The 71416-nt window shown below is 39.7% G+C and overlaps 4 protein-coding genes and 2 long non-coding RNA genes across 18 annotated transcripts; 2 read left to right on the top strand and 4 right to left on the bottom strand.

The window, feature by feature from the left end:
- Nucleotides 1-7340: 7340 nt before the first annotated feature.
- On the top strand, nucleotides 7341-8670 carry LOC133745225 (chitinase 10-like). The gene is made up of 2 exons (XM_062173258.1): nucleotides 7341-7980; nucleotides 8141-8670. Exons 1-2 carry the CDS (start codon nucleotides 7520-7522, stop codon nucleotides 8505-8507), a joined length of 828 nt encoding a protein of 275 aa, XP_062029242.1. The 5' UTR covers nucleotides 7341-7519; the 3' UTR covers nucleotides 8508-8670.
- Nucleotides 8671-24393: 15723 nt separating this feature from the next.
- LOC133741803 (phosphoribosylformylglycinamidine cyclo-ligase, chloroplastic/mitochondrial-like) lies at nucleotides 24394-26474 on the bottom strand. The gene is made up of 8 exons (XM_062169523.1): nucleotides 26129-26474; nucleotides 25935-26029; nucleotides 25756-25857; nucleotides 25604-25663; nucleotides 25278-25450; nucleotides 25044-25146; nucleotides 24730-24888; nucleotides 24394-24624 (listed from the first exon to the last, which is right to left on the bottom strand). Exons 1-8 carry the CDS (start codon nucleotides 26472-26474, stop codon nucleotides 24454-24456), a joined length of 1209 nt encoding a protein of 402 aa, XP_062025507.1. The 3' UTR covers nucleotides 24394-24453.
- Nucleotides 26475-35978: 9504 nt separating this feature from the next.
- Nucleotides 35979-43449, bottom strand: LOC133745429 (histone deacetylase 9). Of its 5 annotated transcripts, none has more exons than XM_062173495.1 (15): nucleotides 43340-43449; nucleotides 43067-43211; nucleotides 42877-42989; nucleotides 42669-42786; nucleotides 41849-41923; nucleotides 41561-41780; nucleotides 40417-40480; nucleotides 39976-40068; nucleotides 39776-39884; nucleotides 39518-39567; nucleotides 39345-39435; nucleotides 38247-38317; nucleotides 37881-37979; nucleotides 36468-36534; nucleotides 35979-36335 (listed from the first exon to the last, which is right to left on the bottom strand). In XM_062173495.1, the coding sequence occupies exons 2-15, from the start codon at nucleotides 43101-43103 to the stop codon at nucleotides 36244-36246; spliced, it is 1299 nt and encodes a 432-aa protein (XP_062029479.1). In that variant the 5' UTR covers nucleotides 43104-43211; nucleotides 43340-43449; the 3' UTR covers nucleotides 35979-36243. The 5 variants fall into 5 exon arrangements, with proteins under 5 accessions (XP_062029479.1, XP_062029482.1, XP_062029481.1 ...); XM_062173498.1 differs by having other exon boundaries at nucleotides 43067-43164; nucleotides 43340-43441; XM_062173497.1 differs by having other exon boundaries at nucleotides 43067-43207; nucleotides 43340-43416.
- Nucleotides 43450-43886: 437 nt separating this feature from the next.
- LOC133746465 (uncharacterized) lies at nucleotides 43887-48158 on the top strand. 3 transcript variants are annotated; one of them, XR_009864167.1, is made up of 6 exons: nucleotides 43887-44350; nucleotides 44723-44792; nucleotides 45132-45282; nucleotides 45391-45885; nucleotides 47038-47768; nucleotides 47869-48158. It is a non-coding gene; the product is annotated as an uncharacterized LOC133746465 (long non-coding RNA). The 3 variants fall into 3 exon arrangements; XR_009864165.1 differs by lacking the exon at nucleotides 47038-47768; XR_009864166.1 differs by having other exon boundaries at nucleotides 47038-48158.
- A 5036-nt stretch (nucleotides 48159-53194) lies between these two features.
- LOC133743101 (uncharacterized) lies at nucleotides 53195-54442 on the bottom strand. The gene is made up of 3 exons (XR_009862941.1): nucleotides 53831-54442; nucleotides 53643-53722; nucleotides 53195-53415 (listed from the first exon to the last, which is right to left on the bottom strand). It is a non-coding gene; the product is annotated as an uncharacterized LOC133743101 (long non-coding RNA).
- Nucleotides 54443-54513: 71 nt separating this feature from the next.
- Nucleotides 54514-69321, bottom strand: LOC133743100 (uncharacterized). 7 transcript variants are annotated; one of them, XM_062170884.1, is made up of 6 exons: nucleotides 64814-69321; nucleotides 60346-64723; nucleotides 58760-60255; nucleotides 55874-58032; nucleotides 55320-55783; nucleotides 54514-55266 (listed from the first exon to the last, which is right to left on the bottom strand). In XM_062170884.1, exon 1 carries the CDS (start codon nucleotides 67804-67806, stop codon nucleotides 66268-66270), a length of 1539 nt encoding a protein of 512 aa, XP_062026868.1. In that variant the 5' UTR covers nucleotides 67807-69321; the 3' UTR covers nucleotides 54514-55266; nucleotides 55320-55783; nucleotides 55874-58032; nucleotides 58760-60255; nucleotides 60346-64723; nucleotides 64814-66267. The 7 variants fall into 7 exon arrangements, with proteins under 7 accessions (XP_062026868.1, XP_062026862.1, XP_062026867.1 ...); XM_062170878.1 differs by having other exon boundaries at nucleotides 54514-55783; XM_062170883.1 differs by lacking the exons at nucleotides 54514-55266; nucleotides 55320-55783; nucleotides 55874-58032 and having other exon boundaries at nucleotides 58986-59738; nucleotides 59792-60255.
- Between the last annotated feature and the right edge of the window lie 2095 nt (nucleotides 69322-71416).

The raw sequence follows: 71416 nt of genomic DNA, 5'->3' as shown, positions 1-71416 counted from the left end.
AGAGGGCAAGTGAACCTGAGCCGCCGCCAGGGAGCGCACAAGCTGATCGAGAATCTGAGGGATTCAATGTCCTACTGGCGAGGGACCTTCTGCGTCGCCACAGAGGGGTGGGAGTATCAGGCTCGAGCGAACGAGGAAGGGCCGACGTTTAGGATTAAGTCGGTGTTCCAACCTATCCGAGGTTGGTAACCAGTTTCCGCCGAACGTAGCTGGCGGGTTCTTGTATTTGCAGATGTATTTTTACTAATCGATGTGTTTGTGTAGCGGGACTGCGGTACAACCTAACGCGCGAGGAGGAGTGTCGCGTAGCACGGATCAGAGGTTGCTGGCGGAATCGTAACCTGCTGGACTTTCGACTTCTGTCCGGTTGGGAGTTACTGGTTGGCCAGCAGCTAACTCGCGCCATTGGTAAGAAATGTCCGCCACACTGCTCCTTAGATGCAAGTGTCCCAGACTGACATTTTTTTTTTTTTTTAGAAACTCCGCCAGGGAATAAGTCGAGCCGCGACGCCTTCAAGAAGGCGATGGATCGTGCGGAGGTTGACAACTTCCTGGAGACGATGTATGCCGAGGGTCTGGCGGCCCAGAAGACCGTGGTGAACCCGGAGACCCTGGCGGTAAGCCAGTCCGAGGTTCCTGTGGTGCTGTCAATGCCGCTCCACTCTCACCTTGGTGACGACGGCCTGCCTGTCGTTCAGGCGGGGGCCCAAGTGGTTGGCGGGAAGAATAGGTCTGCAACCGCCGCGCCCCAAAAAGAGAGGGTGCCTGCCAACAGGCGCGGCCCACAGAAGGAGAGAACGGTGCCGCCGGCGGGGACCGTTACCATTGCAAGGCCGCCACCGAAGGAAGCGGGGCCTGCTGCTGAGAACACAAAGATGTCCCAGCGAAGACGCCGGCAGCCCGACTCCCCCGATGAGGAGGAAGGGGATGACGTGGAGATCGTCGGGTTCCGCCGGCAGAAGAAAGCCCGTCAAGCTCCCTCGAAAGCTACTGTGGTGGAGGGAGAGGCGCCCGCCGCCAGTGACCTGGATTCGTTTGCCGCGTATGCGGAGTTTATGACGGATGGTGAGCGGGAGTTCCTCTTCCATCTCTGCGAACGGCTAGGGTTCGGCGGCCTAGCGGGGATTTCGCGCCCAACGGCCATTGATCAGTTGCCCTACAGCTCGGCGTTTGGTCAAATATCGGCTGGGCTGCACGACATGTTCGTGGCGGCGTCAAAGCAGTCTCTGGTCGAGGGGGAGCTCAGGGAGGAAATCCAAGGTCTCCAGAGGGAGTTGGCGGAGGTGAAGGAGAAACTGGCGGAGGTAGAGCGGCGCTTGGCGAAGGCGGAATGTGATTTTGCGGACGCTCGAGGCAAGTTGACGGTTGCCATCGAGCAGGACTTGGACCGTAATGAACACGTCTGCAAGTTGGAGCAGGACGCCGCCTTGCTGCAGGAGCGGATAGCCGCAAAGGACAAAAAGCTCATTATTGTGCAGCGGGAGTCCACCGCCAGAATAACGGAGGTAAAGCGGCTGGAGGGTGAGGTCGCCCGCCAGAGGGCTGAAGGGAATACTGCCGCGGCCGCCGCTGTTGAGGCATTCAAACAGTCGGCGGAGTACAAGAAGGCGCTAACGGAGTCGGCGAAGGCCGGTGCCATGGCAAATGTAGAGTTGCTGAGGCGGAAGGGCGCCATCGACTTCGTCAAAGCGTCTCAACCCGACGTGCCGCCGGCGAAGAGTGTCCCAACGGAGAAAGGCGTTGTACCCGCCCCCGCGGAAGGTGCCTGCTCAGGTAGCGGAGAAAGTGGGGCACGCCCGGCGGAAGGGTCCCAGCAGACTCCTCTTCCTACCCAGTCGGAAATGTCGCGTGCTGGCTTCCTGGCGGCGCACACCCGAGCGGACGGCACAATAGAGACGCCAAGTCCCACAGCCCGCGGGTCTGATCAGACGAGTCGCGCGATCCTGCCACCGCATGCCGAAGCAAAAGATGCCGAGGGCAACCCCTGATGCTGAAACCTTCATTGTATTCTCCTTTTTTTTTATAGCCGCTGAGGCATAACAATTTGTAACAAATATTTTGCAATGGAATGAAGTTTTCGAAGTTGTGCTTGTGATGATGTCTGTACCGCTAGAGTTTTGACTTGTAGTTTTCTTTTGCCAATCGATGAAACATTAAAGGAATTAAGATTGGTCCAAGTGCACCACGTAGCGGACGTGGTCCGCTGACGATTGCTGGCGTTGCCAGTTGCCCTCGGTGCTAGACTTGGGAACAATGGTTTGAATAATTCCTCGTTTCATTGATAGCTGACTGGTCAGCGGATACAAAAGTGGGGTAGTACCCGTTGGGTAGCTTCCCTTAGCTAAATATTGAACAAAAATTTAGCTAAGTCAAGATGCTCCTGGGTAGCGGCATGACTATACGTAGTAGTAGTAGTACCGAAAGTGTTCGGTATCCCAAATGTGGGTCGTTGGTTTGGGGATGAGCGACAGACGCAAAACTCATCCTGGTGCCAAGGTTGGCGGTGAAAGACATGAGTTCCCCGTTGAACTTCGTGCCGCTGGCTGTGATGATTGTATGTGGGACACCATAGCGGCAGTAGATAGCGAATTATCTTGGCGGTAGTTATTGCCGTCAGTGGTCCTGCTGACGTTCCCTCTTTTTGTCAGTTGGCGGTGGCGTAGGGGTCTTATTAGCGGTTTCCTGATGACTGGAGGATGGCTGGGTTGACTTTGTTGGTGTTGCTGGTGGCGGTGGGGTTTCTCCATATGTCATGAATTCCGCCTGGGCATGGATGACCGCCTCACTCATGACGTGGTCATATGCTGCGTTAGGATGATTGTAGTTGAGGTGATAGAGAAATGGCCCCTTGAGGAGTCCCCGCTTGAAGGCCGCCGATGCCATTGCTTTGTTTAGATCACGGCACTGAGATGCTGCCGTCCGCCACCGTGTGATGAATGCCTTCAGTGATTCGTCCGCCCCTTGCTTGACGCTGAAAAGCTGACCTGTGTTGTGATGTCCGGCGGACAACAAGAGGAACCGAGAGAGGAAGGCGTGCGATAGTGCATGGAATGAATCAATGGATCCTGGCGGACACTCGAAGAACCAGTTCATAACCTCACCATCTAGTGTTTCACCGAACAAGTGGCACAGGGTGGCGTCGTCAAATCCCTTGTTGTTGGTAACTATCTTGATGGTGTCCATGTGGACGAAGGGGTCGGACATGCCGTCGTAATGTGACATCCTTGGGGTTTTTGCATATGCTGGTCTGATAGCCTGTAGGATCGCAGCGGTGAAGGGTCCAGGTCTGGAAGCGAAGAGTGGGTTTTGAGTTGGCGCTGGGGCGCCTGACTCCGCCCGGATTAATCTATGCTCCAGTTGTTGCACTCTTTCCAGTATCTGGGCGGTTGTACTGCCGGTGGAGCCTGCCTGGGTATTCCGCTGTACCTGCCTGCGCCTTGGAGCAGGCGGATTGTCCTCAGTCCTTGCTCTAGCTTCCGAGCGGTTGGTGTTCGGCAGTGATTCCGCCACCTGCTCCAACATTAGCTGGGGGATGGGCGGTGGTCCCATCCCCAATAGTTCAGGTGGGTCCGGCGCTACCTGCATCTGCGTGACTGGCCCTGGTACCAACGTGCTGGTGCCGGGCCGACTGAGCCTGCTGCTGCGTGATTGCTCACTCTGCGCTGGATTGGCGGTGGCTTCCAGCGTCCTCTTTAGTTTATTGAAACGTGTCATCAACGTAGCCAACTGTCTTTGGGCCTCAGCCCTCTCCCTGCGCTCCTCCTCACGCTCTCTGTTTTCCTTATGAAGATCCGCCAGTGCCAGCTCGTACATAGTGATGAGATCTTGGCCCGGCGGGCGGCTACCGCTAGGATTTGCCTCCACGCTGGGTTGGAGGGTTGGGGGATGGTGGAATGGTCCGCCTGCTCCCCAGCGTTTCCTCCGCTACCGTTAGTCATGGTGGATGTGGTGGGATGACCTTTTGTTCAAGGATTCCCACAGACGGAGCCAATGTTAACGTTCAAAGTCTGGCGGTAGCCATGAAGTCTGGCGGTAGCCAATCCTTCGCTTAACGTGGGTCCGGCGGGCGGACCGCTACTCGTGACGCTCTCAGCTTCCGCTACCTGTCAGATATAATACAAAGGGGGCGTCAGAGGGAGACCGCGCTGGGCGGCCTTCGACTCTCCGATGCCTAAGTTAGTCAATGTATTTATAGACAGAGTAACAGTAGGTAAGTATTGAATGCGTAATAAATGAGGAGAGAGGAGAGAACCTTTTATAGGTGAGGAAGAGGTTGATCTTCTCTTTGTTTTCGATGTGGGACTGATGTGCTTCAGTCCCCAGCTCTGGGAGCTTCTGATGCTACTTTGGCGCGGCGCGTGGCGGCGCGTCGGCGGTGATCTGGGGGTGATCTGACGCTGAGGTTGTAGCCCGCCTGGCGGTGTATCAGTATGTCATTCCCCTGGTTGGAATTAACATCTTTATCGGTACAATGAGCGTGGCCCATTATAGCTAATTATGCTTGCAAATGTACATGTATGTACAACATTTGATGCCTAATCTGCACGGAAGGAAGACCAAGACCCTCACGTCTATAGCAAGAAGCAAAGCCAGGTTGTCCTCCATGTTTGTAAGGCAACTTCCATTTGTGTAAGTTCTAATGGTTGGGTGAAGGAGGCGGCTTTAACAAGCCTAAACAGATATCTGAGTATGGGGTTCCTAAACAGACTTACTTACGGTTGGCAATTCAGGTCAATTTGTCTGGCACTGGAACTTTTAGAGGCAACAGCTTTGTTCTGCTGCTGCTGGATGCCTGGTTCCATTCTCCGATAAGTGATTCATGTGCAATGCAATTCAGCATGTCCTGATATAGTGCCATTCATTTCTGACCTATCCTTGCGGTTGTTATTGTCCCACTGGGAATTCTCTGCTTTGCGTTCTAATTGACGCTTCTGATTCTTCCGTTGCATCATGGTTTCAAAGCTTCCTTTCAGTCATACACACATTGCATGTGCAAGTCCACTTGTGCTTGTTCTTCCGGCCACTAGGGGGTTGAATACACACAATGCAACTAAAACCAGAGTGGTGATGGGGGATGTTCCCTGATGGCTCCAGCTGACTTGGCTTGACTCGGCTCCTATTCATCAAGAACTTTACTCATCGTGTGCTCTGTGGTATACTAAAATATAGTTCACGTAGAATTATTCTAGTCTAAATGCCTCTAAAGATAAATGAGGGTCTCTGGTCTATCAATTATAAGCAATACATTAATTAAAGCCGCCCATTAAGAGTTTGCATGGAGTGATGAGACCTACCTATTGGAGCCTTGGAGGTTAGTGTCGTGGCTCATATTGCTCTCTTATATATTCAAAAACAAGCTAGCATTCATTATATGTACTAGATTGAACCCGTACACTGTGCGTGGAGTTATGAGATACATATATATAGGTATATAGGCCCATTTTAATTTGAGGATTTTGTATATATATAACTTTGCTCAGGTGCGGATATTCGCACCTAAGAAAAAAGGTACGGATTTCCAGTTTTGATCCACTTTTCGATCATATTTTCACATCTTAACCGTTCACTTTTTAGGTCCTAATGTATAGATCACCTCTGCAAAATTTCAGCCAAATTGGTGATCGTTAAGGCATCCAAAACTGCAATTTACACGAACGAACCGAATCTGCCGAACCGGAACCGTTCGTGTACATTGTTGTAAATTGCAGTTTTGGATGCCTTAACGATCACCAATTTGGCTGAAATTTTATAGAGATGATCTATACATTAGGACCTAAAAACTGAATGGTTAAGATGTGAAAATATGATCGAAAAGTGGGTCAAAACCTCAAATCCATACCTAAGAAAAACTGCGGACGTCCGCAGTGGAGAAGCGCTATATATATATAATTTTAAGATTTTTACTATTTTACACTTAAGTCATATGAATTCTTTAAGGATTTTTACTATGCCGTACGTACATGCAGTAATAAAGTGTTGTAAAAATATGTCAAAAAAGAAGTCCAAAAGTCAACTAAAATGAAGTGGGTTGCAATCACGCAGCTATGCAAGCGTGTTCCACAATCTTCTTAGTTTCCCCCGGACGTATGTGCAAATTGTTGACATTCCCACTTTGAGAAGTAAGTGGTTGTGTCAACTTGCTAATTGTGGGGTTCGTTAAAATTATAGTGGGTTTCCCCTCGATATAAGTCGGAGAAGAATCTCTCAAGTATCAACAAAACTCCTTGAGGGCAGAGCTACTTGAATGCAATCAGGTCAAAGACGAACTAGCCAGTCCCACTAACCCACAATGAAACGAGACAACGACTCTATCCTTATTGTCTTAAGGGTAGGGGTTGTGGATCCATTAATTTGTGACTTGCGAGAGCTACATACCATTATGTGTACTAACAAAGATATATGCTCAAGCTCACCTTTAAATACTTGGTGGAGTAAAGAATTGAGGTAAGCAATCACATCTAATTTCACTTACTACATGCATCTCAAGCACAAATTGATTTAGGCACCAAAGAATTTTTTGCAGGGACCCGCCCTGATGTAGGACGAGAATGAGTCCAATTTAGTTGAAAAATCATAAAAGCAAATAAGTGGCGTAAGAGTCAAGAATAATGATTGGAAAATAGGTAACTCACGCGTAATGAGGTTAATTACTAGCCACTGAAATATTGAAGAAGATTTGGTTTTTAACTTTTCAGGTTTCTCGTGCGAAAAATCAGGTTTTGATTGTGAATCAAACTTGATCAACTTTTGACCAGAATGTCCATTTGAAACACATGATACCTTTCCAGAATGGGAACGACGAGATCTTCAAGACTCACTTTATTGAGCCCTAACAGATTTAAGCCAAAATGTGTCGTTTTAATTATCCGATTCGGGATTTAATATTTTTAAGCTAGTTTTTTTCATTTGTTTTAGGATTCTTTTTATTTTAGGTTCTTAATTCCTTTTAAATTTGGATTCTTTAGGATTTCTTATTAGATTATAATTTTAGGTCTTGAATGCCTATATAAGCACCATCATGCTTTGTATTAGAATCAGTTTATCATATCAAATTTAATAAAATGAGAGTTTTTTCTCAAATTCTCTGGTGGACTCCAGATTTATCTTTTTAGGGTTTATTACTTGTAAACCCAAGTTACAAATTTGTTCTTCATCGCAAACTGATCACATCTTAAACCACTTTTCCAGAGCAGCCTTCTAACAAGACTTCTTCACTCCTACTCCAATTAACAGAGTAGGTGAGAAGATATTCTTCTGAATTTTTTTTTTCCGCACTAACACTAATGCCAAGTCTTTAGCCATCTACATGAGACTCGATCAATTAACAAGTCTTTAAATTACATGAGGAAGATACTCTTCCTCTTTATACCGTGTCTGCTGCTTCATTGTCTTACAAAAACTAAATCCATAATATAATTGGCCGGCGGCACGTACTTATGACAGAAGGGCTATATTAGTTTCCTCTTGTATATATTCAATCAATTAAGACAAACTATCATCACCGACAACTCCTAAATCCATGGCTACGGTCTTGCTGTTATCTTCAGCCTTCTTCTTCTTCTTCCTCACTACCATCTTTCTTTTCTCCATCTCACCATGGGAAGTTGAGGCTCATCCAGTATCTACTTTGATCAACAAAAAGCTTTACAACAACTTGTTTCTACACAAGGACGACACAGCATGCCCTGCAAATGATTTCTACACCTATCGCTCCTTCATCGAGGCAACCAAATACTTTCCGAGATTCGGCACCACCGGAAGTCTAGCCACTCGAAAGCGTGAAATTGCAGCATTTCTTGCTCAGATCTCTCACGAGACCACAGGCGGGTGGGCTACAGCGCCCGACGGACCATACTCTTGGGGTTTGTGCTTTAAAGAGGAAGTCAATCCGGGAAGCAACTATTGCGACAGCACCAACAAGGAGTGGCCATGCTATCCTGGAAAATCTTACAAAGGAAGAGGACCAATTCAACTATCTTGGTAAGCTTAATTGATTCAACTATCGATTAGTGCAAATAGTAATGAGAAATGGATGTTGTTCAACATAACATCGACCCAATTTATGGTAAGCTTAACCTAAACTTGTCAAATTAATCTATGATTCCTCCAATTAATTTTTTTGAGTTAAAATCTTGGGCAGGAACTATAATTATGGTCAGGCAGGCAAGGCATTAAGGTTTGATGGACTAAAAAATCCAGAAGTAGTAGCAAACAGTTCCTTAATAGCTTTCAAAACAGCTATATGGTTCTGGATGACTGAGCAAAAGCCAAAGCCCTCTTGTCACGATGTCATGGTGGGTCGATATGTGCTCACGCAAGCTGACATGGCTGCTAATAGGACTGTCGGATTCGGGATGGTGACGAACATCATCAACGGTGGACTTGAGTGTGGAATAGGCAGCGATGCACGAGTGAATGATCGAATTGGTTATTTCAAAAGATATGCTAGTCTGTTTGGTGTTCAAACAGGACCAAATTTAGACTGTGAAAATCAAAAGTCATTTTAATTTATGTGACGGAACAATTAGTTAGTCTAGCTCGCAAGTCTATTGTATGTACGTTGATGCTTTCACATGCATCCATCTCTATCTTAAACAATAATGTATACCATACTAGCGAGTTGTATGGATCTTTCTGGCTGGTACTTTACTTCTCTATGATTCTGTTTGAGATCTCTATCTAAAACAATAATGTATTTTATACATAGCGAGTTATATGGATCGTTCTATCTAGCTAGTACTTTACTTCTCTATATAATTTTATTTGAGATTTAATTAAAGAATAGAATATGTGTAATGCTTCAATCATGGAGTCATTAATATTGTTATATATGAAAGGAAAAGTTCAAATTAAGCACAAAAAGAAAGAGGCGCCGGCGGCAAGTACTCTTTTGCATGATCAAATGGACACCACCTCCTAATGGCAAGATGAAATGTAGTGTCATACCGATTAGTTCTGGTCAACAACAATTGTTCTTGCGGATCCCCCTTGTTGAAAGGCATTCTTCACGTCAAGTTGAAATAAGGGAAATGGCGTGGAAATTGCAGCCAATGGCATGTTTCCAAGCAGGAAATTCCTACACGCATGCGCTCATCAGAATGCCCCCTTGGTTCTGGACGAAGCCAAGTAGATACATACGATAGGCGAAGGCCGGAAACGGAAGTTTGATTGAGGCGCCAAAGGTACCGAAAGGGGATATCTGGTCAAAAGACCGACTGGAGCCCACCCAACTAGAGGGACTGAGAAATTAATAGAGTACAAAACGTTCACTCTATAAGATAAGTAGAACAATCCACTTAGACTTTCTTTGAGAGTATGAAAAATCATAAGAGATGGAAAAAAGAATAAAAAAAATCATAATGGGAAATCTGGTTTAACTATTTTGTGGCACTGCATTATCTGTAGCTTTTCGCTACGTTACCATTTTAAAGAAAAAGGTATTGCCCAACCACTATGATGGATTGACAACCCTTGTTATTTGGGATGCTCTCTCATTGCTATATGTTTAGGAATTATGTCCTCCTCAAATTGGATTCGACAATTTCATTCATTTGCTTACGGGCACCTACACCAACTATATCATACATTCATTTACATTTAACTGAACCAAAAATTACAATTTAATTTGAAATATATATATATATATATATATATATATATATATATATATATATATATACAGATCCTATCCAGAGCGGAGCTCCGCTTTGAAATTAACGTGTGAAGTTCGAGTTTTGGGTCACTTTTCGGTCGCAAATCCACATCTCGACTGTTCAGTTTTTAGGTACTAGTGTATAGATCATCTCTGCAAATTTTCAGCCAAATTGATGATCGTTACGGTATCTAACTCGCTTAAACCAATGGACGGACTGAATCTGTCAACCTGAACCGTACTAGCTTTAAGGCAGTTATCAATGCCTTAACGATCATCAAAGCGGAGCATAATACAAACAGCAGTTAATAACACTATGAGCAGAGCTCCGCTTTGAAATAACACTATGAGCATAATACAAACAGCAGTTAATAACAAAAATAGGTTAATAACCTAAACTGCTGCAACTACGCCTCGAACTCAGCCCTGGTGGTCCTGACCTGCAGGAATAACCGCTACACCATGGAATAGTGCACTTGGATTGCAAACAACAACCCAGTATGCTTTTGAAGCTCGTATGAGTAAATTCAAATAAAAAGACATGAATCCCACATGCTGAATAATTTCCCCAAATCATGAATCAATCAAGTTATACAAATCAACACTACAATAAATAATGATTCAAGTCCCTCATGGACAATAAATGAAAGGATCACACGAAACATTCTTTTACAAACTTGCACTCAAGAGCACGATAACACAAAGTTATCCCCCAAGCAGTATAATGTACCCAAGAGCACGATAACGCGAAGTTATCCCCCAAGCAGTACATTGGCAGACAGACTAGAGCTCTAACTGAATTGTAACCTGTCACCTCGGCCGAGGTTCAAGTATACAATATAATTGCCTCGATCACCAATGTGATAAAAGGTCCTTAGATCGAACATTTGAAAGCCCACTTGACTCAAATACTTTCCTCAAGCAAAACACACTTTTACATAATAATTAACACATCATGATAATTGTATGCTCATAAGAGAAATGCTCGAAATAACAATTCAATCAACTCACAATCATTACTTCAACAATGTCACACCATCCAACATATATATTCCACGTAAATATATATATACGTAGTCATTCACGCATAAATGACCACTAATACCAACTATAATTCATATGTATCAAAACCAAGAAATTCATTTTATACTTAAATTCATTTTCTTACCTGTGAGCCGTAGCCCTATGAACCGTAGTCGATCGAGTTCATATTATTTCAAACAAATCTTTGTTTTCGAAAACGATTTACAATTATCAATCAATTCCGACAATTAAATAACTCGGTTCGTAAATGAACCACGTGAGATTTACTCACCTCTGAATCCTGCTGCGTCTTCTCTTACAGCAGATAATGTATTGAATACGCTCCTTCAGTCACCTAAGTACAATACGATCTTAACTTAGTACGCGAATCGAAAACGATTATATTTCGAACTCCCATTTTCCCTAAAATCTCGAAAGTAATGCCAATTGAGGCGAAACTTCATCCGAGACTAGCCGAGGTCTCTGGAATACTTATACGATCAATATATCAAAATTACAATTCGATCGGATGGCCGGATCCTCCCGGATCGAAAACCAATCGAACCGAAAACCCTAAAACGCTAAAATTCATAACTTAATCATGTGATCTCCAGAAATTATGCATTGTACATCGATACGATCGTATCGATGTGTAGATTGAAAAGTGGGACATAAACTGTTCCTGAGGTGGCCGGAAAACACCACCCCAGTGGTGGCGCCGCAGCCGGCCAAAAGTCAGAATTTGGCCAAACTTCCTAAACAATTGATCGAATTTTACCTTAGAACAAATCGGGCCGATTGAAACCCTAGATCTTCAAATCTTCGATTCGTCCTTGACGCGTCAAATCGTTGCGAGCTACCTTGGGAGAATCCTTCCCCAGCCTCTGGGCTACAAAACCCCTCAAGAATCTCTGGCTATGGTGGCTGGAGGACGGAGAACCAAGGAGGGAGATTTCGTCCCACCACAGTCCGTCCCATGCTCGATGGCTTCCACAGACGTGTAGAGAAGGTTGAGGCGAAGAAACCCCAATTCGAATCGTGTCCTATGGTGACCGGAGGAAAAGAATGATGCCGGCGAAGGTGGTGGGGTGGCTGGGCTCGAGGAGAGAGAAAGGAATCCGAGTTTCCTTTTCTGCAAAATGAAATATTTCTGGAAAGTTTCCAAAAATGGAAGCTTTATACTAAAATGGAAATTTCTTTTAAAATTCATAACTAATTCATACGAACTCCGATTTTCGCGTTCCGCATATGCACTAACTCATATCGACGTGCTCTACGAATTTCATGAAGGAAGTTTTCACAAAATCAAAACGTACAAAAAGTCAACTCTTGAATCGAACCATTCCAACGAATAATTGTTCGAATTAATTTCCGTTCCACCCTCGAACCACGAAATCGTACCAACAAACACTTTGTCAATTCCAGGAGATTCACATAAATCAATAACAATTTTCCGGGGTCTTACATTCTACCCTCCTTAAAGAAATTTCGTCCCGAAATTTAAGTGTACTACCAAACAATCAGGCACAGCCAACCTACACAATCGCATCTCCACCATTACCAAAATTGCTACTAGTATGTAAAACTACAGTTCTATGCACAGACTACACAAAAGTCAAGAATCCTGTTATCACAACAATATCTGCATCATTTCACCAATCATGTAACTCCTGAATTACAAGAATTGGAAACGAAACCTTCATTTCATCTCAAGCAAACCTAGAGCATTCATCACACAATAACACATACCTAACAATAGGAATTCACACACAAAAGTCTAACCATAGATATCAAGCAAAACTCATCACAAAACAAACATAACGAAAGGAGGCACACTAGTATCACACATTACGCTAACATGAAATTAAGGTTGATTAAGGTACCTTCCACACCCGAGCTCTGCTGACTAATAACAAACACACTAGCCTGCCCCAGGAGGCAACTGTCTCTGTTGTGTCTCCCGCCCACTACCTCGAGACTGGGTACACTCTCTAGCGTAATGCCCTGTCTGGCCACATCTATAACATGCCAAGCTCCTCGGCTTCAGGCACACTTTAGCAGCGTGGCCCACCTCACCGCAGTTGTAACATCTGATAGGTGCAGTTGGTGCTACCTGCCTGATAGGTGCAACCCTAACAGGTGTAGTTGCCACTCTAGCTGGAGCTTGATTATGAGTCCGCTGTCTCTTCCAGGACCCACCCTGAGTACCTGGCGCACTACTGCTCTCCGCAACTGCCTTTCCCCTTCCTCGGGAATCTCCCATAGTAGTCATCTCCACTCGAGACGTCAGAAGTTCCTGCTCAAATCCAAGAGCACTAGCAAAGATAAGTGCCACAGTAGGCAACTGGAAAGGAGTCACCCTATCTCTGATCACCAGGTTCAGTCCCTGTTGGAACTTCCTAGCTAAGGACACTGGATCCATCGGCCTGACAAACCGATACAACTGTGAGAACAGGGCCTCATAGTCCTTAACACTCATAGTCCCCTGGACTAAAGAAATGAAGTCAACCCCCAATTTCTCCCTCCCTGAAGCGGGAAGATACATGTCTCGAAAGAGTTCCACAAAACCCTCCCAAGTCATGGTCGATATGTTCCTAGTCTTCAGCACAAAATCCCACCATCGTCCTGCCTCACCCTGGAGGAGGAACGTAGCTGTAATCTTCTTCTCCATGTCGGTACAGACGACCATATCATAGTAGGTCTCCATGTTCTCGATCCACTGATCGGCCAGCAAGTAATCTGTATCACCCTGAAATGCCACTGCCCCCAGTTTAGTGACCTCCCTAGTCAGCCTAGTTAGGTGAGTAGCATCGATTGTCTCAACAATAGGTGGAACAGGTTGCACCACCTCCTTTTCAAGATAGAACTCCTCCTGAGAGGTAATCATGCTGCTACCCCTGGCCCTGCCTCTCTGAGAATCCATCACCTAAGGAGCATACCCGCACATGGTTAACACTTGTATAAAACCTAAACACATGAATAAGTCATATACAAGAACCGTATTAACCAAGATACTAACACAAGGAGGATACACTTCTATAAACAAATCCCTAAAGTCTAATAAGAGTTCAAACTAGAGGTTCAAATTCCTCAAAAGTCTACAACTCAAGAAGCTACTCAAAACTCCTACACTTCACCTACAGAGCCGACATATGCTCTGACGACTTAACGTTCTAGACGACACTTAACATTCTCACATACCCGATGACTATATCAATACCGAATAGTATAGGATGAGGATCCGCTGCAGACGGGCCATCACTCAAGTAGTACTGACAATCGCCAAATATGTACCTTACGCTCTGATACCAAACTATCACGCCCCGAATTTAGAATAAAGATATTCTAAACCGAAACGCGATAAATTAACCAACTTCTCCTAATTGCATAGAATTTTTTTCAATTTAATCTAAGCAATAACATAACCCACACATAATATCAAATACACTCCTTCAGTCACCTAAGTACAATACGATCTTAACTTAGTACGCGAATCAAAAACGATTATATTTCGAACTCCCATTTGCCCTAAAATCTCGAAAGTAATGCCAATTGAGGCGAAACTTCATCCGAGACCAGCCAAGGTCTCTGGAATACTTATACGATCAATATACCAAAATTACAATTCGATCGGACGGCCGGATCCTCCCGGATCGAAAACCGATCAAACCGAAAACCCTAAAACGCTAAAATTCATAACTTAATCATACGATCTCCAAAAATTATGCATTGTACATCGATACGATCGTATCGATGTGTAGATTGAAAAGCGGGACATAAACTGTCCCTGAGGTGGCTGGAAGTGGCCGGAAAACACCACCACAGTGGCGGCGGCGCCGCCGGCCAAAAGTCGGAATTTGGCCAAACTTCCTAAACAAAAGATCTTCATCTCAACTCGAATTACAACTTTCCCAACTACATCAAAGTCAAATTATAAGCCAATTGATCGAATTTTACCTTAGAACAAATCGGGCCGATTGAAACCCTAGATCTTCAAATCTTCGATTCGTCCTCGAAGCGTGAAATCGTCGCGAGCTACCTTGGGAGAATCCTTCCCCAGCCTCTGGGCTACAAAAACCCTCAAGAATCTACGGCTATGGTGGCCGGAGGAGGGAGAACCAAGGAGGGCGATTTCGTCCCCGTCGAGGGCACTTCACGTCCTTGCAGCGCCCACCACAGTCCGTCCCGTGCTCGATGGCTACCACAGACGTGTAGAGGAGGTTGAGGCGAAGAAAACCCAATTCGAATCGTGTCCTATGGTGACCGGAGGAGAAAGAATGATGCCGGCGAAGGTGGCTGGGTGGCTGGGCTCGGGGAGAGAGAAAGGAAACTCGGTTTCCTTTTCTGCAAAATGAAATATTTCTGGAAAGTTTCCAAAAATAGAACCTTTATACTAAAATGGAAATTTCTTTCAAAATTCATAACTAATTCATACGAACTGCGATTTTCGGGTTCTGCATATGCACGAACTCGTATCGACACGCTCTACGACTTTCATGAAGGAAGTTTTCACAAAATCAAAACGTACAAAAAGTCAACTCTTGAATTGAACCATTCCAACGAATAATTATTCGAATTAATTTCCATTCCACCCTCAAACCACGAAATTGTACCAAAGAACACTTTATCAATTCCAGGAGATTTCCTGAAATCAATAACAATTTTTCGGGGTGTTACAATATATATATATATACCTATAATTGAACTAAAATTACAACACTAATAATAAACTATCAAAACTTATAAGAAGGTCATAGATGCATATATATGATTACATAAAAGAGGAGTCACGTTACTACAATGACAACAAATTTGTTGTCACGTCTATAAATATATCTATAACATATGTGTATGTTTTATAGAATTTTCTGAGAAAAGAATTAGGTTATAAAGGGAAGGGAGAACGAAGGTGTCATTCACGACTTCGTATTGTTTAGATAACTAAAAAAAAGTCCTCATTAAAATAAACAAGGTTCTCATTCACGTACCCTAGTTGTAGTATTTAGAAACAAAAGTTGACACTATTATGTGAAAATTGCTTGCTTTAATATCGTGATAAAATAATTTCTTTAAGCAAAAATTAAGAGAAATAGGTTGCAATCATGTGACTATGCAAACATGTAGCTCAGTCTCTTTCAAGCTTATTTGATGATCTAAAAACTCAGATATCAAATTATGTTACAAATTTAGTTTGAATTTCAAAGACTGAATCACCGAACATGTAAATCATTTCAGACCAATAAACATATGCAATGTGACTCAGAGCAGTATCAGACCAATAAACATATGCAATGTGACTCAGAGCAGTAAAAACAAGAACGGCAAAAACTCTCTCTCTCTGTTAGGATTTTTTTTCGAAAATTGGTTGCCTCCGTCCGACGGCTCGTCCATGAACGCTGTCGTCGGACAAGATCTGTTGCTAGGTGATCGGGGCTTCTCAGACTGGGGTGGCCTTGCTTTGGATCAGATGGATTGGTGGTTGGTGGTAGAGGAGTTCGGGGCCGCCGGGAGGTTTTATTTCAGTTCTTGCAGGTCGGCGGCTGGGATCCGATTTGTTGGAGCTGGGTTAGTGGGGCTTGGGTTGGCTGGTCGATCGCTGCTTGTTGGATGGAGTTTGCCCAGATTCTATCTTGTTTGGGTGATCGCCGGGATTGGGGGGCAGACGGTAGGGCACTGGCTGTGGAGCAGCGCTGTTGGGGTGAGCTGACGGTGGAGCAACTGGAGGGGTGGCCTGCTGACGGTGGCGATTGGACAGGTGGTGCGTCGACGGTGGCGATCCGTCAAGGGTGGTGGCGCGACAGGCAAGGATCTGGGCGTTGGTCTGTGCAGGATTTGGGTTGGGCCTTGCTTGACGGCTGTGACTCCTACTACTTGGGCTGATGCTTGGGTTTGGGCTCTGCTCTTGCTGATTTTTTATTTATAACAACATTTATGTTATTTAGTTGTTTTCCGCTATTTGCGAGCAATAAGTCCCTACTGTAGTTGTGTAGGGCTAGTCGGGTTATATGCCTGTGTGTGTACTCAAAGTGCCTTGTCTGCTCTAGGTAGGTGGCGAGTTCCTTACTTCATCAAATGGTCGTTACCGCCTAGTGGCAGGGTGAAGCTAAGAGCAAGTTCACCCGTGGGTCACCATGTCACCTACTATTCACTGCTTTTTATGTGTATTTTCACTCTCTGGGTCACTGGCACAGTGTATTTCGTGCCCTGGGTCACCCTGGTGACCTACAAGCTGACCTGGTGACCCAGATCTTATTGGAAATTGTGTCCGTGACTCAGAGAGTGAAAATAAACACTAAAAAGCAGTGAATAGTAGGTGACCTGGTGACTCAACTGGTGAACTTGCTCTAAGTGTCATCGGGTTTATTCGCCGGCGGCAACATAGTAGGAAAATCGGGTTTATGGTAATTATACTACGTTGTAATCAGGTTATATATCGAGTTATCTTTCTGTTATGTCACCACTATGTCAAAGCAAATGGAGTAGCCAGTAGAGCACTCTTTGCTAGTTGGTGCTTGTTAGAATACATGTCTTCTGTAGAGATTCCTGATATTATTTCGGGGAATACTCTAGATGCATATTGTTATCAGGGGTTTAGGCTTAATGTCCCCCTTTATATTTGACAGTTTCATTAATCAGGGCTTGAGAGCAGCTGCACCAGCCCTTTATTCGAAAAGAAAAAAAAAAAACATATGCAATGTTAGTTATAAAATAATCTCAAAAATTATAATTTTCAGATTAAAGCCTTTACTTCACAAACATATTTATGAAAATCAAGGAACTTTTGCTCCGGGAAGATCAATTTATGACAATATTCTTGTTGCACATGAAATTTTCCCTACTTTTTCACAAAAGAAAAAATGTTCTGGATCAATGGATATCAAAATAGACCTTGAGAAGGCTTATGTTTTTCTTCACTAAAATTATATTCGAGCTTGTCTTAAACAATTTAGTTTCCATGCTTAGCGGCTTGATCTAATGAACTGTATAGAAACTGTGAGCTTCTCAATTCTGATCGATCAATGGCCAAACTTATGTATCCTTCAAACCTCTTGGGGTCGTCTTGGGTACCTTGGTGTTTGTCATACCCTTATTTTTTTATTTTTTTTACTTTTAGTAAATTAATATAGTGGAAACCTACTGAACTGGTCAACAGGTTACCCAATTAAATATCGACATGTGTCATTTTTAAAAATAAAATTTACCATACTAACAACACACTCTTTCTTGATATGTAAAATTGTTAAAAATCATGTAACAAGTATTGTCAAAATAATAAATTACACATAGTTGAACTACAATTACAACTTATGACAACAGTTGTTGTGGTTATTGTAATTGAGTGGTCAAAGATGTAAATATCATATTTGGACAACTTTTATCAAATTTAGGACCTTGATTATCAAGTGGAGAAGCTCCTTACAATACTGAGTTGTTACATATCTTTTGGTCTAATTTTAATTTTACCATGTTCACAACACAAATGTTGTCGGAATTGTAAAATGGTTGGTAATCTTGTAAATGGTATAGTTTTTGAAGTAATTACTACAATCAGAACAAACGTTACCGCTTTTACACCAATACTTGCGAGTTATGGTAAAATATGTAGTCATTGAGTAATTATTCCATTAATGATAAAAATATAAAGATTTACTACTTTGACAACAAATTTGTTGTTGCACTTGTTAAATTGTCCATAAATTAGTACATTAGTTTAGGTTGAGTAATTACGATAAATAGGACAAAAGTTACCGCTTTTACATCAATTGTTGTGATTGTGGTAAAATATGTAGTCATTGTAGTAATCATTTCATTAATGATAAAAACATAAAGATTTACCACTCTGACAACAAATTTGTTGTCATACTTGTTAAATTGTCTATAAATTAGTACATTAGTTTAAGTGGAGTAATTACTACAAATAGAATAAAAGTTACCGCTTTTACATCAAGTGTTGTGGGTTGTGATAAAATGTGTAGTCATTGTAGTAATAATTTCACTAATGATAAAAACATAAAGATTCATATATGTTCTATTTTATATAATATTTACCACTTTGAGGACTCATGTAACCACTTTGAGGACACATGTGGTAATTAGAAAAAAAATCCGCACTAAAGTAAATAATGTCTTCGTTAGAGAAAAATAGGTTCTCATTTGAGTAATTAAGTCCTAAAAGTGGTAATTGTAATAGGTTCTCATTAGAGTAAAGTAGATTCTCATTTGAGTAAATAAGTCCTAAAGTAGGTTCTCATTTGACTACATTTAAAACAAATAATATTTATTTTTACACTAATTGTTGTCGTTGTCGTAAAATGCATGTAAAAAAAATTATATTTGGTTAAGGAAACTACTAATGATATAATTAATTAGTAATAAAGATTACTGAACTAATACTAATTTTGCGAACTTAGGTTAGAAGGTTTTTGTTTTTAATAAGGAAAAAACGTAATTTTCAATTGTGTAATTGTTCATTAATAACAAGCATTAATCAAGCATTAATTCACTAATAATAAAATTAATTAGTAATATAGACTATTTAACTAAAAGTAATTCGGTGAACCTAGGATAGAAGGTTAATTCTTTTATTTTTTTTTGAAAAAGGAAAAATCATAATTGTCAATTGTCAATTGATAATCAAACATTAATTGGCTTTATTGTTTTCACTATCTTTATTGTTTTCAATTCAATTAGTAGTTTTTTTTTTTTTTTGAGAATGAATTCAATTAGTAGTTTGTGTTACCAAAAAAATTAGAAAGGCTAAGGGCTAAACAAGTTACCAATTTGTTAAATATTTTGAACTATTGGATATATTACTAATCCAATGGTCCAAAATATTTAACAAAATGAGGGTATGGCAAACACCAAGGTACCCAAGAATTCTCCCAAACGTCTTACATGAATTAGACAGGGGATCCCCTTTCTTCATATATTTTTATACTCTGTATAGAGCCTTTAAATCATATATTGAAATACTTACCTCCCCAATAGGGATCAAAATTTCTAATTTGTTTTTTGCAGATGATTGTTTAATCTTTGGAAAGGCTTCTCCCAGTGCTTCTAGGAATATTTTGAATACTCTAAATAAATTTTCTAAAGCGTCTGGCCAACAGATTAAGTATTATAAATCGTCTATTTTTTTTTTTCTTTTTTTTTCTCCTGTTAATGCTTATGTCTCTATTACTTTACAAGTTCAGAATTGAAGTACTATTGGAAGATACATTGGTATTAATAATATTGTTTGCTGGACGGATCCAGTTAACACTAAAGATATCATTTTGAGAATGTACGTGGAAGAAACTTGTAGGCTGGAAGGAAAGTACATTATCAAGTGGAGGACGATTGAGTCTTCTTAAAGCCAAATTATCAGGTGTGTCCAATCATATTTTTTCTTGCTTTAAATGCCCCAATTTATCAGGTATTTTAGATTTGAGACCTCTTCTTCAAGAAAGAATCAGATGGATTGTTGGAGATGGTACTGAAATAAATTTCTGGCTTTATAATTGGATTTATCCATTTCCTTTGATCAATATTTTATTAAATGATAACCAAAAGACTGATTAATACTAGTGATCTGGTGAAAGACTAAATTGAGCATGGTATTTGGGAAACTGACAGATTAAATGGTCTTCTGTCTCCAGAAGTCATAAATCAAATTATTTCTCCTCTTTCTCATTTTAATTTTAAAGATCAGTTTGTCTAAAATCCTACAAGTAATGGGTTTTGTTCTATTAAGTCTGCTTCTGATATGCAAACTAGCAGAATAAAAGATCATTCAAGATCTAAAGTCCTAATTCTAGAATGTGGAAGCCATCTATTCCTCCAAAACTTAAAGTTTCTGCTTGGCAGCTAATTAGAGGGAGATTAAAAACAAGAGACTTGATTTACACTAATCTTTCAATAGATCATTCTTGCCCTTTTTGCAGTTCTGACTTAGAATCTCTCAATCCTCTTTTCTTTCATTGTCATTTTTCTAAACTGATTTGGCATTAATACACAGCTATTAGGTATAACATTTGGTTAATTTGCTCAAAATCAGTATATATTTCGTAATGTACTAGAAGAGATCGATGCTATTTAGATAGCTTATGCTGCTCCCAACATGTTGAAAAATTATGATTCCAATATGAAGCATCATAAGATGCAAAGAAAAAAATAGAACAAATGTTATAAGATGGAAGCCTCCTCTTCAAGACTATGTTAAGTTAAACTTTGATGGCTCAGTTTATAAAGACAATCAAGAAGATGCATGTTTTGTTATTCGCAAAGACTGATGGAATCTTGCAGCCGTGAGTACCACCATGACCAGATGAGCCACGACAAAAGCTTGACTTCCAGATGCCAAATGACTCTCCATCATCATTCTCCACACCGAAATTGCATGCACAGGAAGAACAACAAGAACAAACAAAGAACTTGGTAAAGGTAGTCATGGAGGTGGAGACCACCAAGCATCACAACACCACTAGTCCGGCGATGTCCACAATCTTCGGTGGCTTGGCGGTACTGCTGCAATCTTCAGGTGTGAAGTTAAGTGAACAAATCTTTGTCGAGACTCCAAGGGTCGAATGTGAAGCTGAAGTTGTGGAAAAAGAGAAAATAGGATGAAGATGGGAGGGTGAGGTGTCTGAGATGGAGGAGGATGGGAGGTTTGATAGTAGATCTGGAAATCTGATGAAAAATTGGGCTAGAACTAGGAGAGATAGAAAGAAACAGAGACATCAAAAGAATTAAAACTGAGACCAAGCTCAGAAAACCTCACCCACAAAAGGGTGGAGACACACCACAAAGGGTGGAGAAGCTAGAGAGTTGCTGACTCTCAAAACGGTAGAGTGAGAGCGCCTTTTAGAATCATTATGCTCTTAGGCCATCTCCAACCAAAAGGGCTAAAAATAGCCCTGGGGCTAAATTTTAGCCCTAAATTCTGTACTATTCATCGATGTGATATCAACCGTCTTCAACCCGTCAAGGCTAAATTATAGCCCTAAAATATATTTTAACATTTTGAATATGTTATATATATATATATATATATGTTTTTATTTTTTATCAGCAATTTACTTATAGTAATTGAAATCATTTTTATGATCAAAAATATTTGTTCGGTTGTATTTTTTTTTTAAGATAATCAAAAATATCTTTAGCTGATTTTGAAATGGAATAAAACTAATTTCGAAACGGAATAAAGATGATTTTCGAAATGAAATAAAGTTGAATTCGAAATGGAATAAAGATGAACTAGAAATGGAATAAAGCTGAACTCGAAATGAAATAAAGCTGAACTCGAATTAGCCAACGGTGACCAATTCACACTTCTTTTTGACGAACTAGCCATTTTCGATAAAAGAAAAATAAATGAGAGATTAATAATAGGGAGAAAGATTTAGAATAGAGAGATATATATGACGAAGTAGAAGGAAGATGTGAAAAAGAAGGTTGAAGTGATATGTATTTATAGTGTAAAAGTTAAAAAAAAAAAATTCAAAACCAACGGCTATTTTTTTTTTTTTTGAAGAAAAACCAACGGCTAAATTTAACCCTCTCTACTCACCTTTAGCCCTAACTTTTGGCACTTTGATCCTTAGTTGGAGACCATTTGGGCTAAAAAATGGCCCTTTAGCAGTTTGGTTTGTTGGGTTGGAGGTGGCCTTAGTATAGGGCTGTCAATTCCGACACGACCCGATAACACTACTCGAAACCCGAACGAAATAAAGCGGGTTGAACCCGCACGATTAAAAAGCAGGTCGGCCGCGGGTCAACCCGCCATGACCCATTTAATAAACGGGTTGGCCACGGGTCAACCCGCCAACACGAAGTGAACCCATATAACCCGATTATGTTATACTTCTTCTTAAAATTTTGGACGTTGGGAGTATTTGATCCTACGATTGGACAATTTGAAATATTTTACTTCATCATTATTTGATTTAATTATTTATGAATTATATATAATTATTTATATTCTTCGTCTTGTGGATTTTTTAGTGAATTTAATGAATTTATGCATTTTTTTTAGTTTATGGGTCGCAATGCATCCTTAAATGAGTCATTTGATCCAACATGACACGACCTATTTATTAAATGGGTTAAGCGGGTTGGAAACGGGTAACCCGTTTAGTAAATAGGTTGGGTTTGGGTTTAAATTTTCGACATGATTATTAAATTGGTTGGATTTGGGTTTGTCTCTTGTGACACGACAAATACCTTGACCCGACACGAACCCAACTCGACACGACCCATTGACAGCCCTACCTTAGTACCTTGTCAAAGTGTAGGTTGTATAAGGGGCTTTATTTTGTAATTTATTTTTCTTTCACCAAAAAAAAAAAAAAAAAAATCTTCTCTCTCTTTGAAGAAAGTTTCCCTCTGATATGTGTAAAGCGTCGACATTCCCACTTTGAGAAGTAAGTCGTTGTGTGCAACTAGCTAATCATGGGTATAAAATATTAAAATGGCTTTCCTTCAACATAAGTCAAAGAGGTAAAGTACTGACTTTATAAAGAAAGTCAACTAGCTAATTTGGAATATTAAAGTGGGTTTCTCTTATACAAGTCAAGGAGGCAAGGTTAGTATTGATTCTATCAAGAAAGTCACCTCGATGGCAGGACTGTTCGAAGACAATCAGGCCAAAAGGACGAACTAGCCAGTCCTATTAACCCGCAAAAAAGGGGAGCACTCTATCCAAATTGTCTTAAGAGTGAGGTCATGTGTATCTATTAACATGTGACTTGAGAGAGTTCCATATAATTATGCGCACTAATTAAGATCACCGCTCAAACTCATTTATAAATATTTAATAAAGTGAACAAATGAAGTAAACGATCACATTTAATTTCGTATTTGGAGAAGGAGATGAACATCCAGGATTGGTTACATACTTACATGCATAATGCACATACCTTTTTTTTTTCCTTCTCAAATTATCGGATTTAGTATCTTAATTTTTCATTGGCAGCTTATAAATCTATTGCAAGATTTCTTTGTCCACCTTATGCATCCATTCAACCCAACACCTTCTGATTCTTACTTGTCAGTGGCACTATCACTGCTTGCAGCCAATACTTGGGAGAGTCTTCGGTACACGGCGTAAAGATACACGCATTGCTGAGATTAGACTGTTTTGAGTGATAAATAACGGATCCTACATATAGACGGTTGAGATTGCTTAGTTGGTGTATGTGGACTTGCACCGCTGTGTATAAAAGAATTTTCGCCAATACTTAGATTCTCTAACTCATCTTTGATTGCTTGCAAAAGAACAAAGTTGTCAGGCCAATATTAATCGTGCTCGGATCATGTCGGGCCAATTTTAACCATGCCGGGCTCGTCCCATGTTTGGGCCTAGCAGCCCGTTTGCCAGTTCTAGTTGCGAGGATGTTACTTGGTAGTTTAACACCATTACGAAACTTGCGGTTGCAGAGGGTAAGAAGCATACCATTATATACTCTAGAATGAAATTTACTAGCTGTAGGGTTAGGTTAAACCATGCATTGCAAGCAACTGGAACTGTAATTGCCCGTTTGACCATCACACAAAGAGGGGGGGGGGGGGGAACTAACCATGGCAGGGGAAGGAAAAAAAAATAAAGATTTAATACAAAAGTTTAGCACAGATTGGAATAAGGGAACTCATAACTTAAGGAGCCCTAAAATACACTAACAAATTCCTCTGAAACTGAATGTCAAGATACAAAAATAACAGCAAAAACAAGCTGCAGTAGCTTGCATCTCAGCTTATCAAATGGGTTCAAAAAGGAACATAAAGACAGATCGAGCCACAAGTTATACATTTCGTCTATAACTCACTCCTTCACCAGTTACAACCTCACCAATGCAGTAAGCTCCATTTCCATCTTCAAGTATTCTGTGGGATGCCCCCTTACTCACAACAAGAACCATCCCAATACCCATATTGAAAGTTCGTCTCATTTCAGCATCTTCTACTCTTCCAGCCTAGTGTTAGCGTTAGATAAATAAAATGAGAAAACACATAAGATACTTAAATGCCAGAGAACAGCTCAGAAATCATAAGACGAGATTAGAAGAAATTCTCGTTACCTCTTGGATCCATTTGAAAATAGCTGGGACTTCCCATGAATCATTATAGATGATAGCTCCTAGGCCTTTTGGAAATACCCTAGGTATATTGTCGGTGAAACCACCTCCTGTGATGTGGGCTACCCCCTTCACACCTCCCTTGCTAATTATGTCAAGCACCTGTTTCAGCAAGCAAAAGCAAAACGCACAAAGCATTTTCAGCAGCTAGTTAAACACAAAACAAGAAAATGAGCACAAATTTTTCTCAAAAAAAAAACAAGGAAAAGAAAATGAGCACAAATGCAAAATATTATAAGGCAGGGTTTCATGTTGACCTGCTTAACATATATCACTGTGGGGGCCATCAAAGCTTCACCTAAGGTAACAGATTTACCCGGTAGTTGGTCCTTCAGAGACAACCCACTATGAGCTAGAACCCTATAAGGATGTGGCGGTGCAAATTTTGTCATGAGTTAGAACCACAGGGTCAGACAAGAAAAAACACAGTTCAAGTTAATTGCACATGCGAAACAGGGAAGATGTTTGTTCTTTCTTTCAACAACACGAACCTTCTTACAAGAGAAAAACCATTGGAATGTACCCCACTGGATGGTAGGCCAATGAGGACATCTCCAGCCACAATGTTTTTACCATCAATCACTGATTCCTTGTGCACAATTCCAAACGCAGTACCACAGAGGTCAAACTCACCCTCTGCATAGAAACCCGACATCTCGGTAGTCTGAAAATATATGCAATTCACTGAGTGCTACTTATCAAAAATATGAATAACATGTGTTTACAGAGGAAAACAAACAATGTTCAAACATATTAACATAAGAATACCCCAGCCAACAAGACAATTGAAATTGCAAAACTAAGTAATTTGGAATACCTCTCCACCTAAAAGAGGACAGTCTGATTGTTGGCAACCATCGACAATTCCCTTGATAACCTAAACAAAGAAAGGGAATCTAAATAAGCAGCAGTTAGTTGGTAGTATGTCTTTATAGAACTATAGAAGCTGAGGTACACAGTGACCTCTACCTTTTCAGCAAGATCAACATCAAGGCGGCTTGTACCATAGTAATCAATGAAAAATAATGGCTTGGCTCCAGAAGTGACAATATCATTGACACTCATAGAAACCTGAGAACTGAAGTTGATCAGTACAGAAATCAAAACACGTACACTACTACATGACTCATCTTGGGTATTAGTATTACCAAATCAATACCAATGGTCTCATAAATTCCGGTATCAAATGCAAGCTTAAGTTTAGTTCCCACACCATCAGTACCAGCAACAAGAAAATGATCACCTGTTCACCATATAACTTGATCATCCCAAGAAACAAACTCAAACTTACAGAGAACCACAACTGTTACTAATTGCATACACATAATTCAAAATTTCATACCAAGAGGGAAAAAGCCTCCAAAGCCTCCAATCCCAGGAGCCATCTTGGCAATTCGTCGAACAAGTTCCGACCCGGCATCTATATCAACACCAACATCCTTATACGTAAAACCACCATTTTGACCAGAGCTTTCACCGGAGTCATTCTTCGAAAGTGAGCATAAGCACTTGCTCTGAGAAATTCCACTTGATGAAGCCATAGAGAGGCCGGAGAAGTTGTTCGGAAGAGTCCCCGATGGCAATGTGGATAGCTGGGCATGGCTGGAGTTGGGTTTCGAATAAGAGGGTCTAGAAGAAGAGGCAAAGCCAAGAGCAAGCTCTGCGTTTGCTTTTAGGGCGGTGGACATGGCTAGTGTACCTGGACTTACCATTTGAAAACAAACATACAGCTACTCAATCCCAGCTGATTCAGGAATAAGCTATTTCAACATCAAAAAGACTAAAATTTGAGTAAAGCCCATGATTGAATGTAGAACAAACAGAGGTCTAGAGCATATAAATTTTGGAAACTAGAGCAGATTAAATCAATTGAATGGTTGAGATAATCCCTAAATAAAAGTAGGGCCAATTTTTTTTTTTTTGTTTTGGCAATAAAAAGTATGGCGAATTGAACGAACTAAAACCCTGCTAAACCCTAAAATAATCCCCAATTGCGTACACAATCACCTAAAGAAGAAAAATTGAAATGGATACTTACACACACAATCACGTATTCTTATTTCCTTTAATTGGAATAAGTAGTTAAACTAAGCAAGATTCACATTCATTGATAACCCTTACGTTGTCTTATATAGCTCTAAAGCACTAAAATAAGCAAAATTTATCCCACTTACCCCAGCAACAAATTTTTATTCTCACTTACCCTATTTAAAGCAAAATGACAGTTTTGCCCTTGACTTAATTAATTAATTACATGTGGCCCTCTCTTTATCTCTCTCCTCTCTCCCCGATCTGCTGCAGTCTCTGTCTCTCATCCTCCATTCTCCGATCGACTCTCTCTCTCTTTCTCTCTAGCTCCGGTCTCTGGTCTAGATGGCCGACGGCGAGACGAGGCCGAAGATGACCGGTCGCCGGTGGTAGGCGATCTAGGAGTTAGAGCTGGTAGGCGACGAGGAGTCAGACCTGGTAGGCGACGAGGATCGGTCGCCGCTGGCAAGCGATCTCGGAGTCGGACCTGGTAGGCCACGAGGAATCGAAACTGGTAGGTGACGAGGTCAGAGCTGGTAGGCGACGAGGAACCGGAGCTGGTAGGCGACGAGAACCGATCGCTGCTGGTAAGCGACGAGGAGTCAGAGCTTCGAAGCACCGGAGAGAAGCTGAGTCTCCACGTCATCTTTCGAATCCTGAGGTGCTGCTGCTTTGGAATTGGCGCTTTTGCTATTTTACGAGAAGATGAATTACAGCAATTGAGGCCGAGCTTGGATCCCTCAGCTGCACCTGTGGTGGTTTGCTCTGGTTTTTTTTTTTTTTTTTTGGCGGAGGTTTGCTCCGGTTTGGTACCCAGAGTATTTTCTGGGTGGCCAAATCAATTTTTTTTTTCAGTAAACAGTTTCTCCAAGAATGAAAGAAAAACGGAAAAAAAAAAGTGTTGTACAATTTGGTCTTGTTTTAAACATGCACAGATTTGAAAAGAATTCCGTCATCTAATTTGGTCTTGTTTTTTCTTTCTTTTTGGTAAAATGGGGGCAGAAGGCTTAAGGAAAGAAAAAAGATGAAAAAAAAAAAGTTTTATTGGAGGGCAATAGACGTTTTAAAATTGATATAATTTCTTCGTTTTTTTTCTCAAATCAAAGTTTTATTTGTCTAATTTTAGGAAGATTAGTTCACATTCCGGTTATCGAAAGTTCTATTGGGGGGCAATAGACCTCTATTCCCCCTCTATTGGGGGGCAATAGACGTGTATTGGGGGCAATAGATGCCTATTGGGAGGCAATAGACCCCCCTCTATTGGGAGGCGGCCGGTGACAGGATTCCGGCGGTCGGTGCCCGGAATCCGGCGGCCGGTGACAGGAATCCGGCGGCCGGTGACGGGCTCCGGCGAAGTCTCCTATGGTTTCTCTCTCTCTCTCTCTCTCTCTAAGTAACAAAGGGGTGAGGGGTAAAATGGTATTAAAAAAATTAAAAACAAAAAAAAAAAATTAATGGGGTATTAGGAAGACTCCCTTAGAGTGTATTGGGTAAGAGGGAATTAAAAAAACTTAATGGGGTTAGTGGGAAAAAAAATCCCTAGAAATGGGGTAAATGGACAAAAACCCTTTGCTATAACCCTAAATGCTTGCTGTCACAAGATGACCCGATCCGAATCTAATTACCTACATACTTGTATAGCCCAAGCATTCCGTTTAGGTAAATTAACACAATAGCCCAAGTAGAAGAGTCCTAACTGTTCAAGTAAATCCAGAATATGTGTCTGGCCCAAACTCGAAGTTACTTGCTCTAGTTGAAATAGGGTTTATATTAGAGATATATACCCAAACTCGAGAATATATTCTCGGAGAATCTTAAAAGATATCCAATCAATGTACGATTATGTTTCCATGTACAACTCTATCTCTATGCTTGTAATCCTCTATATAAAGAGGCCCCTATTATCAATGAAAGTACGATTCAATTCTCTCCCAATTCAGTTTCTCTAAAACACGTTATCAACACGTGTTCGCCTATTTTGGCGGTTACCTACCCTCGAGAAGAAGGGATGTTGCAAGTCCGATTCCAGGGCATGCCTTTTCTGCCTCCACCTCACACCTTGAAGAACTCGATCCCAGGAGTCCAGAACCGGCGGTCCCACTCCAAGAACCGGCCGGAAACCTACCTAACCGGCCATCGGAAGCTCCATACAACTCGCAACAAATATTCCATCGGTTCACCATCTTCCGGACCTCCAATTTCCACCAAATTTTGGTAGCAGAAGCCTATTGATCTAAAGTTTCAGGAGCCGGAATAAAAAGACCAAAAACCGGCCTAAAACTTGCTAAACCGGCCGCCTAATCGTCCGGCACAAAAACCGGCAGAAAAGAAGAAGAAAGAAGCAGCCCAGCCCAAAAGGAAGAAGTCAAAGCCCAGCCCATTGACATCAGCTTGCCAAGTCAGCAGCCGCCACGTCAGCATCTGGACCCACTGCCACGTCATCAGCCGGACCCCAACGCCACGTCAGCAACCTGACCCCACTGCCACGTCAGCAACAGCATCACCCGCCAAATCAGCATCCAATCAATGCCGGTCAACCCTCCGGTCAACGCCGGTCAAACCTCATGTCAACGCCAGTCAACCACTTTTTCGGCGACTTTCCGACCACTTTTCCGGCCAATTTTTTCCGGCGACATATTTCGAGGTATTTTTTTCTAAAGGTTCCCATTTTTTTTAGAGTTTTTACATTCAATTTCTCTTCTTTTTCGGGGACTTGCAACATCTCTTCTTCTACCCCCCTTTCTTCATCATAGGGGAGACCAAATTAAGCCGAACTGTGGGGGTTCGTGCTCACTCCAAGCTTGGTGCTTGTAGAGTCCTCCAAACTTAGAGTTTGTTGAGATAAAACGATCGACCGCAAACATCATTGTTTCGATCTAATCCAACCCCTCTTGGAATCGAATTTCTTGGAAGCGACTACGCTTGGAAATTCCTAATTTCTTGGAAGCGACTACGCTCAGAAATTTTATTTGTTTTCGTGGTAGCCTTTTTTCGCTCCGAAACTAACCCTAATTTCTTGTTCTCTTTCAGGATGAGTAACCTGAACAAATTGGACTTTGCTCCATTGGGAACAACTGGCTCTGAATATCACAAGTGGGTTCGTGATGTCCGCCAGCATCTCAAGGCCGATGGAATCCTGGATACGATTCTCGAGCCTAGCCAGGAGGTGCTAACTGTTGAGCAAGCTCAAGCTTTGGAAGCAAATAGAGCAGCCTTAGAGGCAAATAAGGCGAAAGCCATCATCCTAATGACTCGTCATATGGATGATTCGCTCTAGTATGAGTGTATGAATGAAGAAGACCCCAGAAGGCTGTGGGTTTCACTCGAAGAAAGATTTGGCAACGCCCGTGACTCCTTGTTTCCTGACCTAGAAGTGAGATGGCATAGCCTCCGCTTCTGTGATTTCAATTCAGTTCTTAACTATAACTCGGAAGCACTTCGCATTAAATCCTTAATGGAATTCTGTGGTAAAGAGATCACAGATGCAATGTTGATTGAGAAGACTCTCTCTACCTCCCCGTCTCTGCATTGATGGTTGCTAAGAACTATCGAATCGATGTTACTGCAGGACGGATCACAAGGTTTCATGAGTTTATTGGAGCTATGAATGTCACTGAAAAGCATGACAACATCCTTGTGAAGAACTATAATTCGAGATCCATGGAAACAGAGCACATTCCGGAATCCAATTATAGTCGCGCCTCGAAAAGAGGGCGCCAAGAGCGAAACCCTAATCTTAGGGATACTTCTGGATGTTCTGGTTCATATAATCGCTCTACTTGGGAAGGTAACCGCCAAAATAGGCGAACACGGAACCGAAGAGGTAAACGTGGAAAAAGAGAGGGAGGCAACGCCTCTGGCCATGTTGGTGGCGCCACCAACACTAAGAGCCATCTAAATGACACTTTCAAAGCGCCTCAATCAATGGAGTCTGAGCAAAGAGATGTATGTTCTCGATGTGGAGTATATGGTCATTGGGCACACATTTGTAGAGCTCGTGAAGAAATTGTCACCTCCTACAAAGCATATTGTGAAGCAAGAGAAGCTCACGATGTGGAACAAGAAGATCAAGAAGATGATCTAGAGTGAAGGGTTAAAGACTACAAATCTGGCTGGGATCAATAGATCGTCAATTCTGTTTAAGTCTTTATTTTTCCAAGAGATGTAATAGGCAATTGCCATATATTTTTGTAGTAAATGCCAATGGTTTAGTCTTTCTTCAAAGTAGGCTCACCCAAAGTAAGTGTGATGTCTAGGAAGGTTCTGAGATTAGTGGTACTTAAGCGAGCCTTGCTCCATCGACATCTCTCTACTCACCTGGTCACATTTATTTTGGAATTACCGAAAGAAGTTAGACGACTACCATTGTTTTGCATTAGCTAGCATTTTGGATTAGATTTTCTTTGGTCAAAGAGACAATGATGTAACTCCGTTGGCTTATGAATAAAATTTTGAGTTCTTTTCATTATGACTCCATTTTGATTCTGAGCATATTACTTTGTGACTACGATGGCTGGGCCATCCATGTCCCACTTGCCAAATGGCACCTTGATTACTGTCACAGAAACTCTCTACGCTCTTAGGGAAAATCGTACCCTATAAATAGCTAACGGATTCCATGCGAAAACGCATGTAGAGAACTGAAATGAGTTCCTTTACAATACCTCTAATAATTGCGAACAAATGCGCTTCTTAGAGAAGTTTATGTGTCTCTCTAGTGGACTCTATGTCACTACTCGAGCTATTAATCCAATAAAAGTTATGAGAGAAGATCTCTTGGATTTAGACACATATTGGCTTTGTCACAACAGGATAGATCATCCTAGTCATGATATGATGATCCGTCTACAAAAGATTTCACATGGACATTCTATCTCTCGAGCGAAATGAAGCATGAATCAAAAGTTGATTCCTGGATTAAGTGTGACCGACACTGCTGCCTAGGGCACCACCTCTGTCCACCACCAGCCTAGGGCTGGCGTAGTCCTCATCCATGACGCCATGGATGACGTCCATCATGGTGATGGCGCCCCAGGTGATGCTGCAATCACCAACTTGCTTCAAATAGCGTTTCAGACGCTCAGGCCTAACCAAAATTCTCATTGGTTGCTTCTAAAGCCTCTCGCTCATTTTACAAAGCCCGTTCCTTAGGGAAATTAGGACTGAGACCGTCCTACGCAAAGGGTATAAAAATACTCATTCTGTTCTTACATAGAATCTGTGGGGATTCTGTGGACTAGTTCAACCAACTTGCGGATGTTTAAATATCTCATGATGTTGGTTAACACGCAAACACGCTGGTCACGTGTTGTGCCATTGTCCACTTGTAAATGCTGCTTATGCTACACTCCTAGCAAATATCATATGACAACGGGCTCACTCCCCGGATCATCATATTCCGTCAATTGGACTTGACGATGCTAGAGAGTTTACATCGAAGACTTTCGATGGTTATTGCATTGGGACTGATGTTGGACATCACATTCCCATGAACACACCCAAACGGTCTCACAGAAACGACTACGATGGTAGTCCGGACATTGGTAATGCGCACCAATCTCCTCATATCCACTTGGGGTGATGCAATATCACATGCAGCTATGCTAATTCGTCTACGACCCACCGCCACTCAATCTACCTCTGTGTTACAGCTAGTGACTGGGTACAAGTATCGTACTTACACATATTTGAGTGTGCTATTTATGTGCCAATTGCGCCGCCACAGTGCTATATGATGGGTCCTCACAGACGAATGGGCAACTACGTTGAATTTGAGACTCCAACAATCGTCCGCCACTTCATGCCCTTGCTAGGCGATCTCCTTATCGCTAGATTTGCGGGTTGTCACTTTGATGAGACAGTCTTCCCGTCGTTAGGGGGAGATAAGAACACAGATGTTCAGCAGGAACGACAGGAATTGTCGTGGTATGTCCCCACAATGTCTCATCTCGATCCCTACTAAAGTGACGAGATCAGACAAATATGCTGCAAACATGCCTGCAAGGACGTCCCTACGAGAGGACGTAGCGCCACCCTACACGGAGGTAGGCATGGCGCCAACGCCAATTAGAGTGGCACTCTGGCGTTACAGGTCATGGCCCCAGCTTGGATGCATGGGAGGCCCGTGGGTTCGAAGGGGCAACTACGTTGGATTTGAGACTCCAACAATCGTCCGCCACTTCATGCCCTTGCTAGGCGATCTCCTTATCGCTAGATTTGCGGGTTGTCACTTTGATGAGACAGTCTTCCCGTCGTTAGGGGGAGATAAGAACACAGATGTTCAGCAGGAACGACAGGAATTGTCGTGGTATGTCCCCACAATGTCTCATCTCGATCCCTACTAAAGTGACGAGATCAGACAAATATGCTGCAAACATGCCTGCAAGGACGTCCCTACGAGAGGACGTAGCGCCACCCTACACGGAGGTAGGCATGGCGCCAACGCCAATGAGAGTGGCACTCTGGCGTTACAGGTCATGGCCCCAGCTTGGATGCATGGGAGGCCCGTGGGTTCGAAGGATGCTTTGGCACAACCTAATCCTTGGATCATCGACACTCAAAATCCGTCTCATGAGAATCTTCCGGGTTATGGTTATCGTTGGGGGACGCCTCAACGTCAGAACCTAGTCCTGAGAATATAGAGCTCTTTGAAAATTACACTAGTCTACATGAGATGTGGGATAGAAACTCCATCATAACTGATGATTTCGTTGCGCATGAGTTTGTTGAGTCAAATGATATCGAACCACACTCCGTTGATGAATGAATGCCAACGTAGAGAAATTTGGCCTAAATGGAAAGATATGATCCAGATTAAGATAGATTCTCTAACGAAGAGGAAGGTTCTTGAGCCAGTGATGCCAACACCTCCTAACATAAAACCTATGGACTAATGGGTCTTCGTTAAAAAGCGTGATGAGAAAAGGAGATGACAATCTCGCCTTATGGGGCAAGGCTTCTCACAAAACGCCCTGGAATCGACTACGATGAGACATACTCTCTCGTAATGGATGTCATTGCACTCCACTACCCTGTCAGTTTGGTAGTTTCCGAATAACTGAACCTGCAGCTTACAAATGTGGTCACTACGTATCTCTATAGGGATCTAGATACGGAATGTACATGAAGGTTCATGGTGAACTTCATTTACCCAAGTCAAGTGGCTCTAGACCACGGAGCGCGTTTACAATAAGGTTCAAACGCTCACTAAGATGACTACTTGATTGGGAAGGGATATGCCCACGCGTTTCCATAACAAGTTTCGGATTTTATCACGGTTCATGTTGGACATGATCTTCATTGAAAGCCCTTAAAGAGTTAAGGAAAACCGCTGAACACTTGAAATCCGAGTTTGAGATGAAGGATTTTGGGAGAACACGATTATGTCTCGGTTTGGAACTTGAGCATCGTGTTGATAGATGCTTAGGCATTTTGACAAGGTCAAGCCTCCAAGCACCCCCATGATCGTCCGTAGTCTTGATCCTAAAAAGGATCCTCTTCGTCCAAAGGATGATGACGAAGATGTGCTAGAGGCAAGAGGGCCTTACTTGAGTACAATAGGCGCATTATTGTACTTAGCTCAATGCACAAGACCGGACATCTCATTTGCAGTGAACTTGTTAGCTAGATATAGCTTCACGCCAACGCGACGCCATTGGATTGGTGTAAAAGATATCTTTCGATACTTGAGATGTACGATTGATATGAGCTTGTTCTATCCCTACAGAAAGATGATGGATTCGAACCCATCACACACCAGGAACGCCGCCAACACTGGCCTGCGTCCACTATCCCCATCCCAAAATGGTTAAGTGTTCACCATGGGTAAAAACAGTGATATCTTGGAGGTCTACAGAAATAGACCCTAGTCGCTATATCTTCGAACAATGCAGAGATTATTGCTCTTCACAAAGTGGTTCGTGAATGTATATGGATTGGATCCATAATTACGCATGTTCGAACAATTGTGGTTTGAAGTCTACCACAGATGAGCCTACCAGCATTTAAGATAATGCTGCTTGTTTTGAACAAATGAAGCAAGGCTACATCAAAAGCGACAACACCAAGCATAATCAGCAACAACAGACTCTCCTCAAGATCAAAGTGAACTAGGTTCAATCTGATGACAATGTGGCAGACTTGCTCTCTAAGTCATTGTCTAAATTCCACTTTCGAGAAACATGTTGGTAGCATCGTTTGCGGAAGTTATCCGAACTCCCATGACCGTTGTCATCAGGGGGAGATGCAGACATCAGGGGGAAATGTCTACATGTATGGTCTCGAAACGTGAAGGGTGTGTTGTGCTCTTTTTCCCCTTCGACCGAGGTTATTTTTGTCCCACAGGGTTTTTGTTACTCGGCAAGGTTTTTAATGAGGCAACGAGAGGAGCACCACGTTTGGGCGACACAAGGGGGAGTGTTCAAGTAAATCCAGAATATGTGTCTGGCCCAAACTCGAGGTTACTTGCTCTAGTTGAAATAGGGTTTATATTAGAGATATTCTCGGAGAATCGTAGGAGATATCCAATCAATGTACGATTATGTTTCCATGTACAACTCTATCTCTATGCTTGTAATCCTCTATATAAAAAGGCCTCTATTATCAATGAAAGTACGATTCAATTCTCTCCCAATTCAGTTTCTCTAAAACACTAACATGATTCTACTGCTATTGAAGAATTTGAGATGGACTGATGATGATTTACCAAATTCCCGAGGGAACTGTTGCTCCTAATATATGTTTGTCTCAGCGGGTTAATGACAAACTTGACTTGGAATAGCGTTGGCGCTGTGAACATCAAATTGATGGGTAATCCTAATTCTTCGAATGCTCTTATCTTTATGTTTAATGGTTTAAAGGTCACTGGCAACTTATTAACCTTCATAATTATTTGTTACGTTGAAAGAACCTAAATACTCCAAAGGCAGCCCTGTGCAAATTGAATCTGTTGCATGTATGGATTCGTCTCTGCACCAAGAATGTCTTTATATACACCTTTTTAGTGTGATTATATACACCTTTCCAACTAAAGTAATCCGTATTGATCTTCTTTGGAGTTTGGAGAAGGAGATGAACATCCAGGATTAGTTATGGATATCCCTTGCAACACCGAGACTTGCATTCACACTGAATAAATCACCTCTACATAATGAAAGTTTCAGCGGTAAAACATGGAATCAGCGATTCAAACTGAAGCAATCATTAAATTTGAAGTATAAATATGATTATATGACAAACAAAATACACCTAAAAATTAAAGGATCTTGAAAATAATGCGGCTAGCCCTAGGCTGCCCAACACATTCTATAGGGACATCTGAAAATCCACTTCCTGATCTAGCATTACATTCTATTGGATGCAAGGTTACTGTAGTCTACTATTTGTACACTTATATCGTTGACCATGGCCCCCGAAAATACAATGTCAATGTTAATTCTGTGCATCTTCCACGTTGTGATCGTTATCATTGTCACCGTCATAATATTCGTCATCACGCTGAATGTGCTTGTCTTGGGTATGCTCTGAGGAAACAATTCACAAAAATAGAGATCACATGTTGAGAGCAGATCAGCAGATTTCAAAAGCTAAATATACTACACTAGTGCTACTGCATCCATGTGAGTGCTAATTATTCGAAGAGAAATGTAACTCACGATGCACACGTTCATCAGGGTTCTGCTCATCTTCATCAAAATCTGGAATATAAAAATCAGGTGGAACCTGCAATAGACAAGGCATTGATTCAAGTCAACTCATGATATAGTACTATAAGGAGGTCATTTAACGTGTAACTCTCTAGTTGTCGAGACTCGTTACTGGGGGTGAGCTTAAGCTAGACTAATCTACGGCTATGTTTCGGGTGGTGGAGAACTAGACACAAGTTCTTTCATCTGCTTGTTCCCCAACACAATGCAAACCATTTATTTCTCTAACTAAATAAGAGAGAGCGAGTAACAACAATGAGAGAGCGAGGAAGATGAGCGCTCCTGATGGAGAGAGGAACCAAGAGAGAAAGGAGAGAAAAAAAGTTCTGAGCTACAGATCCCCTTCTCAGCCTACTTGGTGTGGGCAACCTAGTGAGACTGTTTTAAAAAGAAATGGTCCTAGTTAGTACCATTTATTGTAGTACCAGGTCGTACCAAACATAACCCAAACTCATTTGTAATTCCTATTTAATACAGTACCAGCTAACACCCTGTACCAAAGGGTCCCTAATAGTTCTGTTAGAACTGGAAGCGCCCACATGCTTAATCCTACACCGATTAAAAGCTTTTTTGAACTAGCTATAAAAACCCTCAAATAAAGTCTCTTTAGTGACTTTTCAGGATTTCACGTTGATGTGCCAAATGCGTCCTTATAAGCAAACGGTGAAGAGCCAACCTAATAGCCCCGAGTATAGCCCTCACAGTGGCCTATGTCATCCCCAGATCTGTGTGCATCATGCACCGTGTGTACAAGCGAGTGCTGAGCCTCCAGATCTGTGTGCATTGTGTACTGTGTACAGGTGAGTACTGTGCACGCCATGTACTGTGTACAAGCCAGTGCTGAGTCTCACCATCAGTTGTGTTCAATAAGTCGGAAGTTGTAGGAGGAAGATTTACTAGTCATTACTTATTTTGGAGTACCACACTAATTTGGTGTTCCCAAGTGCCTAACAGGTCATACCTTATATAAATGACTTCTCTCTTAAGTTTGATGTCCTGAACGATTAATAAAAATGCCTACCCTGTAAAGCCCATCATCGATCTTGGGATATCCAAATCAACACATTTAACCGACCTTATAGTTTGGTCTCTCGTGCGAGCATAACCACTAAAAACTTCAACTTGTTCTGCTCTTGCTGCACTAGGAATGAGTGATCCATATTACATCAGAGCATAAATTTTTCTTGGATTTCAGATTATAAATTGACAAGCCGCGAGGTGAGAGGGTTGACGTGCAAGTATGAAAATTGATTAGGTGGATTTAATATTATTCAAATAAAAACTATAGTGTCAGAGCATTGACTACAAGACATGCTAGATATTTGGATAATTGATTGCTTTGGCATCTTCTTGGTTACTTACCTCTTGCAATTGTACACTAGGAGCATGTTGGATGCAACGAAGATTTTCCAAGACTTGCATTTTAATTGTGCTGAGATATGATTTACTATTTAGGTTTTCCTGCACATCCACAGACAAAAAAGAAAAGGAATTATTAACAACGAATACAGTATATTTAGTATCTGCCTATTAAATTGGGGAGCTGATTTTGGCACTCCACTTTACCAATTGCACGGCACTTTTAACCACAAAAGTGAAGTGCAAGTCGTAAAATATATGGCAAAGTGGAGTGCCAGAATCACCACCCAAATTGATCCATTAACATCCATCAAATCAATTTTACTAAAGTGAATTGCACAGTTACATAAACTTTAACACATTACATACTATATGGCCATTTGGAATCCTCAACGAGAACTCTGGTGAAAAATACTTAATATACTCATTTTCTGGGATCTCTGCAAGAAAGAAGGCAGTAGAGGTAAATTATATATTCATATTCAGACGAGAATTAAAGTGAAGAGGATTCCGACATCTGTATGAAAAATGGCCAGGCAAACTTGGAGCAACACATGACTATTTAACTAAACTAATTATTTTATCAGTCAAGTGATGTGAAAAGTATGCTTGCAAAAGCAACCTTAACATTTGAGTATATGCACACAAACCAGGACCTCATAGGTCATTGAACCCTTCAATGCCATGACATTTTAAAAGAAGGTCATATAAAGATGCATAACAATCCCAAGCAACTTAAAATATCATGCACAATCCAGATTAGAGCAGCTAAAATATAAATCTGGAGAGAGCAAACACTATTTTATTTATAAGGTACTGAATCTTGAAATGTCACTGATCTATTTCAATACAATCCTAATATCAAGATGTGCAGCTGAATGCCATGTCACATTCTGATAACCTTCTCGTCAGTAAGTGAATTTAAATATGATAATAGGAGAAACAAGCTCAGCAAAAATTATCCACTGGGATGATTTCAAAATACATTATAATTTCAGAAGTATGAATGTTTTCTTAAATGTTGGACTGGGAATTATATAAATACTACGAGGTAAAGGGAGTGAATAAAATGCTTTTATTTATTTCCTGGTGTTTATCAATATTACGAGGTAAAGGGAGTGTATAAAATGCTTTTATTTATTTCCTGATGTTTATGATATATAAACCAGAACATTGCAACTAACAATCAGCTCATAGAAAGTAAACTACACCCAGCATTATCATGACTGTGCTATGTAACTCTTTTGGGTAACCCCGAAAGGACAAGGGAATAAATTTAGAACCTATCCAAAAAGCAATGTCCACAATACACATGATTTATCTTACCAAGATTATACATGTTTTTTACCTCATCTTCATAATGTCATTCTGTTGCTTATAAGAAAAGGAGAATAAAAAAAAATAAAAAATCACAGGAAACTGGCAACAATGTAGTGCAATTGATTGTACGAAAATCATTTGCTATACCATTGGGAAGATCTGAATCCAGAAGAACTCCAGTTTCAACAGTCCAACACCGAGCAACATTCTCTTTTGTGTATCCACCACCTCCTGTGACCTGCAGGCAGAAGATATATTCTTGGTATGCCAGATGTATAACATTGAGAATCTGGTAAGACTTGCTCAAATGAGAAACATACCAGTAAGGGTATATTGAACTTCTTCACGAACCTAACACATTCAGCATGACCTGTAAAAAGCAATAAAGAGGTACCACATAATAAATTTACCATAAAATGAGCAACAACCAAATTGTAACTATCTTTAGACCATGCTGTAGTAATTTTAAATTAATAATGATAAACTTTAAAATTAGAAAACAATGGAATCCTTTTTAGTTGACAATATTCTATGGAAGAGGAGGAAAAAAAATGCTTCAATTACAATAAGACATGCACCATCAATGGAGAGATTGAAGCAGCCCAAGCGGTCTCCAGCAAGCGAATCTGCCCCACATTGGAGAACTATTGCACCTGGTTGATAAGTTTCAATAACCTTGGAAATAATCTACAAAATTTAAATTTGCAAGAAAAGTCATACACTTGATACCAGCAAGGCAAAACTCAACAGAAATTTCTAATTTTCTGACAGAACTTACAGTCTTGAAAAGTCTGGTGAAGCTAGTATCATCTATTCCATTCTTTAGTGGAACATTGATGGCATAAAACTTGCCTTCCCTTTCTCCTATTTCCTTCAAAACAGAATAACATTACTGAATACAATCACAAATTTCAACTTTATAAAGACCAGCAGTGGAAGATGCAACATAATATACACAAGTCAAGTTTTATAACGTATATACTATCATGCCAGATCAATGGACCACTGATGCAAGAGTGTGTTTGTGTGTGCGTGTGTAAAAAGTGCTTGCCTGAGCATTAAAGGACTTCCATGTGACTAAGTAAGCATCCACTAAGACCAACACTAATAGAAACTAAATCGTGCAGTACCTATAATAAAAGATAATAATAAATATTTTTTAAAAAAAATTCACCATTGCAGATACTAGGTAAACAAACAAAAGGGTGTGAAAAGTTACCTTAACATCACCTGTTCCTGGAAAAAACAGATCCCCAAACTTGTGAAAACTAACAGTCATTACCCTGTCCAAGTCAAACTTCACCAATTGTAAAAGAGGTCAACAAATCAAAAAACCAACATACAGTTCTGTAATAGAAAATTATTTTAAAAAGGAAAAATTGTTATTAACACACCCCAAGGGTTAATTAATACACCCTTTTTTTATTTAATAAATTGTTCATAAGAACCTCAATGCAAGAATTGCAAGCATATATATATGACAACATTTTCCTTAGGGTTAGCCCAAGTGGTGAGGGAGAGTAGGGAATTGGGTTTAGGATTAGGCTAGATCAGGGGTTCAATTCCCCTCCAATGTAAACAAAAAAAAAAAACAAAAACAAAAAAAATAGTCAAACTGAAAGAATAGAAAAGTCGAAAGAATTTGGGTGTGTTGAGAACAAAACCCAAATCATTACTTTTGGAAAAAATAAAAAAATAAAAAAAATTTGGCTTTACCAAAATTTTCCTGGAAGTAGGATTGGCAACAAGCAAAGGTATATAGAATATACTTTTATTGAAGTAAAGAACAGATAGATAGGGCATAGAAAGAAGCATATCCCAAATCTCAAGAAAGATTCCAATGATGGTGAGTAGTATTCATTCATATATGCAGTTATAATCAGCATGGCCCTTGTCTAATTATGGCTTGGAATCACATTATGTTTCTTAATAGAGAACTTGCTGAGTGATTAAAAATGTAAGGGTTCACTGCCTATCAATTCCTAGCTACTATATGCATCAAAAGTGTATTCAAACTTTTAATGTTCATCCAATTATAGTAGATTCATCCAATTATAGTAGATTAGCACACACCACATGCAAAGTTTATTATCTTAACCAACAAATCTAATTCATGCTACCAACACCCTTTCCGTTGTAGTTTTAGTATCATAGATGCAACAATTGCAAGTTCAGAATTGTCTTGTTAAAGTCTTACACCTTTTGATTATATCAATACAGTGGAATATTGGTTATCTAGTATTACGTCTGCAAATTTGAGCTATATTTGCTCATAATAAGGTAGAATAGATTTTTCATTATAATAAATTCAGTGTCATTCAGTGATAGAACTCAACCAAATTCATAATAGGCAGGCTTTTTACCTATCAGTAAAATAAAAAGCTTCCTCTACTCCATCACCATGATGCACATCTATGTCAATGTATAATACTCGGGCATGATGTTTTAGAAGCTCCAAGATACCCAAGACCAAGTCATTGATGTAACAAAATCCAGATGCCCCACACTTTTTTGCATGGTGTAGTCCACCAGCCCAGTTTATAGCAATGTCACAGAGCTTATTGTTCAACCTACGTGCAGCATCTATATTGAGATTTCAATCAGTATGGTAGAGTCACAACTGACAATTACAAACATATAATTTAAATTACCTATTGTTCCACCAGCATAAATTTGACAGAATTCAAACAAGTTATCGAATACAGGGCAATCTTCTCCAAGATTATCTACACAGAAAAAGAGAAAAAAAAATAAGAATCAGCAAACCAACAACACAATGGGAAGAGATGCCGGGCACTTTGGTCAAGTTAGATACAGGTTTCAATTGCTCATGTGGAAAGCTATAAAATATCACTCAAATAGAAGAATAAAGTGAAAAATCAGTGTCGTAGAGCATATCAGAGTTTTAGTGCATACAGAAATATAGGTCTAACAACCATTTAGAATTCATGGTTCCAAGAACCTAACTTGGCAGTCAATATGCGTCCTCTTTCTTTTGATTCCTATTTAATCCAGTTCTGCAACAACTACTAGTTTAAATTAAACTACATAACACCCACACAATTGACTTACTGATACTTCATTTTTCTTTTGGTTCACATTTAATTGAACTAAAACATTAACTCACAGAAAAGCAATCAAGCATTAAAAAAAATTAAAAGGATTAACAAGAATTGAATTATTTTCTACAATAATCGGATTATTCTAGTTCAGTGACTACTGCCTAGTGAAATTGACTATGGCAGTAATCAGATGGAGGGTCAAAGGTCATCCTAAAATTCTCTACCCCAGTTTAACATGGCAACTGCAGATCAGGGAACAATACTATCTCCTTATTCAAGTTTCCTATAACACATGTCCCAACATGACCTCACTAACTTTCTGTTGGTCAAGCTCATAACAAGAACAATCAGGCCATACATGATAGCAGAACGAACAATAAATGCATAACAATGTCAGCAAAAACCATACATCTTGCCAATTCAATGGAGAACAAATGCTGCTTGTCAGGTGTAATCCGGTGGAGAAACTCAACATAGTCAGCAGAATGGAATTGCGCAAGCTCCACCGGATATGCCTTGTGGGGCCGCTGAGAACAATCAACAAGGCCATCAAAATTTAATCCAAACCTCGAGAATCCAAATAGAAGCAGTATTATGACAAAAATTAGATAACTGACATAAATTTCCATCTTCTTGTGGAGATCATATGAGAGCACAAGGTGATGGGTCATACATAGCCGGTGTGGTTTCATAGGATGGTTGGGCCCGAAGTAGACGCTGCCCACATCCCCTGCAAAACCCAATTTTGTTCTCAATTTAATCGAAAACACCAAAGACATAAAAGCAACAATCGACTGAGATGTGTACCGTCATAGAAGTAGGAGATTCTGTCCTTTGAGCGCATATTTGCACTTTTGCAGAAACCAGAAGAGCAAAAATGGCGGGTTTCAGAGCTCCACAAAACCCTAAAAATTGAATTTGGTCTTGTTAAAGCATCTATCTATCTATCTATCTGCATAAAACAAACAAATGCATTCAATAGAGATGTTTATATATGCTGCAAATGGCATAAGCAGATGAAACCAAAGTGACAAGAATCAGAGCAGAGATTGCAAAGTTGAAATAGAGAAAGGGAAAAACCTTGAATCTTTGAGAAACAGAAAGCGAAGAAGCCTCTTGGTTCTTCAATATTTCTCACCCTCGCCTGCGATTTTATTATCTCTTTGAATTTATATATTTTCGGTTATGAAGGAAAATCAACCAATCTAGCAAGAAAAAATGAACTAAATGGTAAAAATTAAAGTATTACAGAGTGAGGAAATTTGGTTAAAAAGGAAAATAAAAAAGATGCGAAATTTATATTTTAGATTATTTAATGATTTTTTTTGTAGTGTAAACTTTTTTATTTTGGTTATGTAGGAGGAGGAAACTCATTTCCTCCCCTCCCTTGCTAATCCACGGGCTTTCGTGTACATTTTTTTTTTTTTGAAGGGGTAGTTTTCTTCTTAATCTAGTGAATTTAATTTTTCTAAAAAGAAAACAAAATATCCAATTTCTCTTCAAAAAAAAAAAAACAAAAAAAAACAAAATATCCAATTTTTCTAAAAAGAAAACAGAATATCCAGCTGGCATCTATCTGGCATGCCAGCTGGCACATTGATGCTTACCTATATATACTGACTTCTGAGTCTGACTCTCTCTCAGTTTCTCCGACCCATTTCTGCATTTCTTTTCTGATATCTGCTTGGGTCATGAATAAGGTTGATGACGGGTCGTCTCCAATCGGGTCGGAGTCTTATCGGACTCCGTCTCCGTTTAATCGGAGCAATTCGTCGATTTGCTTCCGACCGCGCAGAGCTGCTGCCCCTGCCCTAAAATCCCAACCCGGATTTCTCGATGACGTGGCCTTCAATCTCAGTACGGTTTTCGTACTCTCTGTCCTAGATTCCGAGTTTGTTCTCGAGGCCCTCAGGACAGAACGCGAAAAATTCGCAGAAGAATTGCAACGCCAGAAGATCCGTACTCATGCGGTGATCTTCTGGCTTACATTTTCTATTTTTGATTTTTTTTCTTTCTATTTCTTAATCCTTCTTTGTGTTTGGGGTACGTGTTTTTGCAGGTTACTAACCCAACAACGATCCAATTGAACAGGTAATAATCGAAATTACAATTACCAATTTAAGTGTTCTTATTTAGTTGATTGCCGGTACTCCGGTAGGTATTGGCACCATTGAGTGCCAGAAAAAAAATGTAACTATGTTTTCGATTATTATCTTCTGGCTTGTTCATCATCCCTAGCTTTGTTTTATTTTACTGTGTGTTAATCGCGCTCTCTCTTGGAAAAAGGAAGTGGAATTTGGGATTGTCTAGGGCTTTTTGCTTTCAACTTTGTTGTGATTTCGCTGCTGTTCAGGATTTTTAGGGTTTTGTTGGAATTGATATAATAGGGCTTTGTTTTGGTGTGCCCCAAACGATGACGCTCTAATTTCATTTTCGCCTCTCTTGTTTTGTTTTGTTTTGCAGCAACCAGAGGACGAGGAGATGCTTGTTCCGGCCTCGGATTTGCCTGAAAACAATCACCAGCCCATGGATGGTATGCTGACCCGTCACTATGTCTTTCTTCTTATGCTCAATTTTTTGATTATTGGGGATAAGTGGTAGACTGTGGTTGTGTTTCGATTACATGAAAAGTATTTTAAGTTAAATCGAAACGAAAGAGTTCTCAGCTAAATATCTATTCATTTAGATGTTTCTCGGCCATAGTTCTGAAATGAACTTTATCATTTTAGTTTTTCATTGATGACTGCGCACAATGTCAATGTTTTATATTATATTGCACTACATTTTTTTTTTAATCTTTATTGTGAAGTACTGGTTAAATGAAATTGTTGTAACCTATTTCTTTACTTTTGTTGCCTTTGCAAATCATTAGTTGTTGCACAGCCTGAAAATGCTAATAATGTGGAGAACCAACCAGTAGAAGATCCTCCTTCATCGAGATTCACATGGAGAATTGACAACTTTTCTAGGATGAATACAAAGAAGCTTTATTCTGACATATTCGTTGTTGGTGGCTATAAATGGTATCGTCATCATTTCTTTCTTTTTCACATTGCTGCTTTGCTTTGATATACTTGTTCCTCTCTGGTTTCCTTTGATATGTATCTCTTTGCTTTGCTTTGCTTTGGCAGGCGTGTGCTTATTTTTCCCAAGGGAAACAATGTTGATCATTTGTCTATGGCTGTGTTTGGGGGGGCTTTTTAGCTCCCCTGCTTATAAGCAGAAGACCCATAAGTGTTTGGTAAGCCAACTTCTCATCAGCTTTCTCCAGAAGCTGCTGTGGCTTCCGTCGAAAAGCAGAAGCGGCCTCCCCCTTGCTTTTAAAAGCCAGAAGCCAGGAAATCACTGTGGCGCTGGTTACTGTAGATTAATGAAATTTTGATAATACCGGTCTCTATCCTCTCTTGGTTGAGGCAATTACTTGATTGCCATGAAACCCGTCTTGATAGATGATGCCACAGCAATCTCTCTCCCTCTCATCACAGACGCTGCATCAATCTCTGATCACAGACACCCCATCAATCAATCTCTCTCCCTCTGACGCCGCCTCATCTTGCCTTTCATCTCGATTTTGGGTTGGAAATCGAAGCCTCACTCAAGCAAGGCTGCTTGGCGATTTGATTCAGGTTAGTTTTTTTTATCAATTTCAGTTTCAAATTTCTATGATTTTGATGAAGGCCTATGATTTGAGTACTGCCAGCGTCCTTGTATCATTTGATATCAGTGGGTTGAGTTCGATTTTGTTTAATTTGGTGAATTTTCTGGACCCTTTTCTCTTGTGTTGATTGGTGTTGATCCCCTTTTGTTTCTACTTCTAGCACAGACACAAAAGACTGTTGTGATGCTTTTAAATGTTTGAGATGTTGATATTCTGCAATTGGTATAGACCCATGTAAGTAGATATTTAAGTTGGAACTGTAATTTTGGAACTGAGGAGTGTTAATTTTGGGAACTGTTGCCTTCTGGTTTTGGATACTGATCTCAACATCATGGTTATGCAACAGTTATAGATTGGGATTATACACTCTGTGATGCAAGATTAGATTCAGCTGTATAGATTGGAATTTACTCTCTGCTCTCACTCTCTGTACTGGTTGCTTGTTGTTTTTATTTCACTTGATTAGATAGAGTTATAGATTGATGATAATTTGCACTCTCTGTGCTGCAAGATTAGGATTTGCTTCTGCTAGTTACTTTGTTTGTTACTGGTCTTGATGATAATTTACATTGCTGCAGGATTAGGATTTGCTCCTGCCAGTTGCTTAGTTTGTTATTGGTCATGATTTGCTCAAACCTTAGTTTTAGTTTGTTGTTGGTCCTGATTTGCTCAAACCTTAGTTTCTCTGCTACCTTTGCTCCATTTGCAGAACCTGATAGATCAGATGCTCCTAAGTCCTAACTACTTTCTTACTAGATCATGAAACCCATTCTGGTCCCATATCTTTTTTTTTTTGGATAGAATTCTGGTCCCATATCTTGTCATGAGCTAGAAGCATATCTTTCCATTCTTTATCCAATTGTTTAGCATGGTCTGTTGGCCTCCAGTGGAATTTTACCTTTTAATATACTAGTCTAACATGTATGTATATGATAATATGAAGAAGCACCCAGAGTATTTTAATAACAATAGTACCCGTAAGGGGTAGACTCCATTTAATAATAATAGTTTTTGTAATATTTGATTCTACAAAAAAATGAATTTTATACTACATATATAAATTCCAGAATGTAAATAGCTATGTAACATGTATGGTTATGCTTGTTCCTTCATTCTGCAGTTCCGTTTTTGCTTGTTCCTTCATTCTGCATTCTTCATTCTCTTCTGTCTATTCCCCCTGTCCACCATCACAGATTCACAGGTCAGGATGTCGTCCATTTTGCTAAAAATATCTGGAACAATACGTTTAAAATACCATTGGTTACCCTTTCCTCAACTCTCTCAAGGAGAAATTTGTTTAAAATGCGTTTAATATTTTTCTACTGGCGCTTATTAATCTCAGTATGGAAGTTCTGGCAAGTATATGTTAGGAAAGCCTGGTTAAATGAATGACACAGGTTTCAAGCAGGTTGTGTGGAAGTTGAATCCGTTTCTGTATATGTTGCTGTCACTGCACTACTATTAATTGCTCGTTTCTGGTGTTAAAAAGGTTTTCTGGATGTCATCATTCAAGGCAGTGATTAAACTTAGAAATTGATAAAATTATTTTATAGGGAAAGTGATATTCAGAATCTCATTATATTCTCATATCTCACTGTTCTGTGGGAACATGTCCATGTGTTTTTCAACTTTTTGGTTACATACTTTGTATAGCTAGAGCATCTCTATATGCTTGTATTCCTTTCAAATATGCTTCCTGGTTTGAAGAATGTAGATACGGCATCCTTTCACATGTTACAGTTTTTACTCTGTCTGCACTTTGGAGATTACAAATGGATAATATCAATGGAGCTCCATCACATAATTTTGTAACATATTTTGTGTGGATAAGTGGTTTAAAGAGATACATGGGTATGCTTGTTGCCATCCCCTGCTTTTATTTTTCATCATTATCCTTCATTTTCCTTTGTTTTATACTAAAAGTCTCTTGGTTTCTTTTCCTACTGGATAGGTGACCTTGGAGTTCTTGGAACTGGAATACCAATAGGAAAACTTGATATGTATGTTGCTGCAGCTGGTATTAATTCAGAGTCATTGGGAGATCAAGCGGAATACCAAGCAACGCAGCAAGTTATATTATCTTTCATCATGTAAAACTTAGCTAGGAAAACTTGAAAATTGAAATGTATGAATGCAAGAACAATGTTCCTTAAATTCAGTATTTGATAAATTGATGTATCACAAGGCTTTTGGTACAAATATTGATCATGGTTTGCATTCAATTTGATTTCCAATTGATTATTATTGTGCATTAGGTAAAATGAACTAAAAAACTAGAATTCGGTTATCTAATATTAATCATATGGTCACTGTGATTTATAAAAATTAAAAGTTAACAAAAATTTATCACGCCATAATAAAGATTAAAATGATAACAAGAACATTTGAACAACATTGTATTACCAAACAATCATGGCAAAATAATCTCTTATGTCTAATTTAGTCATTCCACAAACAAAAAGCACAAGTCAGTTTGAGTTTACCAAACACTTTGACACTGCTTTTGTCACTGACAGCACTTATAAAAAGCCAGTTTACCAAACACTCAGCTACTTTGCTTTTCAGCCACTTATTTTAAGAAATAAGCAGAATCGAGCTTTTCTGAGAAGCACAGCCATACCAAACATAGCCTATGTATTTGGATGTTGCGGATTCGTCAAATTTGCCATATGGGTGGAGTAGATATGCACAATTTAGCTTGGGAGTTCTCAATCAAGTTCATACCAAGTATTATGTACGAAAAGGTACTTCCTCGGATATGTTCTATACAAATCACCCACTGTGTAACAAATTCACTTCTGTTTTGGACATAATGATAATTTAATTGTTTAAGCTATAATGTGGGTGTGTGTGATTTTTCTAGCAATGACTTTGGAGCGTTTGTCATTTGTGGAATTCAAGAAAGTAGCAGAGAATTTTTTTTCTTCCTATTTTTGATAGTGTAAAAGATTAGATCTTCACTTTGTAGTTTGTTAGAACATACATAGTCCAACAAAAGATCTGTTGCATTGGATGAACTCATTGCACGGTGAACGTAAGACAATTGGGAATTTCAACACGTCTGACATAGTTATGTTTTTTTTTCTGGCACTCAATGGTGCCAATACCTACCGGAGTACCGGCAATCAACTAAATAAGAACACTTAAATTGGTAATTGTAATTTCGATTATTACCTGTTCAATTGGATCGTTGTTGGGTTAGTAACCTGCAAAAACACATACCCAACACATACCCCAAACACAAAGAAGGATTAAGAAATAGAAAGAAAGAAAAAATCAAAAATAGAAAATGTAAGCCAGAAGATCACCGCATGGACATTAGCTTTTGGGGCTTTAAGAGATGTTGGATTCAATTTGCTGAGATATCCAAAGATAAAGTTTCAATATTTTACTAATCTTCTGCTATAGATTGTTCAAATAGATTGCTCTTGCATTGGCATCTTGAGAAATCTGAGAGACAATGTGCTCTAACGGGGAATAGTTTCAATATTATCTATTAGTAGTTTAGTATTATTGATCTTCATTATGTGTTTATTGCTGCGAGGTATTCATTGGATTCGTTTATTGCTTCGTTTAATTATGATTGCATACTTGCTATATCACACTATCTCTGTCTGTTCCTTATTCCCTTGTGTAGAACTCATGGAATCAGTGGGGTTAATTTGTTCATTGTTCACTTTTCTCATTAGTTTGTTGTCAATGTGGTAGGCATATGGCAGGTTCTTGGAAGAGCCATATTCATTCAATGGCAGGTACAAGTGGATATGTGGAACAAGAACTTCTCTTGGGGACACAATGAGGAGAAAAGAAAGATTGATCTTGTTTAATGGAATTCCGTTTGCAGACCAAATTGTCATGTTGGTTTATGCTAGGCCTAAAGAATACTACTATGATGAAGCAGGCTTAGTATGCTGGGTCTAGTTGGGTAGGCCTTTGCAAAATTAAAAGGCCTCTAGGATCAACTTTTAAACGGGAAGTGTACGAAAAAGCAGAGGCATTCTTGCCTTTACAGATCTGAATTTTCTATAAGCTCAAGTACCTGGTGTTTGGATTCATTATACGGCTAAGCCTTTACCTGGAGGCCTTAAATGGATAGGTGAGAGTTGGAGGATAATTGCTTTATTTGACAGGTATATGTGCCTTTATCTCAATTTGCCACTACTATAAATCAATATTTCTGAGTTTCTGGCACAATGCTAGCTGGGATTTACAAATGATTCAGGAGCTCCTCTCTGATGACATCATTGTAAAATATTGGGTATTGAATGCTGGTGGCCCAACTAGAGTTTACTTGGGGTTTATCTTCTAAGGGCAGTTTCCGTAAGTTCAGCCTACAAATGTCCTGTTATAAATGTGCTGTATTGGAAATGCTATTTTATTTGGCATTTGCAGCTTCACCCCAAGTTTAAAACTTTCTCTACCAATATAGATTGTTGAATTTTAAAGCTAGAATGCAAAGAGGGTTGGCTTGTGATGCTATTTGTCTCAGATGCTGCTCCAACTGAATCGCTCGATCATCTTTTAAAGAGCTGCAGTGTGTCTATGAGAACTAGGGATTTCCATGGTGAAAAATGATTTTACTAGATTCACGTCTCTTGATTTTTGGGATGGGTTATATCACAATTTCAAGTCCAAGTCTACTGAGAAGTATGAGTTCCTTTGTATTGTTTATTTCCTGCAGTTTCTGGCATATATGGGAGTGGCGTTGCAAGATCATTTTTGAGCCGGGTTCCACCACCCTTCTTGGTGTAATCATTTGAGTTACCAATATGCTTCTTCTTAGATGGTGGCCTTTAAAGTGACTTGGGTCTTATGTTTGCCGGTGGTAGCCTTAGACATGATTCTGGTGTTTGGCTTCAACGTTTTCCTGTGAATTTAGGCCTTTGTCCCTTAAACTTAATATCAGTTCAATTGAATTCTCAAAAAAAGGTTCTTGAAGTAGGTAAATGTCGTTTATATAAGGTTCTTATTTGGCTTTGGAGGTAGAGTTGATTCTTGCACTGTTGTGAATCTGCTTTTGAGTCCCTGGATTATATTCACTCTCTTTCAGTAAAGCCACATACCCCTTTCTCTTTAAAACCAAGGACAGGAACTAATCGCATGGGTACTTAAGAACATACACTTACGGCTTGGCAGGTGGTTAACAGTTTCTGGTTGGACCAGTCTTGTGCAATCTCAAGGCGTTAATGAGTAGGGATTAGATCATGTAATCATGTTCTGTTTTAGAAAGAAAAACAGCGAATGTCTGGCTATTTCAGGCCATAGCCTTGGGGTATCAAGTTTTGGCCTCTCCATTTGAGTTTAATTTTTTTTTTTGTTTTTTTGTTTTTTTTGCTTTGACCTTCGAGCCAATTATCCGGCACAAAGGGGGTTATTCAGAGTGGGCAAGTTTCTTTGTTAATTAGGATATTTTCACAAACAGTGTATGAAGTATGGATGATTTTACACTTTGGTTATGAACTTTGAAAACTATCAAATTGGTGTATGAACTTTGCATTTCAACATCATTTTGGTATATCAAGTTAACACCGTTAAGTTTTGCCGTTAAATTGGACGATAAAATAAAAGATACCATGCAAAACAATCCCAAATAAAAACTAGCCTTTTAATAATTTTTTGAAAGAATCTAGTATTTCATTTTGATCATTGATTTTTCTACCAACACTTGTTAGCTGGTCTTCTTCATTTTTTGGAAGATTCTTGATATAATAGTTTTTTTTTTTTTTTGGTTAAACGCTAGATAGTTCTTTTAATAAGTTCTGATGTTTTTCATCAGAAAGTTTTAATAGAGAATTTGATTTCTCTATTATTATTTCAAACATTGTTCCCATGAGGGATTCTCTTTGAGGCTTTAAGCAGGCTCTGATACTAACTTAGTCGGATCTAACCAATGCTCAATTAATCAAGAGATTTTTGTTCTTCTTCAAAAGTTTCTTTAATAATTTTGATATGTTCTTCAACTTTGTAGATTCTTTTCTGAATCCGGAAAATAATATTTCAATTTTTGGGAGTTTTTCTATCAAGCCTTGATCTAAAATCTTTTAGATTTTTTAACCTTTTTCTTTCTTCTGACAATTCTTGGTTTGTTTCTTTGCAAATAGTAAGCAGCTCTTTTCTAGTAAGGATATAAATTATGAATATTAAAACTTAACTGTTTACCTTCGAGTATTGACGATAAATCTAAAACTGCAATATGTCAAATAAACAAATTCAGGAGTATGGGCCCATTACACTCTGTCAAATTTTTTTTTTTTTTTGTAACTGTACTTGGGGTTATTTAACATAAAAGTTAACGGTGTACACTAAAGTGAAAGATCTGAGTAAACTTGGTATACCATTATTATAGTTATGAAAGTTGGTATACTGAAGTGTAGAATTGTCAATAGTTGGTGCATGGTTTGTGATGTTTTCCCTTGTTAATTTTATCCGTTGTGGATGCAAGTAAGGTAACAGGAAGCTTTCAAGTTTTTACGCCCCCCGTGCTCCTTTGTTGGATTGGGGTAAGCTAACTTGGTCTAAATACATTCCTCCGCTGTTGGCCTGGAAGGTGTTGCGGGGTTGCATACTCTCTGATGATTTTTTGCAAAGCGTGGGATTTCTCTTGCATCTAGCTGTTGTAAGTGGGATTTCTCTTGCATCTTTCTTTTCTTCATTTTGCACATAAAACAAGCAATTAGATTCCTCCTAATAATTATAAAACCATTGATAATGTTAAGCCTAGTTGAAACTTGAGAATTGATCAAATGAAGAGATACAAATTATGGTAAGTTTTCATTTTTTTTACCCCTAACTTTTACATCGTAAATTAGTTTGTTGTTGCAATCCTAATTCCGTCATGAGCACATCTAGACTTACCAACTCAATAGCTTATAATGTTCTTGTTGATTATTTTGCGGAGTAATTTTTAATAATCGTTGCCTATCATATGATTTTTTTAGGATTAAATTTAGTTTACCCCCTTGAGATTTGGGGGTAATTTCATGTTACTCCATGTCCTCTCAATTTAATCAGTTTTCCCCCGAGCTTGTCAATTTTCCTCAACCGTGTCCAATTTCCCAGATTCCGTCTAAATCAAACATTAAATCTGATTATGGGACCCACTTTCAGGGCTAAAATGGTCATTTCAGGACCAAAAAGGCCAAAAAAAAAAACTTTCAGGGCTAAATTTTATTTTTATTTTTATAACATATGATTATATAACTAAAAATATAAAATGTATTATAATGTTTGAAAAAAGAGTCAAACTTGAAAAAAGAGTCATACGTTCATAACTAAATGACTTGTCCAGTTGTCCATCAGAGCATCAGTCAATATCAATAGCTATCAATCCTATGATTCCTAATTTCCTATCATTATCAGATACAATTTCAATATTGGAAAAACAGATGCCAAATGCTAAATGCCCAAAAAGTCTACAAGTTCAAAACAGAATAACAGATACACTGATAGACCAATGCTTGGATTATTTGCTGCCACGATCCAAGTCATCCAACAGTTTCTGGCAAAAAGAAAACGAACCCAGAAAGCAAATATTCATACTCAATTGCAAATTGCCAAATCTGAAATCATACAACTATGCATACTCAAGTATACAACTCAATTGCAAATTGCGAAATTTGAAATCACTCAAAGTCTCAAATCAGTACAAAAAGAAAATATTCATACTCAAAACAAGAGCAACCCAGAATCATACACTAGTGAATATCCAGCAAAGCAGCAACTTACCAAGCAAGACTTCGACTGAAGAATCGAACCCAGAATTTGGAAGAGAGCAACCAAAAGCAATGACCAGTTTGAGACTTCGACTGAAAAGTGATAACCCAAAAAGTGGAGATGTTCATGAGACAGATCGATTGAAAGTTGAAACAATTATGAATTACCCAGAAAGTGAAAACCCAGAAATTCGATCTTACCAATTAGGCAAGTACCACCGTCAGTCCGTCACGGCGTCACCGTCGAGGAGAGGATGGAGAGCAAAGGAGGCCACGCGGCCGTGCCGGAGAGAGAGATAGAGGAAAGACGGCGACTACAGTCATTGCACAGTACTAAACCTAGAGTCGATTTGGATTTCTCCTAGCGCCCAGCGCCTAGCTCAACCCGCCAAGGACGCCTAGTCTCCGCCTAGCCCGACTAAAATCCAGGTAAAATCCCACGACTGCAAAGATCGCGCCCGAACCCAGACCGCTGCAAAGAACCGCATAGCCACTAGCCACTGGCATTGGCCAGCAGAGGAGCTAGCCAGCACCGAGATGCAGGATCCGAGACCTGATCCCAAGCCAGGTTGACCGCGCCCAGAGCCCCTCGCCGCCGCCACCTAGAAAATCCAATCTGCACTCGTGCAGGCCCGACCCAGAAGCAAACGGAGAAGCATCTTCGTTTCGAGAATCGGAGAATTCTGCAGGAGTGAGGAAAAGAGGAGGAAACAACGAGAAAAAGAAGAGGTGGAGCGGCCATGGCCGAACAATGGGTGCCCAGAGCATTTCTGGGTACTGATGAGATCGGCGCGTGAGGTGGTTTCTGGCGTCACAGTATGTAAATACAAGGATGAACGTGTTTTGGATACTGGGCAGAGAACAGAAAATTCCACAACACAACACAACTTGGTCACGCAGTGAAAACCTCAATTGAGATCAAAAACACTGCGGGGCTCTAACTCTTGAGAACCCAATGATTCACTAATCAAAACAGATTACAAAGTTACAACTCAGGTATTGCACTGACCGCGGCAATCCCTCCTGAACTGACTAACTTACAATCTGGGATTGCACTGACTGCTGCAATCCTTACTGGACAGACTACACATTTAACTGTGGGATTGCAATGACTGCTGCAATCCTTACTGGACAGACTCACAAACTGTTTTCAACATGGAACAAAACAGAGCAACAAAGAGTCTGACTCTTTTACAATCAAGGGATTGAAACTCAACACGATTTCAATACCTAGAACAAACAGAATACCCATGTATATATAGGAGGAAGAAGGAATTCCATTCTGTCAAAGTTGCTAGAAGCTTGGTTGGAGTAGGGCCTTGTGTTTCGGCAAGATAACCAACTAAAATGGGGAACCCTGCTGCAATTGTCTCCCACTTTGATCTTTGACAGCAAGGTTTCCATGAAGATGAACAAGGCCACCTGTCTTCGACAGCAAGATATCCATACTTGCAATTAAACAAACTATCATACTTGGTCTTTAAGTTCATGTATGAATGATCACCAGTTGCTTGCTTCCCCCTATCATTTTAGACAGCAAGGTCTTCATGATTACACTGAGTGGACAGCAAGGAAAAGATATGGTTGCTTTCACCTTTCTTCTTCACTCGGATCCATCTCAAGGGGATATTAATTACCTCTCCAAGATTTTCTTCCTCACCCAGATCCATCTCAAGGGGATATTAATTACCTCTCCAAGATTTTCTTCCTCACCCGGATCCATCTCAATGGGATATTGCCTCTCCTTGCCAATATGTTAATACTAACAAATCACCAGAAGATCACGAGGTGAATAGGCACTTGCTTCCTACTTCCATCTTGGACAGCAAGGAGAGATTGAAAGCTGATTTGTGGTTTCCTCCATTCTTCCATGACAGCAAGGTTCTTGTCAGAAGAAGGTGGAGAACCAAGCTGCCATGGTCTTCTTTCTTTCTCCTATGGCAGCAAGACGATATCGAAGCCAGATGCAAAGGCTCCCTCCTTTGTTCTTTAACAGCAAGGTTGTGAGTATAGAAAGATTAGCTCCCATGTTCATGTCTGAAAAGCAATGCCACCACATGGTGCTTAATTAATCCTCCATGCTTTGACAGAATGATCACCATGAAGAGAAGATACCCACGCATGAGAGTGAAGAAGAAGACCACTGCGCACAACCTGCATGGACAGCAAAAGTCACCATCTCATGTTTAGAAAGCAGAGCACATAGAAATATATAATTAAGATCATCACATGGCTTATGAATACTTTTGTGGTTAATGGAATGCCAACAACACATGTTGTACTAACAATCTCCCCCTTTGGCATTCCTTAACAAAATTACTATATGGATGGCTAACTCCCCCTCAACAAATACTTGAGAATTCTTAGGAAGAAAGAAGCCTTCATTCCCTGAAACATTTATCACACAAACTTTGTGAGAAATAAATAATATGATGAAGCCACAACTCAATAAGCCATGTAGTAGCAAAATAATCCTTAACAGAAAAAACAAAATGCCAACAATATCTTCTCCCCCTTTTTGTCAAGGAATGACAAAGGCAACTATGTAGCCGAAGCAATGTAGAAGAAGAATTACCTGTAGATGTTGCTCAAGAGACACCAACCCAAGAAGAAACAATCAGAGGAAGATAGTCCAAATATCAATACTCCCCCTAAATGGGATCATGTTATGAAGGATGCACGAATGAAATGCAAACACACAATGAGTGGGTTTGTATCCAAGAGTTAAAAACAGATTCAATTTGCATAGCTTTTCAGACAAGAGTACGACCACAAATCCATAAACATGAATGCAACAAGATAAGGTCACATGAGTAAACCATTTTTGACAACCACAAGGTAAGCTGGAAGATGATCGAGTATTCTATACCTTTGTTGTGTAAGTGAACATAACTCAAGATGGAGTGTGTAACATTCTTAGAATCCTTGAAATTAGAACACACATAAGAAGAGAAATAGACCAACATATTCGATAGATATTTCTCCTTATAACACCGTGTGGGCACAATTTGTAATCTTTTCTTTTGCCTTTTCACACAACATATAGTTTTTCACAAGAAAACTAAGACTCATGTAATGAGTTTTATGCCAGCAGCTCCCAAGTCAGATGACTTTAGGGTACTAGATGTAACAAGGACATCCCAAAGGACACATCAACTCGAGTCAATAGTTTTACATACCACCGGGGTGACCAAACCATTCCCTTTTCTTCCCAATCCTTATATCGTTCGTCACGACCAAGGCCTGTTTACTTTGGGAATAGCCTGGCCATGCTCCAAATATATTGTACCTTTTTAACTAGGAGCAATAATAACATTTTAACAACTTCATATGTGTGGACTAAGAACAAGTCAACCAAGAATATTACTTACCACCACAAGGAGTATGTGTGCATGTGATCATACAAAGTGATAGAGAATATGTTGATCATGTTCGAGATTACACAGTGATGCAAGAACAAGTTCAAAACATGCTAATCATCTCATCACACTCATATTTAAGGAAGGGAGTAGAAACCTTGTCAATCTAAGTTCAAATGAATCTGTCAGACACTTCGGGATACAAACTACACATGCAATCCTGATTCTCCAGAAACCAGAAAAATAAAAAATACAGAAATAAAAAGAGCAATGCACTTATACTACAATGAGATCATACATTATGAATGCATGCAGAATGGATCAAGTGAAGTGAGAGTATCAATACTTAGAGCACCCACCAATGTCGCTTCTAAGAGATTCAAATCGAGCTGTGTCTAAGGACTTAGTAACCGAATCAGCCAATTTGTGTTTAATAGGAACAGAAGCAAGTTCAAACATGTTATCAAGTTTATCCATATGAGCAGAAAGACAATTATTAGAACCTTTTTTAATCCAAATTTGCTTCTGCTTCAAATTCTGCTCTTTGGGGATTGGAATACGCTCTGCCATCCTTTTAATCAACTTCAGATGCTCTTTCAGCTCAGCTTGCAGCGATGCAATTGGGCTAATTTTTGATGCTTTCCTTTGACTTTGAGTGATCCTGCGAAGTATATTACATCTAGGACGTATGTGTCCCAATTTTCCACAATAATGACAAGTGGGAATGAACTTTATGGAGTTGTGAATATACCTGTGTTTGTCAGAACTTACCTGAGCAACTCTCTGATTGGTTTGAGAATTCAAATTCGGTTCTAATCTTTTGGGCAACTTGGGAGCAGAATCATGGTCATTTGAAGTTTGAGAATGGCCCATTGACTTTTCACATTCCACACCTCTTACAAAGGTCAAAGGCTTGCAAGTTCCACCTTCATACCCTAAACCTTCTTTGTTGCTATGAACTTTACCAAAGCCAATCATCTTAGAAACCTTTTCAGACCCAATGGAGAACTTGTTGAAGCTTTCCTTGACTTTAAATAGCTCATCCTGCAATTTCTCATTTTCATAGGTTAGTGAAACATTTAGAGTAGACTGAGCCTTGACTTCAACATGCAATATCTTAATTTTGTTAATAAGATCATCATGCTCTTTGTCCCAATCTTGAGACTTGATTTCATCCTGCAAAACTTTAATCTTATCAACAAGGTTAGAACGTTCCTTTTCCCATTCTCTTAAAGTATTTTCAAAATTTTGCTCAATTTTTTCTTTTTTCACTCTTAAAGACTTTACTTAATTCTTGTTCAAGTTTGAAATTTTTCTTAAGAACAATTTTTGAAGCATTGTACAATTGTTTACATTTTTCATTTGTCTCCTCATCAAAAGCTTCAACTTTAATATCAAACTCATCGGATAAGTCATGATTAAGAGAGGAAATAAGAGCAAGATTTACCTCTTCATTCTCAGATTGAGAATCTTCGTCACTATTGCTCCAAGTCGATTTAAGAGCCCTGTTATTTCGTGAGCTATACTTTTTGTTTCCACAATCAGAAGAGATATGACCAATACCACCACATTCATAACATTTACATTTTTTAACAATGCATTTCTCAGATAATTGCCCCATTTTTGATTCAGGTGTATTTTTCAAAATACGATCAGAAGAGTTTTTATTTTTAAGAAATTTTTTAAACTCATTGATTAGTAAGGAAAAATCCACAGAACTACTATCATCAACATCTTTCATTTTAAGAGATGAGAAAGCAACATTTTTTACCTTTTTCTTAGGCTTGATACTCATCATGATCTTCCATTGCGAGAAATCTTCACCATCAAAACAAGGCGGGCAATTTATGGAACTAGAGGCTCTGTCGCGTTCACATTCCATCCTTGACCACGGATCAACTAAAAATCTTTAGAACCCGCTCTGATGCCAATTGTAAATACAAGGATGAACGTGTTTTGGATACTGGGCAGAGAACAGAAAATTCCACAACACAACACAACTTGGTCACGCAGTGAAAACCTCAATTGAGATCAAAAACACTGCGGGGCTCTAACTCTTGAGAACCCAATGATTCACTAATCAAAACAGATTACAAAGTTACAACTCAGGTATTGCACTGACCGCGGCAATCCCTCCTGAACTGACTAACTTACAATCTGGGATTGCACTGACTGCTGCAATCCTTACTGGACAGACTACACATTTAACTGTGGGATTGCAATGACTGCTGCAATCCTTACTGGACAGACTCACAAACTGTTTTCAACATGGAACAAAACAGAGCAACAAAGAGTCTGACTCTTTTACAATCAAGGGATTGAAACTCAACACGATTTCAATACCTAGAACAAACAGAATACCCATGTATATATAGGAGGAAGAAGGAATTCCATTCTGTCAAAGTTGCTAGAAGCTTGGTTGGAGTAGGGCCTTGTGTTTCGGCAAGATAACCAACTAAAATGGGGAACCCTGCTGCAATTGTCTCCCACTTTGATCTTTGACAGCAAGGTTTCCATGAAGATGAACAAGGCCACCTGTCTTCGACAGCAAGATATCCATACTTGCAATTAAACAAACTATCATACTTGGTCTTTAAGTTCATGTATGAATGATCACCAGTTGCTTGCTTCCCCCTATCATTTTAGACAGCAAGGTCTTCATGATTACACTGAGTGGACAGCAAGGAAAAGATATGGTTGCTTTCACCTTTCTTCTTCACTCGGATCCATCTCAAGGGGATATTAATTACCTCTCCAAGATTTTCTTCCTCACCCAGATCCATCTCAAGGGGATATTAATTACCTCTCCAAGATTTTCTTCCTCACCCGGATCCATCTCAATGGGATATTGCCTCTCCTTGCCAATATGTTAATACTAACAAATCACCAGAAGATCACGAGGTGAATAGGCACTTGCTTCCTACTTCCATCTTGGACAGCAAGGAGAGATTGAAAGCTGATTTGTGGTTTCCTCCATTCTTCCATGACAGCAAGGTTCTTGTCAGAAGAAGGTGGAGAACCAAGCTGCCATGGTCTTCTTTCTTTCTCCTATGGCAGCAAGACGATATCGAAGCCAGATGCAAAGGCTCCCTCCTTTGTTCTTTAACAGCAAGGTTGTGAGTATAGAAAGATTAGCTCCCATGTTCATGTCTGAAAAGCAATGCCACCACATGGTGCTTAATTAATCCTCCATGCTTTGACAGAATGATCACCATGAAGAGAAGATACCCACGCATGAGAGTGAAGAAGAAGACCACTGCGCACAACCTGCATGGACAGCAAAAGTCACCATCTCATGTTTAGAAAGCAGAGCACATAGAAATATATAATTAAGATCATCACATGGCTTATGAATACTTTTGTGGTTAATGGAATGCCAACAACACATGTTGTACTAACAATCTCCCCCTTTGGCATTCCTTAACAAAATTACTATATGGATGGCTAACTCCCCCTCAACAAATACTTGAGAATTCTTAGGAAGAAAGAAGCCTTCATTCCCTGAAACATTTATCACACAAACTTTGTGAGAAATAAATAATATGATGAAGCCACAACTCAATAAGCCATGTAGTAGCAAAATAATCCTTAACAGAAAAAACAAAATGCCAACAATATCTTCTCCCCCTTTTTGTCAAGGAATGACAAAGGCAACTATGTAGCCGAAGCAATGTAGAAGAAGAATTACCTGTAGATGTTGCTCAAGAGACACCAACCCAAGAAGAAACAATCAGAGGAAGATAGTCCAAATATCAATACTCCCCCTAAATGGGATCATGTTATGAAGGATGCACGAATGAAATGCAAACACACAATGAGTGGGTTTGTATCCAAGAGTTAAAAACAGATTCAATTTGCATAGCTTTTCAGACAAGAGTACGACCACAAATCCATAAACATGAATGCAACAAGATAAGGTCACATGAGTAAACCATTTTTGACAACCACAAGGTAAGCTGGAAGATGATCGAGTATTCTATACCTTTGTTGTGTAAGTGAACATAACTCAAGATGGAGTGTGTAACATTCTTAGAATCCTTGAAATTAGAACACACATAAGAAGAGAAATAGACCAACATATTCGATAGATATTTCTCCTTATAACACCGTGTGGGCACAATTTGTAATCTTTTCTTTTGCCTTTTCACACAACATATAGTTTTTCACAAGAAAACTAAGACTCATGTAATGAGTTTTATGCCAGCAGCTCCCAAGTCAGATGACTTTAGGGTACTAGATGTAACAAGGACATCCCAAAGGACACATCAACTCGAGTCAATAGTTTTACATACCACCGGGGTGACCAAACCATTCCCTTTTCTTCCCAATCCTTATATCGTTCGTCACGACCAAGGCCTGTTTACTTTGGGAATAGCCTGGCCATGCTCCAAATATATTGTACCTTTTTAACTAGGAGCAATAATAACATTTTAACAACTTCATATGTGTGGACTAAGAACAAGTCAACCAAGAATATTACTTACCACCACAAGGAGTATGTGTGCATGTGATCATACAAAGTGATAGAGAATATGTTGATCATGTTCGAGATTACACAGTGATGCAAGAACAAGTTCAAAACATGCTAATCATCTCATCACACTCATATTTAAGGAAGGGAGTAGAAACCTTGTCAATCTAAGTTCAAATGAATCTGTCAGACACTTCGGGATACAAACTACACATGCAATCCTGATTCTCCAGAAACCAGAAAAATAAAAAATACAGAAATAAAAAGAGCAATGCACTTATACTACAATGAGATCATACATTATGAATGCATGCAGAATGGATCAAGTGAAGTGAGAGTATCAATACTTAGAGCACCCACCAATGTCGCTTCTAAGAGATTCAAATCGAGCTGTGTCTAAGGACTTAGTAACCGAATCAGCCAATTTGTGTTTAATAGGAACAGAAGCAAGTTCAAACATGTTATCAAGTTTATCCATATGAGCAGAAAGACAATTATTAGAACCTTTTTTAATCCAAATTTGCTTCTGCTTCAAATTCTGCTCTTTGGGGATTGGAATACACTCTGCCATCCTTTTAATCAACTTCAGATGCTCTTTCAGCTCAGCTTGCAGCGATGCAATTGGGCTAATTTTTGATGCTTTCCTTTGACTTTGAGTGATCCTGCGAAGTATATTACATCTAGGACGTATGTGTCCCAATTTTCCACAATAATGACAAGTGGGAATGAACTTTATGGAGTTGTGAATATACCTGTGTTTGTCAGAACTTACCTGAGCAACTCTCTGATTGGTTTGAGAATTCAAATTCGGTTCTAATCTTTTGGGCAACTTGGGAGCAGAATCATGGTCATTTGAAGTTTGAGAATGGCCCATTGACTTTTCACATTCCACACCTCTTACAAAGGTCAAAGGCTTGCAAGTTCCACCTTCATACCCTAAACCTTCTTTGTTGCTATGAACTTTACCAAAGCCAATCATCTTAGAAACCTTTTCAGACCCAATGGAGAACTTGTTGAAGCTTTCCTTGACTTTAAATAGCTCATCCTGCAATTTCTCATTTTCATAGGTTAGTGAAACATTTAGAGTAGACTGAGCCTTGACTTCAACATGCAATATCTTAATTTTGTTAATAAGATCATCATGCTCTTTGTCCCAATCTTGAGACTTGATTTCATCCTGCAAAACTTTAATCTTATCAACAAGGTTAGAACGTTCCTTTTCCCATTCTCTTAAAGTATTTTCAAAATTTTGCTCAATTTTTTCTTTTTTCACTCTTAAAGACTTTACTTCTTGTTCAAGTTTGAAATTTTTCTTAAGAACAATTTTTGAAGCATTGTACAATTGTTTACATTTTTCATTTGTCTCCTCATCAAAAGCTTCAACTTTAATATCAAACTCATCGGATAAGTCATGATTAAGAGAGGAAATAAGAGCAAGATTTACCTCTTCATTCTCAGATTGAGAATCTTCGTCACTATTGCTCCAAGTCGATTTAAGAGCCCTGTTATTTCGTGAGCTATACTTTTTGTTTCCACAATCAGAAGAGATATGACCAATACCACCACATTCATAACATTTACATTTTTTAACAATGCATTTCTCAGATAATTGCCCCATTTTTGATTCAGGTGTATTTTTCAAAATACGATCAGAAGAGTTTTTATTTTTAAGAAATTTTTTAAACTCATTGATTAGTAAGGAAAAATCCACAGAACTACTATCATCAACATCTTTCATTTTAAGAGATGAGAAAGCAACATTTTTTACCTTTTTCTTAGGCTTGATACTCATCATGATCTTCCATTGCGAGAAATCTTCACCATCAAAACAAGGCGGGCAATTTATGGAACTAGAGGCTCTGTCGCGTTCACATTCCATCCTTGACCACGGATCAACTAAAAATCTTTAGAACCCGCTCTGATGCCAATTGTAAATACAAGGATGAACGTGTTTTGGATACTGGGCAGAGAACAGAAAATTCCACAACACAACACAACTTGGTCACGCAGTGAAAACCTCAATTGAGATCAAAAACACTGCGGGGCTCTAACTCTTGAGAACCCAATGATTCACTAATCAAAACAGATTACAAAGTTACAACTCAGGTATTGCACTGACCGCGGCAATCCCTCCTGAACTGACTAACTTACAATCTGGGATTGCACTGACTGCTGCAATCCTTACTGGACAGACTACACATTTAACTGTGGGATTGCAATGACTGCTGCAATCCTTACTGGACAGACTCACAAACTGTTTTCAACATGGAACAAAACAGAGCAACAAAGAGTCTGACTCTTTTACAATCAAGGGATTGAAACTCAACACGATTTCAATACCTAGAACAAACAGAATACCCATGTATATATAGGAGGAAGAAGGAATTCCATTCTGTCAAAGTTGCTAGAAGCTTGGTTGGAGTAGGGCCTTGTGTTTCGGCAAGATAACCAACTAAAATGGGGAACCCTGCTGCAATTGTCTCCCACTTTGATCTTTGACAGCAAGGTTTCCATGAAGATGAACAAGGCCACCTGTCTTCGACAGCAAGATATCCATACTTGCAATTAAACAAACTATCATACTTGGTCTTTAAGTTCATGTATGAATGATCACCAGTTGCTTGCTTCCCCCTATCATTTTAGACAGCAAGGTCTTCATGATTACACTGAGTGGACAGCAAGGAAAAGATATGGTTGCTTTCACCTTTCTTCTTCACTCGGATCCATCTCAAGGGGATATTAATTACCTCTCCAAGATTTTCTTCCTCACCCAGATCCATCTCAAGGGGATATTAATTACCTCTCCAAGATTTTCTTCCTCACCCGGATCCATCTCAATGGGATATTGCCTCTCCTTGCCAATATGTTAATACTAACAAATCACCAGAAGATCACGAGGTGAATAGGCACTTGCTTCCTACTTCCATCTTGGACAGCAAGGAGAGATTGAAAGCTGATTTGTGGTTTCCTCCATTCTTCCATGACAGCAAGGTTCTTGTCAGAAGAAGGTGGAGAACCAAGCTGCCATGGTCTTCTTTCTTTCTCCTATGGCAGCAAGACGATATCGAAGCCAGATGCAAAGGCTCCCTCCTTTGTTCTTTAACAGCAAGGTTGTGAGTATAGAAAGATTAGCTCCCATGTTCATGTCTGAAAAGCAATGCCACCACATGGTGCTTAATTAATCCTCCATGCTTTGACAGAATGATCACCATGAAGAGAAGATACCCACGCATGAGAGTGAAGAAGAAGACCACTGCGCACAACCTGCATGGACAGCAAAAGTCACCATCTCATGTTTAGAAAGCAGAGCACATAGAAATATATAATTAAGATCATCACATGGCTTATGAATACTTTTGTGGTTAATGGAATGCCAACAACACATGTTGTACTAACAATCTCCCCCTTTGGCATTCCTTAACAAAATTACTATATGGATGGCTAACTCCCCCTCAACAAATACTTGAGAATTCTTAGGAAGAAAGAAGCCTTCATTCCCTGAAACATTTATCACACAAACTTTGTGAGAAATAAATAATATGATGAAGCCACAACTCAATAAGCCATGTAGTAGCAAAATAATCCTTAACAGAAAAAACAAAATGCCAACAATATCTTCTCCCCCTTTTTGTCAAGGAATGACAAAGGCAACTATGTAGCCGAAGCAATGTAGAAGAAGAATTACCTGTAGATGTTGCTCAAGAGACACCAACCCAAGAAGAAACAATCAGAGGAAGATAGTCCAAATATCAATACTCCCCCTAAATGGGATCATGTTATGAAGGATGCACGAATGAAATGCAAACACACAATGAGTGGGTTTGTATCCAAGAGTTAAAAACAGATTCAATTTGCATAGCTTTTCAGACAAGAGTACGACCACAAATCCATAAACATGAATGCAACAAGATAAGGTCACATGAGTAAACCATTTTTGACAACCACAAGGTAAGCTGGAAGATGATCGAGTATTCTATACCTTTGTTGTGTAAGTGAACATAACTCAAGATGGAGTGTGTAACATTCTTAGAATCCTTGAAATTAGAACACACATAAGAAGAGAAATAGACCAACATATTCGATAGATATTTCTCCTTATAACACCGTGTGGGCACAATTTGTAATCTTTTCTTTTGCCTTTTCACACAACATATAGTTTTTCACAAGAAAACTAAGACTCATGTAATGAGTTTTATGCCAGCAGCTCCCAAGTCAGATGACTTTAGGGTACTAGATGTAACAAGGACATCCCAAAGGACACATCAACTCGAGTCAATAGTTTTACATACCACCGGGGTGACCAAACCATTCCCTTTTCTTCCCAATCCTTATATCGTTCGTCACGACCAAGGCCTGTTTACTTTGGGAATAGCCTGGCCATGCTCCAAATATATTGTACCTTTTTAACTAGGAGCAATAATAACATTTTAACAACTTCATATGTGTGGACTAAGAACAAGTCAACCAAGAATATTACTTACCACCACAAGGAGTATGTGTGCATGTGATCATACAAAGTGATAGAGAATATGTTGATCATGTTCGAGATTACACAGTGATGCAAGAACAAGTTCAAAACATGCTAATCATCTCATCACACTCATATTTAAGGAAGGGAGTAGAAACCTTGTCAATCTAAGTTCAAATGAATCTGTCAGACACTTCGGGATACAAACTACACATGCAATCCTGATTCTCCAGAAACCAGAAAAATAAAAAATACAGAAATAAAAAGAGCAATGCACTTATACTACAATGAGATCATACATTATGAATGCATGCAGAATGGATCAAGTGAAGTGAGAGTATCAATACTTAGAGCACCCACCAATGTCGCTTCTAAGAGATTCAAATCGAGCTGTGTCTAAGGACTTAGTAACCGAATCAGCCAATTTGTGTTTAATAGGAACAGAAGCAAGTTCAAACATGTTATCAAGTTTATCCATATGAGCAGAAAGACAATTATTAGAACCTTTTTTAATCCAAATTTGCTTCTGCTTCAAATTCTGCTCTTTGGGGATTGGAATACGCTCTGCCATCCTTTTAATCAACTTCAGATGCTCTTTCAGCTCAGCTTGCAGCGATGCAATTGGGCTAATTTTTGATGCTTTCCTTTGACTTTGAGTGATCCTGCGAAGTATATTACATCTAGGACGTATGTGTCCCAATTTTCCACAATAATGACAAGTGGGAATGAACTTTATGGAGTTGTGAATATACCTGTGTTTGTCAGAACTTACCTGAGCAACTCTCTGATTGGTTTGAGAATTCAAATTCGGTTCTAATCTTTTGGGCAACTTGGGAGCAGAATCATGGTCATTTGAAGTTTGAGAATGGCCCATTGACTTTTCACATTCCACACCTCTTACAAAGGTCAAAGGCTTGCAAGTTCCACCTTCATACCCTAAACCTTCTTTGTTGCTATGAACTTTACCAAAGCCAATCATCTTAGAAACCTTTTCAGACCCAATGGAGAACTTGTTGAAGCTTTCCTTGACTTTAAATAGCTCATCCTGCAATTTCTCATTTTCATAGGTTAGTGAAACATTTAGAGTAGACTGAGCCTTGACTTCAACATGCAATATCTTAATTTTGTTAATAAGATCATCATGCTCTTTGTCCCAATCTTGAGACTTGATTTCATCCTGCAAAACTTTAATCTTATCAACAAGGTTAGAACGTTCCTTTTCCCATTCTCTTAAAGTATTTTCAAAATTTTGCTCAATTTTTTCTTTTTTCACTCTTAAAGACTTTACTTCTTGTTCAAGTTTGAAATTTTTCTTAAGAACAATTTTTGAAGCATTGTACAATTGTTTACATTTTTCATTTGTCTCCTCATCAAAAGCTTCAACTTTAATATCAAACTCATCGGATAAGTCATGATTAAGAGAGGAAATAAGAGCAAGATTTACCTCTTCATTCTCAGATTGAGAATCTTCGTCACTATTGCTCCAAGTCGATTTAAGAGCCCTGTTATTTCGTGAGCTATACTTTTTGTTTCCACAATCAGAAGAGATATGACCAATACCACCACATTCATAACATTTACATTTTTTAACAATGCATTTCTCAGATAATTGCCCCATTTTTGATTCAGGTGTATTTTTCAAAATACGATCAGAAGAGTTTTTATTTTTAAGAAATTTTTTAAACTCATTGATTAGTAAGGAAAAATCCACAGAACTACTATCATCAACATCTTTCATTTTAAGAGATGAGAAAGCAACATTTTTTACCTTTTTCTTAGGCTTGATACTCATCATGATCTTCCATTGCGAGAAATCTTCACCATCAAAACAAGGCGGGCAATTTATGGAACTAGAGGCTCTGTCGCGTTCACATTCCATCCTTGACCACGGATCAACTAAAAATCTTTAGAACCCGCTCTGATGCCAATTGTAAATACAAGGATGAACGTGTTTTGGATACTGGGCAGAGAACAGAAAATTCCACAACACAACACAACTTGGTCACGCAGTGAAAACCTCAATTGAGATCAAAAACACTGCGGGGCTCTAACTCTTGAGAACCCAATGATTCACTAATCAAAACAGATTACAAAGTTACAACTCAGGTATTGCACTGACCGCGGCAATCCCTCCTGAACTGACTAACTTACAATCTGGGATTGCACTGACTGCTGCAATCCTTACTGGACAGACTACACATTTAACTGTGGGATTGCAATGACTGCTGCAATCCTTACTGGACAGACTCACAAACTGTTTTCAACATGGAACAAAACAGAGCAACAAAGAGTCTGACTCTTTTACAATCAAGGGATTGAAACTCAACACGATTTCAATACCTAGAACAAACAGAATACCCATGTATATATAGGAGGAAGAAGGAATTCCATTCTGTCAAAGTTGCTAGAAGCTTGGTTGGAGTAGGGCCTTGTGTTTCGGCAAGATAACCAACTAAAATGGGGAACCCTGCTGCAATTGTCTCCCACTTTGATCTTTGACAGCAAGGTTTCCATGAAGATGAACAAGGCCACCTGTCTTCGACAGCAAGATATCCATACTTGCAATTAAACAAACTATCATACTTGGTCTTTAAGTTCATGTATGAATGATCACCAGTTGCTTGCTTCCCCCTATCATTTTAGACAGCAAGGTCTTCATGATTACACTGAGTGGACAGCAAGGAAAAGATATGGTTGCTTTCACCTTTCTTCTTCACTCGGATCCATCTCAAGGGGATATTAATTACCTCTCCAAGATTTTCTTCCTCACCCAGATCCATCTCAAGGGGATATTAATTACCTCTCCAAGATTTTCTTCCTCACCCGGATCCATCTCAATGGGATATTGCCTCTCCTTGCCAATATGTTAATACTAACAAATCACCAGAAGATCACGAGGTGAATAGGCACTTGCTTCCTACTTCCATCTTGGACAGCAAGGAGAGATTGAAAGCTGATTTGTGGTTTCCTCCATTCTTCCATGACAGCAAGGTTCTTGTCAGAAGAAGGTGGAGAACCAAGCTGCCATGGTCTTCTTTCTTTCTCCTATGGCAGCAAGACGATATCGAAGCCAGATGCAAAGGCTCCCTCCTTTGTTCTTTAACAGCAAGGTTGTGAGTATAGAAAGATTAGCTCCCATGTTCATGTCTGAAAAGCAATGCCACCACATGGTGCTTAATTAATCCTCCATGCTTTGACAGAATGATCACCATGAAGAGAAGATACCCACGCATGAGAGTGAAGAAGAAGACCACTGCGCACAACCTGCATGGACAGCAAAAGTCACCATCTCATGTTTAGAAAGCAGAGCACATAGAAATATATAATTAAGATCATCACATGGCTTATGAATACTTTTGTGGTTAATGGAATGCCAACAACACATGTTGTACTAACACAGTACAATGCGGAGGACGAACAGGATTTGTCGGAGACTGGTGGTAGTGGTGGTGGGATAGGGTTCCTGGGTTTCTGGGGTTGCAGGAAGAAACGGGGAGAAGATGGGGTGGTGGTGGGTACGTGGGGATTAGGGAAGAAGAAGAAATGAATATATATATATATATATATTTTTTTTGTTCTGGTTTTTTTTCTTCTCATTCTTGAAATGACAATTTTAGCCCCTACGGTGGCCTCATTTGTCAGACTTAACGGCCAAATTGGGCGGAGAGGACACGGTTGAGGAAAATTGACAAGCTTGTGGGGTAAACTGATTAAATTGAGAGGACATGAACTAACATGAAATTACCCCCAAACCTAAGGGGGTAATCTGAATTTAATCCATTTTTTTATACATGTCAGTGACACATCATTATAAAGGGGGGCCCATCAGAGCTACGTCATCAATTACCAGAACAATTGATGGAAAATCTAACTATTGCCTCCTAGATTATTTCCCTCAACAAAGTACGTTCATCTGAGGTCGCTCTATTACAGATCTTATAACCTTCACTTCTGAGTGTGTGAACTTCCTTGATACATTTTGTAGGCACTGGACTGGAACTTCCTTCTTTGGGTGCTCAAGAGTTTCAACAACACTTTCGTCAACTATGTTTACAACATTCTCCAGTCCGCATTCATCTCCATCAACGTTAATGGATAAGCTTGTGAGTTTTAACTTGCTCGAGGAGAGTGCGGCAAGGTGATCTATTATCTCCTCTTCTTATTTGCCTAGAGGAGGAGGTTCTCAGTATGGTGATCAGTCTCTTAGCTGTCTGGCAGCTGAGGAAAATAAAATAAAGTGCATTGCTGCACTCTCATCAATTAAGTCTCCATCTCATGCACTCTTTGCACTACAACAAAATTGACGTGCGCCGTAAAATACTGTCATCTCATGTGTGCCGTTGGAATGTCTTCATTCGGGTCATTTACGGCGTGCATCTTATGTGTGCCATAAATTTAGTCATCTATTAACGGCGTGCACAATATGTGTGCTGTAAATGAGTTATTTTACTAGTCTTTTATGACTTACTTTTCAAGCATGTCGTAAATGAGTTATAAAGTATTAATTTTTTTTTTATCTAAGTATATTAATTTTTTTTTCTTTTGTTTTGATTGCAAAAAGAAAAACAAAAAAGAGGGATCTCATTTCAATTTTCCTTCTTCCGAGATCTAATGGATTTGATCTCAGAGTCCATAGACTCCGACTCGCCGACTTAGTGGTGGTTCATCATTCACTCCCTCACCGCCTGTCTCTTTTTCTGGCGACTTCTGTTCTCTCCGAAACCTCTCTCCGTCCGCGAAAGATCGACATCCGATTCAAGCATTTTCTTCCTCAAATAAGTATCGTCGGATCTTGTATCTCACTTGCAGTGATTCGTGCATAGCTTGATCTTTATGGCCATCAGAGGCGTCGATTTCAAGCGGTCAATACCTTTCTTCTTCCACCTTGGTTAACTGTGCCAGGTTTCTGATTTTGAAGTGCGTATCCTTTATTAGGGTTTCGATTTCATTCTCTGTGATTTGTTTTTCATTTTGGATTATCTGTTTGTGTGGTTTTCCTTAATAAGATTTCTGATAGAGTAATGTTGCGATCAATTGGAAGCGGTACCATACTTGTACATATTCGTTGCATATATGGATCGTGGTAGGTTAATATGCGGTTGCTTTGGATAATATATGCTTTGAATTTCATCTGAGGTGATTATTATCATTAATTTTTACTAGTATCTTCAGGTTGATTACACTACAGGTTAATGTTTATTGGTATCTTCAGGTTGATTACACTGTAGTATTGTATACTCGTGTTGCATATTATGTTGTATGTGCTTTTGAATAGATAGTCATCCTGTTACTGTATTAAATTCAACTCCAGTATATTTCACTAGCAAGAGCACTCCCCTTCTAGGTGCTTCTAGCTTTTTCATAATTTTCTTCCTGATTTAGTCACTATTCCTTGTAATCATTTTGGTTCTAATTCTGCTAAAGCAATGCCTTAGATTCTCAGTGGGTGTATTAGCTTGTTGTATTGTTTATATACAACTCTTTAATAT

The sequence above is a fragment of the Rosa rugosa genome, chromosome 4 (genome assembly GCF_958449725.1).
Source record: "Rosa rugosa chromosome 4, drRosRugo1.1, whole genome shotgun sequence".
NCBI classification, from domain to species: Eukaryota; Viridiplantae; Streptophyta; class Magnoliopsida; order Rosales; family Rosaceae; genus Rosa; species Rosa rugosa.
This window is presented reverse-complemented; position numbering and strand designations above follow the sequence as displayed.

Bases quoted from the DNA above. Each gene is read 5' to 3' on its own strand.
- LOC133745225 (XM_062173258.1), top strand. From the start codon at position 7,520: ATGGCTACGGTCTTGCTGTTATCTTCAGCCTTCTTCTTCTTCTTCCTC. The intron at 7,981-8,140 runs GTAAGCTTAATT...AATCTTGGGCAG, and splicing joins GGACCAATTCAACTATCTTG to GAACTATAATTATGGTCAGG.
- LOC133741803 (XM_062169523.1), bottom strand. From the start codon at position 26,474: ATGTCCACCGCCCTAAAAGCAAACGCAGAGCTTGCTCTTGGCTTTGCC. The intron at 25,664-25,755 runs GTAGAGGTCACT...TTCTTTGTTTAG, and splicing joins ATGTTGATCTTGCTGAAAAG to GTTATCAAGGGAATTGTCGA. The intron at 24,625-24,729 runs GTAACGAGAATT...CGCTAACACTAG, and splicing joins TTTTCAAATGGATCCAAGAG to GCTGGAAGAGTAGAAGATGC.
- LOC133745429 (XM_062173495.1), bottom strand. From the start codon at position 43,103: ATGCGCTCAAAGGACAGAATCTCCTACTTCTATGACG. The intron at 42,787-42,876 runs GTCAGTTATCTA...GATTGTTCTCAG, and splicing joins ACAAGAAGATGGAAATTTAT to CGGCCCCACAAGGCATATCC. The intron at 38,318-39,344 runs GTATAGCAAATG...TCTTTCTTGCAG, and splicing joins GGATTCAGATCTTCCCAATG to AGATCCCAGAAAATGAGTAT.
- LOC133743100 (XM_062170878.1), bottom strand. From the start codon at position 67,806: ATGGAATGTGAACGCGACAGAGCCTCTAGTTCCATAAATTGCCCGCCT.